At 32.5% G+C, this 71237-nt stretch overlaps 8 protein-coding genes and 1 long non-coding RNA gene across 12 annotated transcripts; 4 read left to right on the top strand and 5 right to left on the bottom strand.

The window, feature by feature from the left end:
- Window positions 1-3028: 3028 nt before the first annotated feature.
- On the bottom strand, window positions 3029-7180 carry LOC112720069 (uncharacterized). Its single transcript, XM_025770873.2, has 2 exons — window positions 6982-7180; window positions 3029-3987 (listed from the first exon to the last, which is right to left on the bottom strand). Exons 1-2 carry the CDS (start codon window positions 6993-6995, stop codon window positions 3216-3218), a joined length of 786 nt encoding a protein of 261 aa, XP_025626658.1. The 5' UTR covers window positions 6996-7180; the 3' UTR covers window positions 3029-3215.
- A 1289-nt stretch (window positions 7181-8469) lies between these two features.
- On the top strand, window positions 8470-10434 carry LOC112720070 (uncharacterized protein ycf20). The gene is made up of 2 exons (XM_025770874.2): window positions 8470-8609; window positions 9524-10434. The coding sequence occupies exon 2, from the start codon at window positions 9573-9575 to the stop codon at window positions 10026-10028; it is 456 nt and encodes a 151-aa protein (XP_025626659.1). The 5' UTR covers window positions 8470-8609; window positions 9524-9572; the 3' UTR covers window positions 10029-10434.
- Window positions 10435-20900: 10466 nt separating this feature from the next.
- On the top strand, window positions 20901-24704 carry LOC112720071 (nuclear transcription factor Y subunit A-1). Of its 4 annotated transcripts, none has more exons than XM_025770876.3 (7): window positions 20904-21226; window positions 22024-22302; window positions 22452-22555; window positions 22754-22825; window positions 23017-23181; window positions 23875-24307; window positions 24531-24704. In XM_025770876.3, the coding sequence occupies exons 2-6, from the start codon at window positions 22026-22028 to the stop codon at window positions 24274-24276; spliced, it is 1020 nt and encodes a 339-aa protein (XP_025626661.1). In that variant the 5' UTR covers window positions 20904-21226; window positions 22024-22025; the 3' UTR covers window positions 24277-24307; window positions 24531-24704. The 4 variants fall into 4 exon arrangements, with proteins under 4 accessions (XP_025626660.1, XP_025626661.1, XP_072062484.1 ...); XM_072206383.1 differs by having other exon boundaries at window positions 20907-21226; window positions 22032-22302; XM_025770875.3 differs by having other exon boundaries at window positions 20901-21226; window positions 23875-24704.
- A 2714-nt stretch (window positions 24705-27418) lies between these two features.
- On the bottom strand, window positions 27419-31236 carry LOC112720072 (uncharacterized). Its single transcript, XM_025770877.2, has 5 exons — window positions 30879-31236; window positions 29787-30101; window positions 28804-29005; window positions 27955-28183; window positions 27419-27818 (listed from the first exon to the last, which is right to left on the bottom strand). Exons 1-5 carry the CDS (start codon window positions 30966-30968, stop codon window positions 27545-27547), a joined length of 1110 nt encoding a protein of 369 aa, XP_025626662.1. The 5' UTR covers window positions 30969-31236; the 3' UTR covers window positions 27419-27544.
- A 6219-nt stretch (window positions 31237-37455) lies between these two features.
- On the bottom strand, window positions 37456-38912 carry LOC112723769 (uncharacterized). The gene is made up of 2 exons (XR_011867226.1): window positions 38030-38912; window positions 37456-37868 (listed from the first exon to the last, which is right to left on the bottom strand). It is a non-coding gene; the product is annotated as an uncharacterized lncRNA (long non-coding RNA).
- A 9001-nt stretch (window positions 38913-47913) lies between these two features.
- On the top strand, window positions 47914-53154 carry LOC112720891 (TMV resistance protein N). The gene is made up of 5 exons (XM_025771982.3): window positions 47914-48669; window positions 49509-50610; window positions 50751-51020; window positions 51116-51919; window positions 52031-53154. The coding sequence occupies exons 1-5, from the start codon at window positions 48179-48181 to the stop codon at window positions 52997-52999; spliced, it is 3636 nt and encodes a 1211-aa protein (XP_025627767.1). The 5' UTR covers window positions 47914-48178; the 3' UTR covers window positions 53000-53154.
- Window positions 53155-53729: 575 nt separating this feature from the next.
- On the top strand, window positions 53730-55970 carry LOC112720073 (uncharacterized). Its single transcript, XM_025770878.2, has 2 exons — window positions 53730-54097; window positions 55687-55970. The coding sequence occupies exons 1-2, from the start codon at window positions 53833-53835 to the stop codon at window positions 55851-55853; spliced, it is 432 nt and encodes a 143-aa protein (XP_025626663.1). The 5' UTR covers window positions 53730-53832; the 3' UTR covers window positions 55854-55970.
- A 3940-nt stretch (window positions 55971-59910) lies between these two features.
- On the bottom strand, window positions 59911-61016 carry LOC140176000 (uncharacterized). Its single transcript, XM_072205841.1, has 2 exons — window positions 61007-61016; window positions 59911-60914 (listed from the first exon to the last, which is right to left on the bottom strand). The coding sequence occupies exons 1-2, from the start codon at window positions 61014-61016 to the stop codon at window positions 60037-60039; spliced, it is 888 nt and encodes a 295-aa protein (XP_072061942.1). The 3' UTR covers window positions 59911-60036.
- Window positions 59911-61448, bottom strand: LOC112720074 (uncharacterized). Its single transcript, XM_072206384.1, has one exon. It carries the CDS (start codon window positions 61446-61448, stop codon window positions 61035-61037), a length of 414 nt encoding a protein of 137 aa, XP_072062485.1. The 3' UTR covers window positions 59911-61034.
- Window positions 61449-71237: the final 9789 nt, after the last annotated feature.

Consider the following 71237-nt stretch of genomic DNA (forward strand, 5'->3'; position numbering starts at 1 on the left):
ATAAGATTGATTTTTTTATTAATATTTTCTATCGATATTAATAGAATAAATTTATATAATACGTTAAACTGTTGATTTATCTATTAAAAATTAATTAAAAATAATAAATTTTTTTATTGAGAGTATTGTTATTTTTTAAGAATAATTATTAAAATTATTTAGTTTTTATTTTTTATTAACTTTTTTAAATATATTAGTTAAGTTTATTATGTAAAATTAAGAAATATTAATAATTTTTAAATTATTTTTATTTATAAAAATTAAATTTAAAATATATTAATGATTAACATATCACATAAATATATTTTAAAGATAGATCATTAACAAAAAAATTAATTAGTCTCACAAAATTAAATATAAAAAAATAGAAAAAAAATTGGTTTAAAAACTTCTTAGTCCTTGAAAAGAATTATCAACATGGAGTTGGATATTCACTCTTTAATTATTTATTTTAATTTGCTCTGTTTTTCACTCAGGTTATCACATCAATATATTATTTATTTATATTATTATTCATTCACTCGTGTAATGCAAAATGAAATAGAGTAATTTATTCATGCATGCACATTTTACCACCAAAGAATATTTTGAAGTTGGAATCGCTAGCTAGTACTATATATATATATATTAGGATAAACATATACAAGTCAAAAGAGTGTGATAGGTTGCTAATGACAATTATTTACGCCAAACTTTGAACTAACCGAGAAATAATTAAAATATATATATATATATATATATATATATATATATATATATATATATATATATATAATAGAATTTTTTTAGGAGAATAATGATGATGATGATGATGAGCATAGTTAAGGTAACAAGCCCCTTAATTAATTGGTTTATAGTAAAATATGTGTAGGAACGAGTAAGAACTGAAGATAGATATATGTGAGAATGTTTGAGAGCCTACATAAGAAAATTATTATTGGAGTTGAAAAAAAAAAAATGATAACTACGATGGAGGGTTAATACGTTGTGTGTCCTACATTGAGTTTAATATTTGAAAAAGAATTTTAAGACTTTGGACACTAGTTTTTTTTTTCTGTATTAAAAAAAAATTGTGTTAAAAGGGATCATGAAAAGTTTAATTTTAATATATTAACAATATAAAGAATTTTATACCGTTATTTAGTTAAATACATGTATTTAGATAATTTTTTAAATAATAAATTTAAAAAATTAATTATTTTTATGTATGTGACAAAATTAATTATTTGTAGAAATTTTTTTTACATTAACAGTAGATAAAAATTAAATTATTTTTATATTATTAGAAGATTGAAACTTCTATTCGGAAAAACACCTAACAAATTCTCATTTTAGTGACGCTAAATACTGTACAAGTTAACCTTTATGTAATGTTCTTGCCTTGTCTTTTTCAATTATGTAATTTTCTTTTACAATTTTCTTCAAACTATTTTCCTATTTATGTGTACTTTTTTGTTTTTTAAAAAATTTTGCAAAATAGAAAATAGATTATCATAGCTGACATATACTTCCAGGAAAAATATATCTTAAAATAAAATACACATAAATATTCTTTTTTTAAATATTTTTTTATTTTATAATTTTTTGAACCAATTAATGGTTAAAAACGCCACGATTCAACGCGGTTTAACCAATTTTGATTGGTTCAACCGATGTTTTATCGAACCAAATAATAAATTATCGGTTCCTGTTAACCCGGTTCGACTATTTAAGGTGCTCATTTAATTTACCATGCAAATAATGTCAGGCTTGCATATGTCTGAGTTTTCGGACTGACAAAATCTTTGAGTTGAAAACAAGGTTGATTTGTTATGGGTGGTAACTGATAACCATGCACAAGAGAGCCCTAAAATTCACGTGCCAAATTACAGTTTCATTCAGCTGCAATAATGATGAAAGAAAAATTCCATGCTGCAAGGAATTCACCATTTGAAGCATAGAGAATGAGAATATAAGTTAAATCATAATATTATAATAGTACTACTTTAATTTGCATTATTAAAAAAATACACCTGGTTTGATATATTTGTGATACATACACATGTCAATATACATTTATTAAATAAAAGCAATTAATTTGGCAAAGAATTTTATTTGCAATTATTGGAGAGATTTTATGTGCAATATGTGGTACACAACAAATTTTAGTAGTTAGATGTGCTTGCTACCTGGAAATTACAACACTTGACAATTTTAGTTTAGAGTTTATACTAAATCATGAGTTATTTCAAACTCAATTGGAAACTCAACAAGTTGAAATTCAATTTACTTGCACGGTTTGAAATGAGCAAACTAAAATATAAAGACCAGTCTATTTGACATTTGATATAATGAGTTTTGTTATTTATAGTCTCAATTTTTTTTATATCGAGTTGATTTATGAAATAAGAAATATGTTCATTTCTGCACCGATCAATAATTAAGAAGAATTAGCAACTTGATGAAAAAAAGAAATATGGGCAAAATCATTTCTCTTTTAGGAAGTGATTAATTAATGTCGAACGACAAATTACTGCATCATATGATTAGATACACGAGTGATAAATTGATGTTTTGTTGTAAAGTAAACTAATTTTCATGTTGATCCACCAAACTCAAACTATAATTTAACCTCATTTCCTTTGGCAATTGGCATCGTTGGATAATCTTTGAAGCAGCAATAATAACAAAAAAATAAGAAACAGAACATTCTACATATTATAAGATGCACATGTAAGCATTGTGTCTCTTGGTTTTTGTTTCCCTTATTGCCTAAAACAAAACTTGCTCAAGCAATACTCAGCCCATGTGCCCGTTGGAAAAAATCCTCCAAAAAAAAAGAGGAAATTTTCAGCTCCAAAAACCAAAAGAAAACTTAGAATAAAAGTTCCTTGAAAAATTATCCCCTTCTTTTGCTCCTTAATTTCCAAACTCGGCCTTTAAAATGACTGAATTTTACCATCTACAATCCAATTTCAAAGCTTCTATGTAGACTAAACCGAACTAGTCACAAGAATCTGGTGGCAGGTGACCAGAAAAATAATCCACATAATTCACAATCCAGGCAAATGCTCGTATTTTAATCAGCATATTGAAAAGCATATCTGTATATAATTATATATCCTAAAACAAATATAGTAAAGCAATGTCTATTGAAGCAAAATCTTAAATCATATAAAAGCTCAAGCTAACAATTACAACTACAAAGGAGAAAGGGAGAGAGTCAACCAAGGGAATCACCGTCCTCTTGAAACTGCATCTTCCATCTCACCGTGTGATGAAGGAAATAACTCTATGTAGCGACTTCCGAGTGTCATCCTATCCTTTGCCATTGCCGCTTTAGAATCTTCGGCATTTGTGAATTCCACGTAAGCCTCTCCGGATGGCCTGCCTTCCGAGTTCATTACAATATGAACAGAATCTTCGGACAGCACAAAATCCTTGAAGAAGTCCATTATGTCATCCTTGCTAGCAGAAAATGGCAATCCCCTCAGCCGCAACACCCCGGTATGCTCAGCTGAGTCTTTTCCATCATCGTATGATTTAGCCCGAGGTGCACTTCGACGGGGTGAACTACTTCGAGTATCTGAAACCTCATTTGCAATTGCCTTGTAGTATTCCTGCCTCTTGCTTCTGAAAACCTCGACATATCTTCTACCTATGTTCTGCCTGTTTCTTTGAAGAGCAAAGTCGACTTGAAGAGGATAACCCAGAACGCAGAAGGCTTCACCAGTGAACTTTCCACCTTTGTGAACAAAAAGAACATCAACTATATCAAGGCCATGGAAGAACTCGGCCACATCAGTTTCAGTGCAATCGAATGGGAGGCCACGCAATCGAACAACGGGAAAAGGTGGAGGAGGTGGTGGTTGGCTGACATATCCATATGGAGTTGGATTGTACATAAAACTGGAACCGGGGGAAGTACCATAGAATGAAGATCCCGGATCTACAGTCCGCTGACGCTTTGCAGCCATTTCACGCCCATCACCACCATCAGCATATTTACTGCAATTTTGATCCATAACCATAACAGAAATTAAGAAGCTCGTTATTAGTTAACAAATATACATGATGATAAAATAGTGTAAACTTCAAACTAGTCCTCAAAAGATACGTGACTGTTTTAATCCTTCAAACATAATCCACTCTAGTATAAACATTAGGTCTTGAATAATTATAAGGAGATATCAAAATCTTACTTCTGGTTTCTATTTTCTTTTCTAATTTCTTTTTCAATGTTTTTACGTTTTTAGCATTTGTGATGGAAAAAGGGAGAACGGAAATGAAAACAGGGATCAAATTTGTTGTTTTCACCGTTTTTCACATCTTTTCTCAATAAAAAAAATCTGAAAATGAATGCAGAAAATTAATACCAAAATTAAACATGCTCATTGCCAAACCAAGAAACTGCATCATGTTGTGAATGTTAATAAGTCTCATATAACTTCACTCTTGCCTTTCTATTCTATAACATTATAAACCATCTTGTTCCTTCTTCTATAAGGCAATCATAATCCTCTCTCTCCCACTGCCCCTCCCCCTCTTCATTTTTACCCTCTCTCTGCCACATTAGGCAGAAATCATTTTCCCTCTTCCTCCCAACTTTTTTGAGGTTTCAAATCCATGCCTCTAGACTTTTACATGGCATCAAGTAGCAACAGAAGGAAGCCATGTCAACATCAATAAATAAATAAGGCAGACAAGTCAGTCGCCTATTAAGATTTAAACCTACTGAAAATCCCCATAAATGGCTCAATCCTCAAATGAAATTATTAATGATGGATGCCTAAGTGAGATGGAATCCATCCTTTAAGTTCTTGGGATGTAGTTAAATCATAAAACAAGAAATCAGAAGGCTATAGAGGAATTTTTCTATAAAGCAAGTTACTGATAAAGAAAGCAGAATAAACTTGCATAAGCAAATTCCTTTTACATTGGCATGCTACTTTTTGGTGCAAAAGGGAAAGAAGAATGACAACCAATAATCCTATAGAAGACATAGATTATAGATATATCATAAGTAAAGGATATCATAAACCACAGTTGCCATGAACAAAAGAGCAAAAGACAGCACAAATAACACAAATTACTTCTCACGTGGTTCAACTTAGACTTTTGATAGTGGTCTTAAGTCTTAATCTAAAGTTTGGGTCTAAAATCTCATTCAAAGGGCACCTAATAAATGCTTGGTTACTACCTACTACACTACCACTTGACACATCTAAATTAGAGGATCAGCTTAATCATGTCGCTAAGCATTTTTTCATAACAAATAACAACACCGAAGCACAAACAATCTCTTAAGTTCAACACAAAAGGTGCAGAAATACCTTAAACAAAAAGCACTTGTTTTCATTATTTATTTAGTTATTAATGAAAAAAGTTCACTTATTTTCATTGAACAGGAAGCTCTGAACATGAAGCATACACAAACAAATGACTGAACACCAATGCAAGACAGCATCTTTAAACAAACTGCTCTTTGACTTAATTACTCAGATAGTGATAAGCAGATGGACTAATAGAAATGCATGATGAGCCATCAGCGATGACCACAAACAAATTGACAAATTAATCAATATTTAGTCACAAGCAGCAGTATGCCAGTTGATACTATCCCTTCAGGTTTCTTAAGTGAACCTGTTATATGTGTGTGAGGGAAGAGATGGAGGATCCCAATTTTATGCATAATATCATCAAGCAAAAAAGACAAAAGACCACAGTAGTCACCATATTCTCATCTAGTACAGCCAATAATCCATAACAAACAATCAGGAAAACAATAGTCCATAAGAACTTAAGAAATGCAATAGTCCATGATCACATTGTTGTATAACTATGACAAATATTAAATATGAAGTCTGTGCATAACACCTTACATTAGGATGCGGCCAAATGTTTTAACTATTGAATCACTTGCATTCTGAATTATGTCTGTTAAGTAATTTGTGATGGTAAAGTTGAGGCATTTCAAGAAACATTTCTATTAGCCCCTCTAGTTCACAATGTTAGTCTTTTAAGGTTATGCACTAGGATTAAGAAAATATAAGAGTGCTCTAGATCTAAATGACTAAAATACCAAGTAGAAAAGAGAAATTTACATATCATATCACTGATCACTGTCACTAAAATAAGTGGCAACGAAATGAATGTAAGGAAAGCAAAGATAATAATGGTATCAGAAATTCTATTTGTGTTGAGTAAAATGACAATCAATTAGAATATCTTGAATTCTTTAAAAATAGTAATATTGCGGAATGAACGCAATAATAAAAAGGTGGACCTCTACTATTTCATGCATTGAAAACTAGAACTTAAGGAAGACCCAAACTTATAGAGAAACCCCATAAGCTGCAAACTATTCTGCATACACCCCTCCATGCCTTCCTAACTCATAAGTGTTAATATGACTTCGAAATTCTCCCCTTGGTTACTTATAACACATTGAACAAAATTTCATTCCAAAACAAATAATTAGTAAGAGTAAAGGGTTTGTTCTTCCCAGCATTCAGTTTTATGCAGCAACAGCTTTATCATAATGCAAGGAATACATTACAGCTATAATTGCAATCATATCATTTATCTGAAATCCTATAACTCGAGCATTCCCTCTCATACGTTTTTCCATTACTTTATTGAGACAACACTTGTAAGTAACTCACCATTCATCACTATTCATTATTCACCTATAATTAAATATAATTTGTTCCGAATTTGAGAGCAAAAGGAAGATAGTTCAAAATTTCGTAAAAGAAATGAACCAATTACCATTACGGGTCGGTGAAAATTTGACAATTTAAAAACATGTCAACACAATCATAATAAAAAGAGGGGAAAGACAGAAAAGAAAATTCAATAGAATTAAGAAATTAAGCCACGATTTGCTTAAGATAGAAAAGGGGGAAAAATCCCCAATCCTAATTAGGTAATAATAAGAACAAAGGAAAGAAAAAAAAGAATTGAAACAAGAAAACAAAGAGGTAGATAAAGTGTTGTTACCCTCTGTAGAACATTGTATGAAGAATTTGAAGCAACGAAGGTGAATCTTGTTAGTTTGGAGCTAAGTTTTGAAGATAGGGCAAAAAAAAAAATTCCTCTTCTCTTCTGTTCAGTTTTCGTGACTTGGTACTTTTTCTTTGTGCTGTTAACTTCGTTATTTCTTTTGGTTTTGCTCGATTGCTAATTTGCTAGGGTCCCTTTTTATTGGTTAAAATCCCTAATACTATATAAAAAAAATTAATAAAAATATAAAAAAATTAAAATTTTAATATATTGAAATAAATAAAATATTTTACTTTATTTATTAGAGGAATGTTAGGGGCAGTAACTTTTGTGATTTGTAACCATCAATGATGGTTTTAATGGTGTGAGATTGGTGTGAAATTTCATCCAATAGCTCACTTTTCTTTGCTGGTTACATGCTGGCCAGAATTTAACAAAGTTGCTGGTCTCCTAGACTTTTCCTATTTATTAACCAATGCTTTTGAAACATTTATTAACCGATTCATTTTCATATCTAGATTTTTTTTTTTGAAATAATATAATAAATATAGAACAATGACTAGATGTCATTGTTTGTGTAAATTTTAGTCTAGTCTTATATGCACAAAATGGAGTGTAACAAGTCTAACAAACACGTTGTTATAATATAACATTTTAAAGAACTTTTATTTGTACATATGGTTCTCTAACAGGTTTATTCAGTTTGTTTAGACTCGTCTATTTAAAGAGGGGAGTAAATTATATATTAAATATATATGAGTCTTCAAATTTTCAAATTAAAAAGTGTAAACTATTTAGAGGAAGTCTATCGAACTAAATGGATAGGTTCATTTATTTATTATTTTTTATATTTTGTTTAAATAAAAAATTAATTTTTGGTCTAAAATATTAATTTTAGACTAAAATTTTTCATATTTTAATAATTTGTTCATTTTAAAATTGAGTTTTTTTGTTAGTTTGAAATATTTGACTTTATTATTAAAAAAAAATCTCTTTTATTAACACAATGCTTTTTTAAACTACTTATAAAACTGTAAACCGAGAAAAAATGAGTAGTCCTTTTTAAATTCACTTTTGTATAGTCACCAAAAAAAAAAATTCACTTTTGTATAAGAGACTGAATATTCTTGAACATAAATTATGTTTTAGAGTATTTCTAATATTATTTTTAATTTTATAAAATAATGTATTAATATTTCTGAGATTATATATCATAAATAATAATTTAAAATTAAAAATATAATTTATTATTTTAAAGCTTATATTATTTTTAATTATTTTATTAAAATAATTTATTGTTTTTCTATCAAAACGATATCATTTTTATAAAATAAAATTGATCTTATTTTATTTATCAATTTTAATACAAATTTTAATTATAAGTCTATTTATTTTTTAAATATTTTTAAAATATTCCATTAGAGTTGCTTACTATTTAGAAACTAATTTAAGGGTCCAAAAGGTATATAGCCCATGGCATGTGCACAGAAACGTAAACAAAAATTCGCTTGAGCCCAAAAATGGAAGGAAAAAAAAAACATGGAGATGCTGAGTTTGGTGTTGGGGGTCTCTAGTTTCCAGAGTCCACAGAATAGCAGAAAGCTTATTCTTTTTCCTCCATTTAGGTCAGTGAAGCGCACTATCAACTCTCAAAGTCATTTCATATTCATTCAATCGTTATTTACACATTCCTTTTCTTTCTTGCCCTCTTAACTAATTCAAATTTATAAACTAATAATAATAATAATAATAAAGTTTGAAATTCTGTTTGTAGTTCCAATTTCTATGAAGTGCTCAAGAAACAGAAATAAAAATTCCATGATATTTGTGTTCATGATTTTATGATACTGGTAGGATTAGCGATGCTGGAGAACTTTTTCATATGATGGCCCAAAGAAACTTTATTGGGTATCTTCATTGCAAACAGTGTGGTAGAAGATGCTCATGAAGTGTTTGATATAATGTCTCAATGATTTTCAAACTTATACACATATTGTTTCTATAAAAATGTTGCATCTGTTGTGTTGTGATTTGTGAGGCTGTGATAATCTGACCTACTAGCAGGTTTTCTAAGTAAAGTTATCTGTAAGATAGAATTGTCATGTGAAAGGAAGCACTCATGTCTTTAAACTTCTGCACTTTTTTTTTCACCTTAGCTCATATTATTCATCTGAATATTGCTATGAACCATTGAGCATATTATAGACCCGTCCTATTTAAATACTTGTGTTGCTTTGAAACATCAACTTTAAGTTTTAGATGCTTGAGGAAATTTTACAGTGGATGATCTGCACCTATGATCTATGTGCTAATCTAATGCAAATATTGTACTTGTAGAAATTAAGATTAAAATTTAAGAACCACTTGTAGCTGAAAATATTACAATCAAATTTTAGTCCACATTAAATTCCTGGTATTACTGATTCTGTTCTACTTATTTGATATCTTTTTGCTTTATTTTTTGTATTGGTGTTATTCTTGCTGGATTGAATATGTGATTATCTGATATATAACATTCTGCATCTACTAACTTTCCTAGGCTGGCTATCTTTCTGGTTCAAACTTACTGATTTCTGATAAAGAGAACAATGGCTCTGTCAATGAACCTGATCCATATTGGTCTCAACTTTCACCCGAGTACTAAACCCAAAGTTGGGGTCTCTGGAAGGTTTACGTCCAGATCTTCAGCAGGGCTTCGTGTTCGAGCCGTCCAAGATAATGGCGGATCACGGAGACTAGTTGACATCATTCGACTCGTGCCTGAACTCTCGAGGAATTACTTCAAGAGCCCTTCTCGCAGGACTCTATTCGGTGGAATCTCCTTGCTGGGTGGATTCTATGTTGCACAGACAATCTCCCTATCATTTGGAGCTCTAGGAGTCAATGATGTCATTGCAGCAGTGCTTTGTGTTCTTCTTACAGAGTATGTGACTAAATTCTATTACAGCAGGCCTAAAGTTACTTTCCCTATTGCTCTTCTGAACAATTTCAAAATGGGTTTCACTTACGGTCTCTTCATTGATGCCTTCAAGCTTGCCAGTTAATCTTTATTAATATCTTAGTGCAACTTCTCCTCTTCAAAATTTGTTCCATTATTTATCAAGAAAAATATAGTTAAGCCCCCTAAATTACAGTCCATGTAAAATTTACACCTTAAACTTTCAAATATGTAATTTGATACCAAGTTGTAAATAATGCACAAATAGTGGATCCAATATTGCTGTCAGCATTAGAATTAGTTAGGTTATGTATTGTCATCAAACCTCTCACAAATTATGGTGAAAGAACAACAGAATGTTTTGGTTTTGTGGAAACGTTTCTTGTCCAGTTAATATCATCTTCATCAATGTTAGGTGAGGTGATGGTATTAAAACCTCACTTTTCGAAGTGGAATGTTGCAACTCAAGTTCATTTGATGGGTAGAAAGTAGAAACCCCTATTGTGCCTGAATTTATCATTTGCTTGTAGTAGTTTTTTTTTCTATTTTTTATTGGTATTGTTTACTGTAGTAGTTAAATGATTTAAGTTAGTAGGAATAAATTATTTTAGAAATAGTGTATTTATTCAAAAGCTCTGGCCAAAATTATAGTATTTTTCTTTATTATCTTATAAAGTATCTTCCCAGTATGAATGGACGTGTAAAAATAAATAAATAAATAAATCAAAACATGCGTGTTTGAGTTTGACAATCTTGGTTGCTTGCAGCATATAAAATGGTAGATTGTATATGCATCCATCATAATTCATACAATTGCTGCATTCATTTTTTAATAATTCTTTCATCTTTTAACTTGTGCAGTAAAGTATAATATATTAGTGAAATCAATTAGCAATAATGTCGAGAAGATCCTCACATAACCACAGAGCACGGTCCCAACTACGATGAATAAAATAAAAGGACTATGCTATTTTGATCCCATCTTTAGTAACACGTGGAGTTCATATCTGAATTCATGTCTTGAACTGTGATATAATATTGTAAACTATGAGCATATCATCAGGAATGAGCAATGGACAATTTTTAAAATAATCGTTTGGTGAATATTTTAAAATAATTTAATCAGTTTCATGATTCCTTAATCAGAATTTCATTTCTGGGCTTAAAAATAAAATTAAGATGACAAATTATCCTATGAGAATCTCGAATATTTTTTTCAGCTCCAAAAAAAAAATCATGGCACCAATCACTCATGACGTGTCTAACATTATAGATCGGTACACAAATCCAAACTGGAATAAAGAAACCTCACCAGCCAGCATGTGACCCGGTGATTCTGGTTTCCTCCCACCTAAGAAGAAATTTGTCATCAAACTATTTATTCAAAGCTTAAATAATAGAGAAATACATAAGGTTGTTTGTTTTTGAGAAAAACTCAAAACAGTTCCTGACAATTATCTCGAAAGACAACGAGGTCTTTGACAAAAAAAAATTCAATTCGACTTCTGAGAATTATTTCGAAAAGACAAAAAGGTTCTTGTGCCAAAAAAAATTAATAGTATTTTTTTTGGTACAGAAACTAATCATATCCCAAAAATAATTAGGGATCAAATTTGATTTTTTTTTTATCTCATTGTCCTTTCAATATAATTATTATTTATTAGGGATCGGATAAGATATTCGTTTTTTTTTTTTTTTTTGGCACTGAAAATGAGAGTGAGAGAATAAGATTGATATTGTATTTATGAAGGTGAGACTAATTCTGACGACGATGAAGAGGGATTAAAATTTATTTTATTTTTATTTTTTATATTTATTTTAAATTAAATAAAATATTGAGATATAATTTAATAATGTGCATTTTATATCAATCATAATACAAAGATTTAATTTAATTTTTATCTCTTTATTTATCTTCTCGTTTCTATCTTTTAATTTTAGTGTTGTTTCTAAACATAACCTAAATAATTATATCATATGAATCTTTTCATATAAAAATCTTTTTTTTATTTATGTAAATTTATAAAATTTATATTTTTTTAAATTAATCAAGATCAAATTCCAAACATTTTAATTATAGTATTATAAAAGATTGTGAGTAACTATTTACGGAAAGATGAATTTTTAAAATGATGATAGGTCGTTGGTTTTTAGCATATGAATACTCGAGAAACAACGCCTAATTACTTGGGGAAGAAATTGCACAATGGTGACTCTATTTGGATTAGATGTAAAATTAAATTTGGGGAAGCATTTTTATTTTTTTGTAACTATAGGATATGTATACTTCTAATTTAAAAATCTAGAGAAGTAATAGAATTTATTATTTTTAATTAATAATTAATTATTAATGTATAAAAATATATTATTAAATTATTAAATTAAAAAATTAAATTAATAATTAAAAATAAAAATAAAAATAATAAATTTTGTTAGTTGTTGAACATTTTAAGGTATTATTGTATGTATTGGAATAAAGGTGGATAAGTATTTTCCTTCTTCATGTTTGTTTGGGTTGGCATTTGTGGTAGCGGGATATTCCTATTCCTACTCCTCAGATGACACCTGTTCACATGATCTCAGAATTCAGACCTCATTCAAGTTGACTTTTATTTCGAGTCGAACTTCGAAGTAGTGTTTTCTTTTGCTGAGTTTGTTTTTTAGAATACAATAAGACATTGTTTTTTAGAATACAATAAGACAAGACTGAAAATAGAATAGAGTAAGATATTGAAAAATAAAAATATAAAATTTTGTGTTTTTATATTTTATTTAATGATAAATTAAAATAAATTATGAATATTTATTTTTTTATTTAAAAAATTTGAAATAAAAAATATAATAATAAAAAATTATAATTATAAAAAATTAACAAAAGTAATAAATAATAAATAAAAAATAATTATGTTTTTTATTAGTATTTTTGTCTCTTTTTTATCAGGATGAATACAAAATACAAAATATATTAATCTAATATTTTTAGACACATTATTTTTATTCGTATTTTTTTTGTTAAATACGGTTTTATATTTCTGTTTCAGTCCTATATCCGTAAACAAACGCAGCTTTTACTCTTTGTAAATGACTTTGCATTACTGATATTGGAATTGTTCTCTCTCTATGAGGCTTTGAGATACAATATTATTGCTTATTTTAATTTCTTTTACATGGTTTCTTAATATATTATGTAAAAATAAAATGTAATTACATAACATAGCAACTATAGATACTTTTGGAGCATGCACGATGCAGTAAATTTCCCCGTGTATGTGGGAATATGTCAATAGTCAACCATAGGATAGAAGGGAAAAAATATAAACTTCTTAAGTGTCTTCCTCTTGACTTATGCTCTTAAAATTAAAGAGACCATTATTAAAAGTGATTCTGCAAGGAAATAAAAGCAAGTACAAGACATAGACGAACCAAAAAAAAAATAGTGTTAGTCAGATGAAAAGAGAAGTTTTATGGAAGGTTTTAGAAAAGAGAAGAGTAAAAATTGTATATATTCATGCAATTAAAGACATGTATGATGGGCCACAACTAATGTGAAGATTTAAGATGATGTGACAGAAAAATTTTCTATTGATATAGAATTACACTAGGGATCATTCTTAAGTCCATACCTTTTCACATTAGTCTTAGAAGTACTCACAGAGCACATCCAAGAGCCTGTGCCATAGTGCATGCTTTTTGTCGATGATATCATCCTTATAGGAGAGTCAATGGAAGACCTAAATAAGAAGTTGGAGTTATGGAGAGAAGCTCTAGAAGTGTATAGTCTGGGCATAAGCCGTAGCAAGATGGAATATATGGAATGTAAGTTCAGTCTGAAAAAGGAAAACCCTAATATAGAGGTGAATAATGGAGAAAACATCCTACGAAAAGTTAAAAGTTTTAAGTATCTTGGGTGCATCATACAGGATAATGGAGAGATTGAACAGGATGAAAATCATAGGATCCAAGCAGGTTGGTCAAAATGGCGGAGTGTATATGGTTTTATATGCGACAAAAAGTGTCTTTAAAACTTAAAGGTAAATTCTATCGCACATATATATTTGAACACATATGGTGAGAGGCTCCTGAATCAAGAATCCACTTATCGAAGATTTCATAAGATTGTTCTGTCACAGAGTAGCAATCTTCCTCATCATTTGAGACGTAGCTTGCTTCTTGCTTTTCTTTTGGGTTGTCGTTGTTCTGTTTCTTGAAAGTTATCTTCTTATTTGGACAATTTGCTTTGAAATGTCCAGCCTCACCACATTTAAAGCATGTTCTCTTCGCGTGAGGTCTAGATTTTGGCCTAGACTTTCCACGCTTATTACCTTTTCCTCTTTCATTAGTCCTTCCTCTAGCCGCGAACAATCCTTGTACTTGATCATTATACTCTCTTCCATTTGAAGATGACATTACACTTGTAGCAACCTTACGTAGATCATCCGCTAAAAGTGATGCCCTCGTCTCATCCATGGTCAGAGTGTCACCCACCAGCATCAATGTCTGCACCAGATTTTCATAGGACTTCGGTAATGAAAGTAACAATATGAGTGCTTGGTCTTCATCATCAACCTTCACATCTATATTCTTTAAGTTTGATATGATCCTGTCAAACTTATTAATATATTCTCGGATTGAGGTGCCTTCCTCCATCTTGCATGTATACAATTTGGATTTTAAGTAGATCCTGTTAGTTAGAGTCTTCGTCATGAAGTTACTCTCTAACTTTAACCAAACGCCTGCTGCAGTTGCTTCTTCATTTACCAAAAAAGCAACATCCCTCTCAAGACATAAGATTATTGCAGCCCGCGCCTCAAGATCTAATTCTTCCCAATCCTCATCTTTCATTTTCTCCGGCTTTTTCTCTTTTCCTGCTAGTGCCTTGTGTAACTTCTGTGATATAAGCAGATTTTTCATCTGCATCCTCCAATAGGAAAAATCATTTTTCCCATTGAACTTTTCGATTTCATATTTGCCTACTTTGACATTACTACTAGTAGAAGTCATTATATTCAAAATTGAATTTTACCACTCAAATAATGAATAATATAACGTTGGCTCTTGATATCAATTATTGAGTCTGCAGCGGAATTTTGACTTCTAATAGCTACAAAGTAATATGAAATTGAACATTACTCACAATAATGCACTCGCTATATAATTATTAAAGAGAAAAGGAAATAAAATAAAATAATAATAATAATAATAATAATATGAAAAGAAGATGTGAATGTAGTTGTTATTGTTGATAATAATTGAATTGAAATTTTACAAATGTTTATATAGTGGTTATATGCTATAATTTCAACGGATAGAAATAAAACTTTCCTATAATAACTCTTAGCCTTCCTTTTCTTAGCCTTCTTTTTCTTTCTCTCTCCCTCACACCTCTTAAACACTTACTGACTTGAGCATTGGAGTGTCTTTTGCAGGTACCCACCCCCTTGTTCTCTCCTTGCCGACGTATAACTCATCCCAACGAGAAGCTTGTAGACATTCATCGACGGACGAATTATACACTAACCAAACTCATCAAGAACAGTAAGTAAAGTAAAAATTTCTTAATTTTCACTTACGTGAGCTATTTATTCTTTTATATATATATATATATATATATATATATAAAAGAATAAAATAGAAACTGACGTTAGAAAGTAAAAATTGTAAGTAAAGTAAAATTTTTTTTATTTTCACTAACGTGAACTATTTTGTCAGAAGCAAATTCATTGGACATTTTGTGAAAAGAAACTGTGGGTAATATTTTTGACAAAAAATGTCTATAATTTTTTTTTAATCTTTAGTTAAGCTATTCAATCACAAATACAGAATAAAATTAAAAAAACTTAACAAAACAAAATAAGTTGAGCTAGTAAAATAACATCTAAACATATAAGAGATTTTCTAAAATCACATTCCGATACACACTAAACTAAACCAAAGTCATGCATTCTCCCTGACCAAACAAAATAAAGCCAAAACTTTAGTTCACAAACAAGAAATACAAATAAGACACCATATAAGATTATTATCAAAATTCGATCTTGTTAAGACTACTCCGCGCATGCCCATGTATATGAAAACAAGATATGAAAAATCATAACATATAAGTTGACACGGAAATAGTACAGAAACAGCAAATATCTTGTTCAACGTAAACCGTTACTACCTCCAGCGGTTTACACACACTTCTCCACACAAATAAACCGCTATTGCTAGTAGCGATTTATGGCCAAACATCAATAAACAGAAACCGCGACAGCCTCTAGCGGTTTCTGTGTTCCCCCATTTGCATGTAATCCGCGGCTGGTTATAGCGGATTATGTGTTTCCGTAAACCGCTATTGCTAGTAGCGGTTTCTATAGATATATGAAACAATGTATTTACGTCTTCATATTTAAAAGAATGTAATTGCGTGAATTTAAAGGACAAACAATTTATTTATGTAAATTGCCTAAAATATAATATAATATTATTATTTATTATTATATTTAAATTTTACATATAATATCTTTAGTTTATTATATTTTTTAATTTTATTTATGTATTATTATTATTTAGTGAGTATTTTGTGAATATATAATGAAATTTATTAATTCATTTATTTTACCAACTTAAACTTACGTCTGTTTTTTGATAATGGAATCTTAAAATTTTATAATTTAAAAAAAGAATAAATAATCGATTCTAAATAAAAAATTTTAGATTGGATTAGATTTAAAAACAAAATAAACCGATAAAAATTAAAATCACAACAAATTATATATATCTTTTAAAATTGATTCAAATAATACTGCGAACACCTCTATAATTATGGTGATGATGGTGGTGATATAGAAAATAGTGATAGTAGCAAAATGCTATAATGAAATACTAGAAATAAAAATTATAATGATAAGTATAAGATAAGAAGTGGTGGTGGTTGATTCTTTTGTTACAAATAAAAATGCTACTAGATTGATTTTTGAGTTATGCTATACATACAAATTTTTTTTGGCTTATAAGTCTTATAAGTTGGGCCAAGTTTAACAAAAACTACATTTATCTACTGGAGTGTGATAACATGCGCGTCACTCAAACCAATTTGGGTTGGTCGAGTGGTCAGCTCACTCGTCCGCTTAAGCAAGTGTCGGAGGTTCGAATCCCGTCTTGTGCATGCAGCAACCCATTGGCCAGCGGCAGACCCTTAAATGGAGCTCCGATCCGTGACGGATTAGTCCTTGGCCTGTCGGGTTGGGGGATACCGTGGGCAACAAAAAAAAAAAAAACATGCGCGTCACTCAACCGTTTTCAAAGCGCGCTTTCACTCACCATTATGAAAGACGCTTCTTCTTCTTCGCGTTTCTCCTTTTCTTCTTTCTCTTCCTTCTTCTTCTCCTTCTTCTTTGCATTTCTTCTCCTTTTTCTTCGCGTGTTTCATCTTCATCATTATTTTTTTATTATTGTTGTTGTTGCTGCATTTTTTTCTCCTCCTCTTTCTATTTTGATTTTGCAACATTATGTTTTTTTTCTTCTTTGTTTGATTTTTTCTCCTAAAAAGAATTATAAAAAAACGAAATAAGAAGATGGAAAAGAAGAAATAGTAGAAGATAAGGAGGAGGAGGAAGAGGAAGAATTTTGAATTATGCAGAACTTATCAGAATAAAAATACACCCAAAAATTCTTAAAATACACTCAAATATCTTCGTGTTACACCCAAATATTTTCGTGTTACAACTAAATTTGCTGTACAGAAAAATATTTTCTCTAATGCTGCATTTTTTCTTCTTCTTTGTTTCCTTATTTCTTTTTTTCTTTTAGTTAAATGAATGTAAGTTCATCCTCTTCTAAGTAATTTTGTAGCATTATGTGTTTCTTCTTCTTCTTTATTTCATTTTTTTGTTTTTATTCTTATTAAGAGAGTAAAACAAAAAGAAACTTGAGAAGGTAAAACAAAAAGAAAAAGATGAATAAGAAAGAAAAAAAAGAAGAAGATGGTGATGATGATGAGAAAAAAAAAAGAAAAAGCAGTAGAAGATGAAAAGGAGGAAGAGGAAGAGTTTTGAATTATGCAGAACTAATCAGAATAAAAATACACAAAAGAAAATCTTAAAATACACCCAAATATCTTCGTGTTACACCCAAATATTTTCATACTACACCCAAATTTGCTGCAAATACAGAAAAATATTTTCTCTAATGCTATATTTTTCTTCTAAATTGAACCACACCTCAGCCACTCGATTGGATTCAAAACAATAATTAATTTCGTTCTGGTTGACAATCTGAACCTGAATTATTTATTATTTTCAACAACGAGATAACTGATGATGGAGGAGAAAGAGAAAAAGAAAAAGAAAAGAGGAGAAGAAATTCCAATGAAGAAAATGAGGAAGAGGAGGAAGAGAAAGAGGTGGTGTTGATGACGACGATAACGAGAGAGAAAATTTAAGAAGAAGAAGAAGAGACACGAAGAAAAACATGAAAGCGCGTGAATATAAATGCTTGTATAACTTGTATGGGAAAAATGCTTGTATGTAGAGAATAATTTTTTATTTTTATTAGTATTTGATGAAATTAAAAAAAAAAACAATTGTATTGTCTAAAATAACAAGGTAAGAAAATGTCATTCTTTAAAAAAAAAACAAATAAAATTGCGTCATTTTTAGTGTGACGGATTAGGATTTTTAATACTAATCCTATCTAAGAATACTCAAACTTGACCCAGCTCATTTGAATACGGTTGGTAACTCAATCCCCGCATCGGGGTCGGATTAAAAGCTGAACAGATTGAATTGCGAATAAGATTAAGTACGAATTTAGGTATAATTTTATCCGACTTATTTATACTCCTAAAATATTATACTATATAATTAAAAATTATTATACATATACAATGAAATTGATGAGAATCAAAATAAGACACGTAATTTATGTGAATTAATTGGGTGCACATGAGACACATGTCGGAGTTGGATTTCAACGTAATGTAAACGAGATACGTGTATTATTAACTCGTTTATACCGTAAACGAGATATAATACGACAAATTTAATTCAGCTATAAAATGATCTGCAAGTAGTGGTGTTGGTTACAAGCAAATCACTTCTTCTTACCCTTTTTTCTTCTTTGTTCTCTCAAAAGGTTTAACAAGAATGTCTGAATATGTTTTTGTAAGTGTATATTCTAATTGTCACATGAGAATGGGTGACGACGGGGTTGTTTTTGAGAGTGAAAATCTTATCCTACTGGACACTCGTTGATTAGATTTTTTTTTCTGAGTTGAAAAGCCTAATATTGACGAGTTTGGGTGCTAATGGAATAAATAAGGTTTGAAGAATTGGGTAGAAGTTGTTAGCACTGATGGAAAATAGATTATTTCGGTTTCATGTTTTTTTATTGGATGACGATGAGCATGTGTGATTGATGTTTGATGTTCATGGAAGAATCATAGCCCAATAAGTGATGAAGCTTGCTGCGGAGGTTGGTGCCGTATGTGGTGGTGGTTCTGGATACTCGACTTTTGTCCAAAACGACTCACCTCTTGCACTACCACCTCTATATTGTGCTAGTCTAGTGGAACACACGGAGGTGGATAGTGAGGAGTCGGATGAAGAATACGTGTCGAGAGCAACAAAAGTGTTTTTTTTTGGATGATGAGGAGTTTGTACTCGAGACCTCGGTCGGTAGAATAGTTCGGTATCTTCTACCTGCCCTGAAGCCAGTTTTGGAGTTGTCTGTTGTACCTAGCCACTCTCACACGTTGAATCTTGGCGCGATACATGAGGATATTTCATTTTTTTAATACGGGAGAAGATGATTACAACATAGATGACGGTGTAGAATTTTGCATTGTGCATAGATTAAAGAACATAAAGGCTGTCATGCTAGGTATACAGTATTTAGAAGAATGCTGAGTCTAGAATTGTTGAGTATGATTGAGCAAAGTACCACGTACATTGCAGACAAACTGCATTAGAATGTATTTGAAGTCTCCGTATTGCATCCGTCAAAAAATCTTAGGTATTTGTAAGTTAGTTTATGATGTTTGAAGTTATACTTTTATAGCTTTTTATGATTGGTTTGGGATGGAGGTATAACAAAATAACAATCCCATTTTATGTTTATTTGATAGGGAGGTGCATAAATTTGGAGGACCGTACACTTATTTAGTTCTATTATATATGTCTCAAGATCATTAACAGTTGGATAATAACTTTATTTATAGTGTTATCATATCTCTCATACAATCCAACTTATTTATTATAAACGAATTACATATATAAGTGTTGTTTGCGCTTATCTCATTTATATAAACGCGGTTACACAATACGTGTGCACCCTGTGACACGTTTATCAATTACGTGTCTTATCTTATTTACGTATATTATGAACTCATTTATAATAAATGAGATAAGTAATAATACTTAAATTAATAGTTTACTTGTAAATACGTGTATTGATCAATAAAAATATAAAATATTTATTTAAAAAATTCAATATAAACGGAGAAAATTCAATCAATAATTGCTTCCAAGAAAATTAATTTAATACTACATTTTATAATTATAAAGAAATAAAGAAATAAAAAACAAAGAAAAGAAGGACATTTTTGTAGCTCAAGAAGAGGACACGTGGCCAAGGTTGCTGTCAAGTTTGGGACGATGTGGTCCCCGCATAGAGGCCACGCGTTTCGCGGATTCCTGCTAGTCAAGTGCGTGTCACGTGGGCCACAATTTCCTTTCATAGAAGGGGCCCTGATACCCTTACCCGCAGTCATCAGTCCCCTCACCCACTCTCCAACCCGCTATCGCCGGTTCCCCCTTGAACTTCACAGCTTCTCGCACACCAAATGCTTCGCTCTTCCACCGGCTCACTCGGTCCCCCTTCTCCCGCTAAGCGCCACGTGCCCCCAGCAGTAGAACCTCATGGACCCCACATTTAGGTGACGTCATCATTACCTTTGTCACTTACTAAGAAAGATTTAAGTAACGCAACGTGCACTTTAGAAGAAGAGGAAGGGGTCTAGAGACTTTTAAAAGACCAAGACTTTTTGAGGGTTACAAATTATTATTTTATTTATTTTCTTATCCTTTTATGTTTGTATTTTACTATTTTCTCTTTTAATTATTTGTATTAATATTTTTCTTCTGCTAAATTGAGAGTAACTGAGAGGAGAAGAGAGAGAGAGAGAGAGAGAGAGAGTGCGAGTGCGGGTGCGTGTGAGAGAGAGAGAGAGAGAGAGAGAGGGGGGAATCAGATTAGCGCTTTTGAATTTTCTGTCAGATTCTGAGGACCCAAAATCTAGGGTTTTCTGGTTGTGGTTCTTCCCGGGTGAGTCGATTGCTTTGATTTTGGCTCAATTTCCGTTGTTTTGTTGTTCCCTTTTGAAAATTATTGATTGATTAGGTGAATTTGGTTTGATTTTGTCTTGTTGATTCGTTTCTTTGGTTGGGGATTAGGGTTTTGTGTTTGTACTTGAGGGGGTGAAATTTGTGCGTTTCTTAGTCTTTTCAATCTGGGTTGAATAATTCTGTAGCTGCATGGCTTGTGCTGTGAGAATTCTTGTGAGGAATCACGAAACGACTATTTTTTGTTTGCTATGGCGGATTAAGGATTTATGTGAGCTAGGGTTGGGTGGGAATTTGGGGGAACAAGGTGAAATTGGGTCTATTAAGGTAGTGTAATTAGGTGGGAAAATTGGGGAAATTCTAGGTGCTTCGTGGGGAGTGTGTTGCGTTGTCTGGCAGACAGTTAGGTTGCATGCGTTGGCATGTCTTGTGGTTCTGTTTGGTTAACTCACTGAATATGACTAACAGGATTTGTAACATAGTCTTAGAATTATGCTCCTTTTGTTTATATCTTTCACTGAAGCTGTTGGTTGATGTTGTTCTAAGGTTAATATGAATAGGTTTATTGAATTTTGTGCTGGCCAAGGATTTATAATTTGCTATTTCATAGTGAATCATAATTTATTTCACTGGGTTGTCAAGTTTCTTGTATAACATTCTGTAGAAAATAAAATCTGTGTTATCCCAATGATTTCTTTCTTGTTGTTTCTAGTATTATTCAGCTTTGATTTAGTATGTGGAATGGAATTTATGTAATTGGTATAAGTTGTGTGTCTAAAGATATGCAGTCCAAGTCTGAAACTGCAAATCGACTGAGGTCGGATCCACATTCCTTTCAACCTAGTGGTGTTTGTTCTGAGCCTTGGTGGCATGGTGGTGGCTACAGTGCTATCCCTCAAGCAATGCCTGGTGCAAATGCATCCAATTCCTCCTCTCTTGAATGCCCTAATGGTGATTCAGAATCCAATGAGGAAGGTCAGTCCTTATCCAATAGTGGGATGAATGAGGAAGATGATGATGCTGCCAAGGATTCACAACCTGCCGATCCTAATCAATCAGGTGCTTTGAGGGTATTTCTAGCTATTTACAAACCTTAAACTAAGAGAAGATAAAAAAGATGAATTGGCACTTAAAATTATAATCATGCACTTTTTTCATGAAATTATGCAAATATATGTGAGATTAAATATCATGTGTCTTTTCCATAGGAAATTATGGACAAGAAAACCAAGGGATGCAGCATTCTGCACCTTCAATGCGCGAAGAAGGCCTCGCTCAGGCTCCACAGCTGGAACTCGTTGGTCATTCAATTGTATGTACTTTCCTTTTTTGTTATAAAGATATAAAACATGGATGTTGTAAATATCAATGACTTGTTTCAATGGCATAAATATGTGCCTATTACATATCTCTTTTATGGAGATTTTGTTATTTTGGAATTTATAGATGTAGGCTTTTCTGTTTTAGGAAGAATGGAACTCCTAACTTTGTTTAAATTCTTTCAATGCAGGCATGTGCTACAAATCCTTATCAAGATCCGTACTATGGGGGCATGATGGCAGCTTATGGACCCCAGCAATTGGTATGTGTTGTTTATCATTGTTGGTACATGTGATTAAATGTTACTTCATGTGCAGGTGATAACTAGCATCATGATTTGTTTTTGTTCATAGTAATCTCGTCTCTCGTTGATTTTTCTGTTTCTTTAAAGCAATGGTAATATGCAGGTAACAGTGAGATAAGTAACCATATTTTATTTATTTTTACCATCAGGGATTTGCTCCTTTTATAGGAATGCCCCATGCCAGAATGCCATTACCTCTTGAGATGGCACAAGAGCCTGTTTATGTGAATGCTAAGCAATACCAAGGAATTCTGAGGCGAAGACAGGCTCGAGCAAAAGCAGAACTTGAAAAGAAGCTAATAAAATCCAGAAAGGTATTGCCTTTGTGCATATTTGCTATTCTTACCTTTGTCGTACTGCCTTTGTATTGTATACGTGCTACCTAATCACAGTTTTCAAGTGTGAGAATTTAGTGCTGCTATGTTGCCTTCTACAACACTAAACCTCATATTGCACTTTGTTGGGCTAAAAACTTTTTGTTAGGACATGAAGGGATTTCAATTTATCTGAGAATGTCTGGCATAGCACAAGATAAGTAGAAAGGAAGCCTAGTAATTGCTGGCCATTAAACAAAGTTAAAATAAGAGAACCTAGTGTAAAGCTCCTTCACCTCAAATCTTCAACATTTGTTTGAATCCTAAAAAATGAGCTTGCCATAATTTTCACTCCACTGACTTAATCTGTGAGTGCAATAGGTTTGTCATTGTGATTTGTTCTTTGCTAATTGGTTTTTCAAAATACTCTTGTAGCTTTTTCCTGAACCATGGTTGTGATTGCAAATAGAATTCTGACATCATTAGAAGTCACCTGTATATGGACTTAAAAGCGATGAAAGCAATTATAGAGTTTAGAGCTTATATTCTATAAAATCTGCTCATGAACCATTCAAGTATGTTTTGAAGAACATTTAGAATTTGGTTTTACTAGTTCTGTGGTCATGCTTTTATGTATTCTAAATTCACATCTGGCATCCTCCTTCACACTGTGTTAACATCTGTTCTGCTCAGCCATATCTTCATGAATCTCGGCATCAGCATGCTATGAGAAGGGCAAGGGGTACCGGAGGGCGTTTTGCAAAGAAATCTGAAGTTGAGGGCTCAAACAAGGGCAAGGAAAAGGATGGTTCAGGTCCAGTCCTGTCATCACAGTCAATCAGTTCATCTGGTTCTGAACCTTTGCCTTGCGATTCCAATCAAACTTGGAACTCTCCCAATGTGCAACTAAATGCAAGGGGAACGAAAGTGCACGACAAATACGAAAATGGCAGTGGCTCCTACCACAGTCATAATGGTTTGCAATCTTATCATTTGCATTCTGGTGACAGAGTGGATGAAGGGGACTGTTCGGGTCAGCAACGGGGAAGCATCACCAACGAGCACGCATCGGCGAGGCGCCTTGCTATTCAGTAGACCCCTGCATGCGGGGGGTATAGATGCCAAGGTTGGTTTGTATCCTAGTGTCATATATTGGGTGAATACCTTGGTTATCTGTAAAACATTCTTGGCAAATATACATGCCAAGCGGCAAATCATTCTTGGCTTTGTTTCTGTTTATGGTGTGAAATGATGTTTGGGGAAAGAATGATGGTGATTGGGGTATGTGATTTCTGTTGAAGTCAAATCAATCCTCCATTCTTTTCTCATTCTTTTTGCATTTTGTACAGAGTGAATAGTGTTAGTGAGAGCTCAAGCCGAGATGGATGGTCAGATCAGAAGACTTTGATGGGAACAAAACTATTGATGTACCAACTCTCAGTTTGACTGGTTTTCTTAGCTTGTGTAACCTCACCGGTTGTTTAATGTTAACGTGATGAGACATCATAGGACAATTTGACTCATGAATCTGGTCACATAACATTATTTGTTGGGCTTGTGTTATGAAGTTTTAGCAGTGCTTTGGTGAAGTTAGTTATGGAGGATAATTACATAGAGTAGAAAATTTATAAGTGCACAAATTGGAAGTATTTAGATTTTAATAGTGCAAATATAGTAGTGTAAATAACAAAATATTGGCATTAGTTATGATTATTATTATTTTATTCATGTAGTTTATATCTTTTCTCTAGTTGAGTAGGAGTTAAAATGAAAGTTTTGGGTGTATTCTTCAGTGGTAGTGGTAGATCAGTAACTTTTTTATCAGCAATACGGCAACAGAAATCAATTAGGTAGGTGTTTAATCCGTCACTAGCAATACAACTCAGGTATGTAACTAATTATTCAAAGGAATTTTTTTCTTTTGTGGTGTCATTTCTAAAATTAATCTTAAACGGATTGGTTTTTTCTATTGATTTGATTCGTTAAAGCCTAAGAGGAATCTACGTACTCGTTAAATAGCTGAGTGCCTGTCACAATGAAATGTGTCAAGTTTTGGAGATCGGGACAAATAGGTTTTTATGATTTCGCAAAGTGTAAATCACCAAAAATGTATTTGAATAATTTTATTGTTGATAAAAATGTACTTAAATTGTTATTGATGAAAATGTCTTCAAATAATTTAAAAACGTGACAAAAATATTTTAATATGTATTCTTAAAAAGTGCTTTAGAGATTGAATTTTAATATGTTTTTTTGTAAGTATGGTTAAAAAAATAAAATATTTTTATCCTTAAAATTTAGCAATTTTTCGTTAAGTATATATTGTGTTTTATCTTTTTTTTCAACAATTAATAATACTTTTAAAAAATAAAATAAAAATATAGAGATCAATTTTTTTTGTGTATTTTTTAAACAATTATCTAAATATTCCTAAAAAATTTTAGTTCAAATGTATAAGCAATTTATCAAATATAAAAGTCGTTTGTCACCTACAAAAAAATATTTTTTTTGGGTCATTTTTATCACATTTTAAAGTTATTTGAGGGTATTTTTGTTTATATAAAGTTTGGGATATTTTTGTCAACCACAAAATTATTTGAGTGTATTTTTGGTAGTTTATCTTTTGGCAAAAATACATTTTGACGAAAAAGACAAGGTCGAGTGAAGTTATTTCGAAGATTGTGTATATTTTTTTTTAGAAAAAAAGTAAATTTTTTGTGTTTTATTATTTTAGATCGATTAATAATTAAAAAATATATCAGTTTGACCAATTTTTTATCAGTTCATTACCACTTGGTTTTTTATTTGAACCAAATTAGTTTAATTATCAGTTTTCCATTAACTCAGTTGGACTTAGTTAGATCTAATTTTCAGACTTATGATTATTACTTATTTTATCAGAACTACAAAATCACTTTTTGAAGGGTTTTCTTATAAGAATTTTTTTGTGATCTATGTTAGGGACTTAATTTGTTTATTATGTATATTAGAAATTTTTGTTGAAATTATTATGTATATTAAAAATTGTGGAGCCACCATAGCAAAAGAACAAACAACATAAATAGTTGATCTAGACATCTCCAATTTGTCTAGTGTATACACTTCACAAAGAAAATTAATATTGGTATTTTGGTATGCAAAATAATTTAATTATTAAATTTTTTTAAAAAATATTTTGATAAAAATTAGAAAAATTAGAAAAAATAATTTAATTATTAAATTTTTAAAAAAATATTTTGATAAAAATACAATTTAATCAATAAAAAAATAATTTATTAAAGAGTATTTTGGTATGCAAAATTTAATAACAAAAAATAAAATTTTTATTAAAGGGTATTTTTGTAAAAAATAATTTATTTTTTCTTAAAAAATAGATAAAATTAATATTAATTAACAAAAAAATTTTTAAATGAATTAAAGATGAGATTTTTTAAAAGTTATAAAGAAAATGTATATTTTACAAATAAAAAAAAAGAGTCATTTTAATATCTCTAAAAAAAGAGAGTGAAATTTTCTTTAAAAATTATGAATGTCAATAGACACATTAGGTTTGCCACTCTCAAATTTAAATATATTACACGTAATACAAAGTACATTTATAACAAAACTACATTAAATTAGAATGTGATTATCAATTTCGGATAATTTATTTATATAATCATTTTAATTATTTCACTGTTATAATTTTTGTTATATAAAATCAATATTAATATATTTAATAAAAAAAATTTAACCAAAGAATATCACCAAATTCATCTAATACTATCGTGTAATCAAAGGTATTTACTATATCGTTCTACTAAACAAGAAGTTTTAATAAAGATTTTAATAGACTATTTGACCAATAAATCCTTCATAAATTTTATTATAAAAAAAAATCATAAAACGACATACAAATTGTAAATCAAACTGGTTACGTCAAGGCAGGTCATAGAATTTCTCCACTTCCATCGCAAACCTGCTGTGGCAGATCTTTGATCCTTCGTTTTAATTACTAACATCAAAGAAGTATATACAAATAAAATTTCGCAAAATGAAAATATAAGGGTGCTGAAACATATTTCTTTGCAGCGATCTAACTAAAATCTTGTTGATACCTCTCTACTAGGGTAGTTCAATTACCATAAATAAATTTGCTATCAACTTGTGTCTCAGCTAATATGTATTTCCATCTTCCACCCTATTAATCGCGTTGAAAAACTCGCATTACGCCATATATAATCCTCTACAAAGCATAGATTCAAGAAGGAACGACTTTACTGTTATATTATTTCATACATGGTACTTTTACACTCTTAAAGCAAAAGGAAAATTGTGTTCTAGTGACTAGAGATATTTAATTTAGTTCTTTTTTTTTTCACTTTTAATCATGCTGATGTTTATCATCTTCACTTGCATCATCTATGTTGTTATCAATTACTTCAGTATTATACTGTTCCGCAGAAGTATTTATATCATCTTCATCACCATCAGGTGGAGCGCTATGCTCACCAGCAGTTCTGTTTGGTTGTGAGGTAGGATCAGAGGATCCTGTGGCATTAGACACATTTTGTTGCTTATCCATCATTCCAGACAGGGCTAAACTTGGAGACCATTCAAGAACATCATCAATGATGTTAGATACCCTCTTCTGATACCTGTAGAAAGTTTAAAAAATATATATAAAAACTTCATTCAAGCATGCCATAAAAGAAACCATGACTTGTACAATGCAACGAGGTAGTAAGCGATAGAAAGAACGGCAAATAGTTTCCATCAAGTCAAGGAACACACCTTGCTCTGGCGGCTTCATCAGGTGCATGATGCCTCAGCAACAATATGAACAGCACAGCCAGTATGGCATAGAAAATCCTAGTTGTCCACTTAGGTCTTTCCTCTTCATCTTTCTTGGGCCAAAATCTAAACAACTCTCGCAGTGTTGCTTCTTCGGCAAGGATATTCGGGAAAAACCATACCCTCTTTCCAAGTATAATATATAGCACACCAAACATTGCAGCTCTTACTACAATATAAAGAATAGACATTAGTCCCCTATAAATCACTAAAGCAGACTAAGGACACTATTCAAGCATAAATCACAGAACCACTTCTAGAGGAATATGATGAGATGGTTACTTGACCATTTAACCTAAGACATTTATAGATTGAGTCCACTCTTGGGAAAAGCCACTGAGACAACTTCACTTTATGAAGTAATGACCAGGAAATTGAAAAACAAAATGGTCATCATACAACTAGGTGTTCTAGGAGAACTGCAAGCAGAATACTAATATCAGGTATAAACATACCCATAAACACTCATTATAATGTTCACAACATTTCCATATGTATTTCATGGGTTTAAACTCTTCAGTGTGTTTGGAATGCATTGATTAAACATAGAATAGAATTGACAAATCATAAAAATCCAGCGTTTAGGTATATAGAAAATAAATAGTCTTTAATTGTTATATTTTCATAAATATTATATATGAACATTAACCACTCCAGGGCTATAATAATATTTACTTCAGAAGTGAAAATCGGTAACAAGAATCTAAAACAGTAAAACCACAATCAAAACTCCAAGAAAAGATAAGAAAGTAGGAAAACAATCAAAATTTAAAGAAAAACAGAACTTACTCAGAAGTAGAGAGAGAATTAGAAAAAGGATCCCAGCACACGAGTAAAGTATTAGTAGCTTGCAGCGATGAGGATACACAGGAAACAAGCAAATAGCCAATGTTAACACAGGCCAGAAGAATGAGAGGAGTGTCTGCCAAAGTGGATGGCGTTTTACAAATGTCCATGCAAAAAAAGCATCATTTTCAGAAAATACTTGCTCCTGCCAAAGAGAATTTAATTCTGTCAGATTCAAAACCAAAGAAATCAAATCACTTCAGTCTAATGCAAAGATAAAACTGGACGGGATGATATGAACGAATATGCATTTAAAATTTATATACAGTTTACAATGCTTGTATATAAATCTTCTAAAAGGAAATAGCAAAATGACCGCCAAAATATAGAAGATAAATGTAAATATATCTCAATATAACCACAGATACATCAATGAAATACAGATAGGACAAAAGCGCACCAGTCTAAAAATGCATCAGCTACTGATTACTGCAGTTCATACAGTAAATTGAAACCATACCTATGAAAGATAAACCCAAGAATAAGATGATGTTCATGGATTAAACCATCAGGTTATTCATTTCCTAGTATAGCACAAGTAACCGTGTAAAGCAGACACATATGTCCATTAATGGTGACCATAGATTCTTTTTAAATTTTAGATACAACTTCAGCCAGGTCTAGCTTTCACTTAAAACTCATCATCAATTTATTATGATTACTCCCTAGAGTCCAAACTTTGTTCTATTATACTTACCCTAGATACATCTGTAAGTTACATAAAAAAGCCATGCAAAAACCAGAGGAAGAAGAAACAAGACAACCGATAAGCAATAAGGACCAAAAACGAATATAATATTTAAACATAGCAGCAATGCAGTGGATGAAGAATTCTAAAAATTATGTCTAGGTTAAACTTTCTATCATAAGCATTGCAATTCAATTACTGCAATAAAGAAGCTCACGCCAAAATAAAATGTACGTACAGGGAAAATTTCTAAATGTGCAGGCCAAGTAGACAGCTTTTTCTTCCCGGGGCGAACAGTTTTTACTACGCGATCACAGCGCACTAGAAGATTTTTGGCAAGTAGAGTGTTAGCAATATCTTCTGTTTCTAAGTTCTTGTCCGATTCGAGAACATCTTTGAGTTCTGGATGATTTTTCATGAAGCTCACAAAATCCTTCCCTCTAAAATATTCAACACGTGTCTCCTGTAGAACGGCCCACCTAGAAACCAAATCCTTATGGTCCCTAACCTTCTCAGCAAACACTTGAAACACATCTTTCTTGGCAGCTTGTTTCTGAAAAACAAAACAGCCTCAACACAAATGCAAAAGATGACAGAAACAACTTTAACTTGCTGTACAAAATGGGGGGCCAAAAAAAATGGAGAACCATTAAATATACCCTGTAAAACTATAGGAATGAAAATAGTTCCAGAAAATCAGAAATTGACATGAAGTCTAGATCAACACATAAGTTCAAATACACACCAGATTAAATGTCAATAAGAATTAAGAACTACGTTAGGGCTTCTAATTTCACCAAAAATTTCATATCCTAAGAAAAATACAGATGAAACTAAAAGAGAGACATTGACAACTAAATCAAAAACTCTATCTTAAACAACTGCTTCATTTGACCAACTGATCTAGAACGACTACAACAACATTAATCAGTACATTACTGAAATCCAAACTCCAAGAAAAAGAGTATAAATAACAAATAAATAAAATTCGATCCATAATGTTTCAACCAAGTGCAAGCACACCCTTCACTGTAAGTAACTAAATGACTGTACATAACAAACACAAATTTCTCAATCAACAATAATATAAAAAAAAACAAAACAAAAAGCCATGAAATTCAGATGCATAAGCACAAAACCCATGAGTTCCAGCCTAAAATCCCGAAAGAAAATAAAAATATTCGTAATTAAAAGAAATTATGAGAATGTCATCTTCTAAGAAGTCATAATCCTACAACCATGATTATTAAAAAAAATAAAAATAAAAATAAAAGTTGGAATTGGAAAAATGGAACCCTAGATTGAGAAGGAAATGGGAGAAGAGATAAACCCTAAGAGGGGCGTCGGAGCTGGGATCTGGTGCGGCGGAGGAACGTCGCACTCTCTTCTTCTCTGCAGCGCTTCCTGACGATTTCTTCATTTTTTTTTTCTTTTTTTTTTTTCAGTTTTCTGTTTACCCTCGCGCACCGCACCGCACTCAGCACCCCCAACGCTTTTTCTCTCTCTTTCTCTTTCTCTTTCTTTTTCTCTCTCTGCTGTTTATTTTTATTTTTATCTTTCTCTTTTCTTGTTGCAAAGATTTTTATTGAGTGAAATGTGAATGAGAAGATTATGGTAAACTTTTGCCTTAGTGCAAAAGAAAATGTTGCAATAATGCATTTTTTCCCAAAGGTAGAAATTTCATTCATGAGAATAAAGGGTACAATTGTCCATGTGTGGGACATATGCAATTTGGCTAAGAAAAAATCTTCGATTTTATTGAATTTTATTTAATTATTTAAATACTAAATCAGTTTAGATTTAGGTAAAATCTAGTTGTCTGATTTTTTGCTGTTAAAATACATTTTATTTTATAATTCATTTAGTCAGCGTGGAAAACAAATTTCTTGTTATTTATTTCATGGTGATAATTCTTAATTGGTAAATGGTTTAAAATGTTTTAAATTATGTCTATTCATTTTCATAATAATTCAAATAGTGCGTGTAAAATTTAAGTTTTATTTTTCTGATATGATAAATTGATAATATATAAATTTCATTATATTGATAATATGTTAATTTATTTTTAAATATGTAAGTTACCCTTTTTTTAAGTTAACAAGTAACTTATGTAATCATAAGAAAAAACTTATTTATGTAATATAAAGAATGAGTATTGCTACACATCTAAGTATTTTTTTTATTTAATTTTATTCAAGTAAGTCCAATATTAATAAAAACTACTCTCATTAAAAGAGCGTTGTTATACAAGCTTTTTCTTCTTCTCCTGTCCCGCGCTTCTTCTTTCAAATACACGTATATGTCATTTTCTTCTTCTTTCAAATTCACGCATACATCTTCCTCCTTCTTCGCGCACGCAGACTCTTCTTCTTCTCTTCCTCTTCTTCTTTTCCTTTTTCATTGTCGTCATCACCAACACCAATATTTTGTTAATGAATTATTTTTACAATCGGAATTGAGAGCTTGTTTGGAATGCTAGGAATTAGAATTCACTAAGAGTTGAATTCTGATTCTTGCTTTGGAACAACTAAACATGAATGATTTGAATTCCTTTGAGAATTTCAATTCCCATTTTTTCTTCATTTGTAAATCAGACAAAAAAGGGGTCTGATTTCCAAATCAACTCTCACACTCTTTAAACTTGAATTCTATTCCAAATCATGAAATTGAATTTCAAATAGAAATGAATTCTTTTCTTAAAGGAAATAGAATTCTTTTCTCATGTTAAATGGTTTCCAAACTTAGTGTGAATGGAATGGAATTGCTAAATTGAATTGAATGGACGCAGCTGTTCTGAATTTGAATTGAATTGATAATCTTTAAATTGTAGACACAGATGTTTTGAATTTGATTTTATATAATGGATAATGTTCCGTTCATTTAGTATTATACAATTGTTTCACCTTAATGACGTGTTCGGTTCATTATGCAGAAAGTTGTTTTGAATTTGATTTTATATAATAGATAATATTCCGTTCATTTAGTACTATACTATTGTTTCACCTTAATAACATGTTTGGTTCATTTGATTTTATATAATGGATAATGTTCCGTTCATTTAGTATTATACAATTGTTTCACCTTAATAACGTGTTCGGTTCATTATGCAGAAAGCTGTTTTGAATTTGATTTTATATAATGGATAATGTTCGTTCATTTAGTACTATACAATTGTTTCATCATAATAACATGTTCGGTTCATTCTGCAGAAAGCCGTTTGAATTTGATTTTATATAATAGATAATGTTCCGTTCATTTAGTACTATACAATTGTTTCACTTTAATAACATGTTCGGTTCATTATGAATTGAATTGAATTGTTTTGAATTGAATGAACGCAGGTGTTCTGAATTAAATTGAATTGATAATTTCTAAGAGGAAGAGAAGAAGAAGGAAAGAAAAAAAACATGCGTGTGCAAATTTAGAAAAAGAAGAAGCTTGCGTGAATTTAGAAGAAGAAGAATAAGAAGAAATTCGAGGAGGAAGAAGAGGAGGAGGAGGAGAAAAAGGAGAATGAGAAAGAAACAGAGAAGGAAAAGGAGAAGAGCGCGTTATTTAAAAAGTTTTTACAACAATTTAAATAGATTTGGATAAGAATTTTGTTTAGACGTAGAGTTTTATTCCTAAAGAATTTATCCATAAACTAAAGTTCATGTAAACTTGATGATTTAGTAATTGGATGGATCATATAAACACCTTAAAATAAAATATTTTATTAAAATGCACTTGTTAAAGTTATTTATAGAAAAAAGAGTTTGATTTTTTTTAATAAACATATTACAAAAATATTGAAAATTTAAACTTTTTGAATTTTCAATATAATCATTCTGTATTAAACATCTCTCAGAAAATCTCTAAAGTAAAATTACTAACTCCTTATATTAAATAAGTTAAATAGTTAACGTTAAGTAGAATTAAAATCTATTTAGTTAGCAGTTAAAACTTAAATGTATACAAGAGGCAATGCAATGCAACTGTAACGTATAGCTGAAACAAAAAGACACTTAATTGTGTGGTTTATTTTTTTTGGTTTCCCACGGTATCCCCCAACCCGGCAGGTCAAGAGATGCTACAGTTTATGTAAAGGATTTGGAGACTCTTAATCTATTTTAATGTTTACAACATGATACTGTTATATTATGAGAAAATAGGTAGAAACACTTTAAAATGAATCCAATGCTAATTAAATCTTGAGATGACAAGGATATTTTTTATTTAATTGATGTGAATTTCATTTTACAAAATTCTACAAAGAAAGAGATATTACATATTTTTAAAAATTTCTTGTATGTTCTAAGAAAAATTTATTTTTGCTCTGCATGATTGATGTTATTAATTTGAGATTAATTTTTATTTTATTAATTTTTAATGTTAATATAAAAAACAATTAACTCAACAAAAAGAAATCTTTCAGTGCCTAAATGTCCAGATCTTATTGTACAAGAGAAAGAGGCATCATACTTGAAACGTGTCTAGGTACTTGATCATTCAAGTTCTCATGATGAAACATCTTTATATCATTATATCAGTGTTATATATATAATTAATCAATTATTAAATTAGATAATCAGTTATCTATATAAAATATATTAGAATATAAATTATATATTAAAAATAAATAAAATAAAATATATATTTATATATAATAATTAATTTAATAAATAATTTTTTTATATATACGTAATATTTTTATTTTATTATAAGGTACTTTAAGACCACTTTTTACATGGTCTAGTTTTATGTGAAATTTTATGCCCATTGAGCATGTGGCAAATATTTAACGCCACCTTTTACTTGTAATTTTCATTTTATTAATTTCGACAATCTACATTCAATAATTGAACAGGAAAAGTGAAAGATTAAAAAAAGAGAAATAAAAAGAATAATGGGTGAATTACTTTAATAAACTAAGTTCAATTAGTCACAAAAAAAACCAAGTTCAATTCAAAATTATTCTGATTTTCCAAAATAAAAAATGGGGGTGCTACACATCCATGTAACCATGTAATCAAGTTGGCCCAACACTAAAAAAATCTAATACCATTAAATGAAACGTGAAATACACGAGTCCAACACACACGAAATTGCTCTTGTCTAACGCTTCTTCTCCCCCACGTTTCTTCTTCTTCTTCTTCTTCTTCTTCTTCTTCTTCTTCTTCTTCTTCTTCTTCTTCTTCTTCTTCTTCTCATGCTTGTTTACGCACGGAGCGTCTTCTTCTTCTTCGCGTTCCTCCTTCTCCTCCTTTTTTCGCGTTCCTTCTTCTTCACGTGTTTTCTCCTTATCGTCATTCTTTTGCTGTTGTTGCTGCTGTATTTTTTTTGTCTTTTCCTCCTTCTCTCTCTGGTGAAGAACCAGTAGAAGGTGAGGAAGAAGAGTTTTGAATAGTGCAGAATGAATCGAACATAGTACTCATGGTGAACCGAACACAGTACTCATGGTGAACCGAACATAGTACTCATGGTGAACCGAATACAATACAATTGTATAGTACTGAGTGAACGAAACATAATCCATTATATAAAATCAAATTCAAACAGCTTTCTGCAGAATGAACCTAACACAGTACTCATGGTGAACCGAACACGATACTCATGGTGAAACAATTGTATAGTACTAAGTGAACGAAACATAATCCATTATATAAAATCAAATTCAAATAACTCTGCCTTCAATTTACATATTATCAATTCAATTCAATTCAGTACACCTCCGTCTATTTAATTCAATTCAAATCAGCAATTGCAGTCCATTCAATTCGATTCAAAATTGAATAATCCAAACTTTGTTAATTTGATTCGTTTCAGAAGAGTAATCCAAATCGCTCTCCTGTTTACCAAAAAATTATGAACTCCTAAACACTGAACCCTAAACCATAAACCCTAAACACTAAAACCAGAACCCTGAACACTGAACCCTGAACCCATAAACCCTAAATCCCTAAAACCTTAAAACATAAACCCTAAACCCTTCACCTTAAAACCTAAACCCTAAACGCTAAACCCTAAACCCGAACCCTGAACCCTGAACTCTGAACTCTGAACTCTGAACTCTGAACGCTAAACCCTAAACCCTAAACCATAAACCCTGAACTCTACCGTAAACCCTAAACCCTTAAAACCATGAACCCTGAACCCTCAACCATGAACACGGTGAGCCGAAATTAATACCCGGGACGAACCGAAAGTTTGAAACACACTGAACCCCTGTACACTGAACCCTGAACCCATAAACCCTAAACTCTGAAACCCTATCGTCATTCTTTTGTTGTTGTTGCTGATGTATTTTTTGTCTTTTCCTCCTTCTCTCTCTAGTGAAGAAGCAGTAGAAGGCGAGGAAGAAGAGTTTTGAATAGTGCAGAATGAAACGAACACAGTACTTATGGTGAACCGAACATAGTACTCATGGTGAACCGAACACAATACAATTGTATAGTAATGAGTGAACGAAACATAATCCATTATATAAAATCAAATTCAAACAGCTTTCTGCAGAATGAACCGAACACAATACTCATGGTGAACCAAACACAGTACTCATGGTGAACCGAACACAGTACTCATGGTGAAACAATTGTATAGTAAAGAGTGAACGAAACATAATCCATTATATAAAATCAAATTCAAATAACTCTGCCTACAATTTACATATTATCAATTCAATTCAATTCAATTCAGTACACCTCCGTCCATTTAATTCAATTCAAATTAGCAATTGCATTACATTCAATTCGATTCAAAATTGAATAATCCAAACTTTGTCAGTTTGATTCGTTTCAGAAGAGTAATCCAAATCGTTATCCTGATTTGAAATTGAGTCATTATTGTTTCGATTCAGAAGTGCAGATCGAAGAAGAAAACAAAGAAGAATAGGAAGAAGATAAATGCAACTAGATTGAAATAAGAAAACAAGAAGATGAACGCGACCAAAGGAGAACGACGAAGGCAATGCAGATCAATAAGGAAGAACGCGAGCGGAGAAGAAGGAGGAGGTTTTCGTTGCAGTAGAAGGTTTACGTTGAGTAAAACTTTAGGTTGCAGCACGTTATATGTAGCGCGTGTATGACAAACGAGTGAGGGGTGGGGGACGCGTGTGTGGAGGAAATTACTTGGTTAACAACCATGTAAAAAAATACATGGATGCAGAGTTTTTCCGAATAAAAAAGGCTATCTGAATGTTCCAAACTGTATTTCTATGTAAATCGAATTCATTAAATTCGATTTATCCAAATACATACTAAATTAAATCTACTAGATTCGAATTGCATGCAAATGACATTTGTGTATAAATCGAAACTAATAACTTCGATTTATATACCCACACTAAATCGAAACAACGAGATTCGAATTTTGATTGCATGTAAATCGAATGAAACTACTTGAGGGAGACGTTGAAAGTAAATCGAATCTATGGGTTTCGATTTATAGAAACTACTAAATCGAAACTATTGACTTCGATTTACTATAGACAGCTATTCACGGGTCTAAATCGAACTGAATGGGCTCGATTTACATTAATCAAAATTCGAATCTCATTGTTCCGATTTAGTGTGGGTATCTAAATTGAAGTCATTAGTTTCAATTTATACATGAATGCCATTTACATGCAATTCGAATCTAATGAATTCGATTTAGTATGTATTTGGATAAATCGAATTTATTAATTTAAAACATTCAGGTAGTTTTTTGTTTTGAAAAATCTGAGTAATTTTGAATTGAATTTGATTTATTAAAGTAATTCACTCAAAAATAATTGAATTTGAAGAACAGACGGTCACTCTCACTATTTCACACTCAAGCCTGAAGATACAGTGATACACAACATTATCTTGATATCTTCAACTCCTTTGCCTGTGTTGTATAATTGGATGAGATTGAAATTGAGTGAAAAAAAAAGAAAAAGAAAAAGATTTGAGCTCCTTCATTAGTTCTCATTATAATTTAAATAAGAATAAAGGACAAATAGGTTCCTAACTTTTTTTTTTTGCGGATATTTTCATCCTCAAGGAAGGAAAACTATATTCAAGTCCCTCACCCCTGAAAAATGTGGACATTTCAACCCTTCTGTTGAATTCAGGCAGTTGGACGGGACGAAAAAGTCTGACCTGGTAGAGGTGGCGCTGACGTGGCCGTTACGGAGCTCACGTGGCAGTGAGCTTTTTCGAAACAGGACATATAAGTCCCTGGAGATGAAAGCGACGCCGTTTCGTTACCTCCCCCAATCTTTCAAATTTTTCTACCCTAATCCCTCGTCTGCACAGAAACGGCAAAGTGGGTGTTGTGGGGAGTGAATGAAGAAAGAAAATTCTTCCTTCTATGGCATCTGAAGGAGTATCACAAAAGAAAGCCAAGAAAAAATTCAAACTTGTCACGATATTCACTTACCCAAAAGAGCCAAGAACCAATAACATTACAAAAAATCAAAACTTGTGTTGAAGGTGTGAGTAAAAAAAAGGAACAAAAATTATGGAAAATGAAAATTACTTGTTGAAAACGACAGCGAAGGAATCGAAGTTGATTGGGTCTTCAAGGTAGGACTTGAGTTGTGCGGCCCTAACGGCGGTGGCGAACCTGACGACGGATGGCCTGGTCATGCCATCACAGAGGACGACGGAGGAGGCGCCGCCGGAGACAGATATGGCCTTGCAACCCCTGTTTGTGCTTGCAACCAAACAGCCCTCGGTGGTGGCCATTGGCACCGTGTGCTCCACCCCCATCGAGCAACAATGGACCCGCAACACCCACCAGAATCTGAACAAATCCTATCGGCATCTCGCAGCACTGTCCCAAGATCGAATCATAATCGAAACCTTCCACCGGAAGACCCTCCAGGGACCTTTCGGTGACTCTCTCCACCGCCGCGCACCGTATTACTACCGCACACCGGCAGTCACCGAGTCTGGACTCTAGAGAGTACGATGGAACCTCGCCAAACACCACCTACTGTACGAGCTCCTCGTCGTCGGAAAAGAGAGGAGGAATCTGAGGCAGAACGTGAAGTGGAAGCTGAGGTTTCAGCGATGGCGGAGCAGGAGAAATAGCGGCGATGGCGGAGCAGTCGATTATTCCGGCAGGGCAGGGGCTGGGGTTTCTTGCGTCGTCTTTAATGATTTCTTCTTCTTCTTCTTCTGCTTCGTCATCAGAGGAAGGTCGAGAGGAAGCTGCAATAATGGGTTGGACAAGGCCAATGCCGAAGAATCCAAGGAGGTAGATGAGGGAGAAGAAGTGGAGGTCAGTAACGAAACGGTATCGTTTTCGTCTCCGAAGACTTATATGTCCTGTTTCTAAAAAATTCATTGCCACGTGGGTTCCGTAACGGCCATGTCAGCGCCACCTCTACCAAGTCACCACTATGTAAAAATTTACTGTACAATAAACATAATAATGACATATTATGAAAGAATAAGAGGCTAATATCAAATCCTTCTAATTATTTTATAATTCATACAGTGAAGAAGAATTTACAGCAATATGAGAGATTCCGATAAGACTAGAGAAGCATTACAAAAGCTTGATCAAGAAATCCGATCTCTTTCCAATAAATCAATTTCTTCTTTTCGAAAAGTCAGGTTCTTGATTATATCTTTTGTTCTGTATGAATAGAACATGACTTGGTAATTTATATAACTAAGTTGATAATGTAAAGGTTCAATAGAAAATCTAATCCATTAATAATTATTTAGAATATATGTAATCAATAATTTTATTTTCAAGAGGAAGAATATATTTTTTCAGTTAATTTGTTTGTTTGTACTTTTTTTTTAAGTATTAGCTACAAAAATATTAAGGTCAATGTTATGGTGTAGAATTCAAATTTTATCTACACATGTAGAAGAATAGATATCGAAAAAAGAGAATTAAGGAATTGGAAATAAATTCTTTCAATTGTTAAAAAAATTAAAAGAGTAAAGTGTAATTTTTAATCTTTTATTGTTTTCTCTCTTATACTTTTTCTTAGTCATACTTATAAAATTAATGATAAAAGATCACACTTTACTTCTTTAATTATTAAAAAAAATTGAAAGGATCTATTCCCTAAAAAATCTACAAAAATAGACGTAACAAGGCTGGAAGAGTTGGGAATCACAAAAACTGAACAAACTTGTAAATTATAATAAACTAATAATGGACCTACATGTTTTTAGATTTATTTCTGATGATTCTCATCATCATTTTCTAATGAGGTTTATTTGCAATCATATTAAAAACAAATTAAGTGGAAACGATTTTTTTTAGAGTAAAGTATCGTTTTTGTCTTAAACGTTAGGGGTAAATTTTTAAAGTTGTCTCTAACATTTGAATCGTCCTATTTAAATCCCTAATATTTTAAAATTGACTCAATGTTGTCCTGCCATTAAGAATTTGTTAACGGAATTGACGACGGGACAAAATTGAGACGATTTTAAAACGTTAGGGATTTAAATAGGACGAACACGTTAGGGACAAAAATGATACATAAAAATAAATTTTAATTTTATCCTTCAATAATATCAAATTTTTACGGTACATAGTTATTCAATTATTTTTTAATCACATCTAAGTAAATTACACTTAATCACATTAATTTTATTCTAAATAAAATTATTTTTTTATAATTTTATTCTTAAAATTTTTTGCTCATCATAAAATGTTTGTAGAATGACTCGTACATAAATTTGTGGAGAAAAAAATGATATAAATACAATAAAGTAATGTGATTCTAGTCATTTTACAAATATTTCAGGATGAGTAAAAATTTTTAAGAGTAAAATTGTAAAAAAAAAATAAATTTATTTAAAATCAAAGTAATGTGATTAAGTGTAATTTACTTAAATGTGATTAAAAAATAATTGAATAACTCTGTACCATAAAAGATTGATATTAGTGAAGGATAAAATTAAAATTTATTTTTATGTGTTAGAAATAAGAGACTGAGAGAGTAATCTGAAAAGTGTATTCAAGGTCTATTCAAGTTGTGTAGAATGATACAATATAGAAGGGTATTTATAGGGGCTAAGAGAATCGTAATAATAAAGACGTAATCACCTATAATAAATATTCAGATATACTAAATAATACTAATTGATCCTAATTGATCCTAATTATATTCTAACATTATGTATCGTTTTTATCCCCAACGTTTTCGTCCTATATAAGTTCCTAACGTTTCAAAATCGTCTCAATTTTGTCCCGACGTCAATTTCGTTAACAGATTCCTAACGACAGGACAACATTGAATTAATTTTAAAACGTTAGAAACTTAATAGGACGATTCAAATGTTAGGGACAACTTTGAGATTTACCCCAAATTTGGAGACAAAAACGATACTTTATTTTTTTTTTATAAAGATCGCTTCACTTCAATTGCATGTAGAAAAATCGATGCACTAAAATATTGAATTTTAGTGATATACTGAAGTCATTTGTCAATTTGTTATATTAATTTTGTGTTTAGAGTTTTATTATTAGCGAGTATTATATTTGTACCTTATACAAAATTAGATGATATTATTAGTTAAAAGTTTAAGTATTAAATATCTATACATGAGTATTTTCCAATATGAATTAATTATTTTGTAGTTTTCTACTGTTATTGTGTTGTTAGCAAAAGAAAAATAATAATATTTTAATAGATTTATAAGTAGATTTTAATTTTAATTAAATAATTTTTTTTATTAGACTGTGATAAATAAATAAAGTAATATGAGCAAGAGACGATAATATTTTAAGTATAATATATTGTAAATTAGCCTAATTTATATTGTTATTGTAATTTAAGTTTTTTAATATGATTGCAAATAAATTTTGTTAAAAAAATGGCGATGAGAATCATTAACAACAAATTCAAAAACATGTAGGTTTATTATTACAAGTTTTTTTCAGTTTTTGTGGGTCCTAACTTTTTAGATCTTGTTGCATCTTTAGTTTTTCTTTTTCTGCTTGACACCTGTTTTTCTACATGTGTAGATAAAATTTAAAATTTACACCATAATAAATATTAATTATTTAACATGGTTCAGGTGTTAGTTTCTCCCTTTCTAAAGCCGCTTAGAATAGCTTGTGTGATGAGAAATTTGAGTAATATATATGTATGAAATTATTGTAGATTCAAATATTATTTAATAAAAAAAAGAAAATATATAGTTATTAGTTATTACTTAATTTTTTTAGAATTATTGACCGATAAAGTGTTAAGAGACTAAGAGTTAATTATATTCTATTAATAAAACTACTTAAATAATGGATTGAAGGTATTCATTAATCCAAAACTTAAAAAAACTACGCTAGCAGTTACTTTGTTAAGGTTTTTTTCAATTACTATCTTTTTACTTTTTTTTTTAATTTTTTATCAATCATTTTTAATATTTAAAATTGTTTTACTCGTTTTTTGGTCGACTTCAACAGGTAATATCAAAACGAACTTGTATTAAAATTCTAAGTATTGGTAAATAGATATGACTCATTTGAAAAAGAGTAAATTAGACTTTGAAATTACTTTATTATGGTATCAAAGTAATTTTATGTTAAAATTACTAGTGGCAGAATTATTAAAAAAAAAAAAACTAAAGAATAAATAATTAAATAAAAAAGACAATAAAAGTGTAAAATATTGATAAAAAAATAATAACAAAACTTTAAAGAAAATAAACGAAAATGAATCAAATAAACAAAAACAAATAAATTAAAAATTGATTTCTAATACTCACATGCACTTGCACTTCATGTTTTTCCATTGCGTCGCAGAGACTGAGAATCTTATGAGTTTATGTGATGATCTAGTGTTATTGATTGAAGTCTTCGAACTCTTTTGAGTTTCTACTCTTTATATATCATGGAAATAGACTTGCCAACTATCTTAGCTCTTTCGTTTTTTCAACTATGACCTTGTCTTGACCATGAAAAATCATGATCTCTATGTTTTGACACTCATGTCTTTTTTAGTTTTTAAGTCCCATGTTTCTCCAGCTTGTTCCTCAAATTTCGCACTCATCTTCTCTACTAAGTCCTGATGGTCGAGTAGCAAGTCTTGATGTTTAAGAAAAGACAATAACTACTTTTCAACTTCGACGCTCTTTGTACCATGTTTCTTCGATTTCAGCTTACACATCTCTACTTTTATAGTCGAAACGTCCTCTTATCCAGCAAAATCTATTTTTTGTACAAAAATAAAAAATAAAAAAGCCAAATGAATATTAAGTTAAAGAATAAATGGCAAATAAATTTTTAAAAATTTACATTTTAAATATATTAATTCTTAAAAATATATCAATAAATTTTTTTAAGATAATAAATAGGGCAAAAAATCCAATTAAGCCAAGGGGAGCACAAATTTTCATAATTAAGTCAATCTGAAAACGACTTCATCAATCAACCAAACCACGTCTATATGTAATTCGAAAGAGGTAGATTCGAATTACATTTGTATATAATTCGAAGGAGCTCATTTCGAATTATTCACAAACACACGATCACACTAATTCGAGTCTTCTTGTTTCGAATTATGAAAAAGTATAATTCGAAGTAGGTTGCTTCGAACTACACTTGTGCATTATTCCCAAAGTAGTTCGAACCTAGTTGATTCAAATTACTAACATTTGGCCTCTAGTTATAATTCAAATGGGATTGATTCGAATTACTAACACTTGTGCTTTTTACTGTATTCCATGTGGATATTCAATAAAGATTATATTTAATAATACCCATAATGAATACAATCAAGAGTACATGCAATAATAAATTATAATATTATTTTTTTAAATTTGTTATAATTTTTTTTATACTTTTTTAGTATATTTTTTAATATTATATAATATTTTTTTTAGTATCCTATTTTAGTAGGTTATAATATTTTTTTAACATATTTTAGTATCTTATTTTTTTATTATTTTTTTAAATTTGTTATGAACATATTGGGCTTATATATAAATGAATAATAATTGTATATTGATTTTTTTTTTCTCACACATTCTCAATAAGATCCCAATATGGCTTTCAAGAAATTCTCCATTCTTATCAATCTTTTTGTATCCCATTTTCTTCCCTTCTTTTTGTTAATGACATCTTTGTCCTTAGCAGATAGACCCTTCTTATTGCAAAAACATGCTTGCAAATCAAAATGGCAACATATTTGACTATGGCCGTTTCTCATTCCAAAAATCAATATCCCAAACCCAAAAATTCCTAAACCAAGTTAACTCATATCTCCAAAATACAAACACTTTGTCACAATCCACAATTGGGACACTCCAAGATTGCACCTTTCTTTCTCAACAAAGCTTAGAGTATTTATCAATCCTATTTTAGTATGTTATAATTTTTTTCTATTATAATTCTAAAAATAATAACATACTAAAATAGGATACTAGAAAAAATAATATATTATAATAATAAAAAATTATAACCTACTAAAATAGGATACTAAAAAAATTATATAATATTAAAAAATATACTAAAAAAAAAGTATAAAAAAATTATAATAAATTTAAAAAAATAATATTATAATTTATTATTGCATGTATTTTTGATTGTATTCATTATGGGTATTATTAAATGTAATCTTTATTGAATATACATATGGAATACAATAAAAAGCACTAGTAATTCGAATCAACCCCATTCAAATTACAACTAGAGGCGAAATGTTAGTAATTCGAATCAACTAGGTTCGAACTACTTTGGGAATAATGCACAAGTGTAGTTCGAGACAACCTACTTTGAATTATACTTTTTCATAATTCGAAATAAGAAGACTTGAATTAGTGTCATCGTGTGTTTGTGAATAATTCGAAATGAGCTCCTTCGAATTATATACAAATGTAATTCGAATCTACTTCTTTCGAATTACATATAGATGTGATTTGGTTGATTGATGAAGTCGTTTTCAGATTGGCTTAATCATGTAATTTGTGCTCCCCTTGGCTTAATTGGATTTTTTGCCCTAATAAATATGAACAAATTAATTCAAATTAATTTTTTTTATAGAAATTAATTTAAAAAAAATGTTTTTTTTTTCAAAAAAGAGTGGTACTCAAACCCGAAATCTATAAGTGAGGATAAAAAAATTATGTTATTTGAATTATAACTCATTGACTTTAAAAATAATATGTTTATGTCTATTATTCTAAAAAATTTTATTAATGTTTTTTTAAAAACTAATTTATCTCAAATATAAATGTTCGACATCTAAGTCGTGAACATTTTGTTTTTGATATTGGGGTGGTAATGATGTTTTTTTAAAATGTGAATAGTTGGAGTGTTATTCTCAAATGTGAAATCGTTTAATTAGAAAAGTAGAAATCAAACCGTTCGATTTATTAAAGGCCCACAAATTGGACCGTCCAATTTGTGAGAGATATAAAAATCAAACTGTCCAATTTGTGTAAAAAAAATTAAAAAATTTGAGGTACAAAAATCAAACCTTTCGAAAACACCAAAAATTACAATTTTAAAGTATATGATTAGCCCTAAGTCGTTCATGGCGCAGCACGAAAGTTTGTCGAGTATTAGAATAGAGTAAACACTCAATCCGTTCCTTGTCCATTTTCACAAAGAACAAAGCGATCTTTGTCCAAACAAAAGAGACACTTTGACCATCAACCTTTTTATTTTAGGACAATATGATCTCTCTGTTAAAAAATCCGTTAAATAATTAAAAAAAAGTTTTGTGGGGGGTTTTAAATCTCCACTAACTATTAATAAGTTTGTTTTTGAAAAATTCCTTCACCAATGGGGTTAAGTAGAGAAAAACCATTGATGAAAATGATGTCGAAAAAAAAAGTAATTGTAATACAAATACTTTTTAAAAGAAAAAATAAAATCGAATAAAAAATGAAAGAAGAGAATTTTAATGTTGATAATATTGATATTGGTGATGATGACGGTAGAAGAGATAATGATGATGATAAATTAATAAAAATAATAGAGGTAGGAGTAATAATAATGAGGATGAAGAAAGTAGTGGTAGTAATGGTGGTAATTAGTTATATTGTTGAAAAGAATTTTGTGAAAATTTAAAACTCCCACAAAATATAAATAAAATTCCCACAAAACTAATTTTTGTTATTATTTAACGGATTTTTTAACAGAAAAATCGTATTGTCCAGAAATAAAAAAGTTAAAGATTGTCCTAAAATAAAAAAATTAGGAAAAAGCTCTACATCCATGTAAAAAATACATGGATGTTATCCAAGTAACTTTCTCCACACACGTGTTCCCCCACCCCACAGTCGTTCGTTATACACGCGCCTTATATAACGTATTGCGTTTTCGTTCTTCTTCTTCTGTTCACCTCTGTTCGCGTTTTTCTTCTCTGCTCGCATTCTTCATTATTGATCTGCATTGAATTCAACGTAATAAGCTCCGTCGTTCTTCTTCTTCTTCGTTTTCTTCTTCGATCTACACTTCTGAATGGAAACAATGAATTATTCAACTTCAAATTAGTTGAATGAGGTTATTACGTTGAGACAGCTAGGGAAAGATTGCTGTATGCTATCACAATAATCTTAAACATTGAACAGAGTAAAAGGAGGCCACCGAACCGAACAACATTCATTTGGTGAACCGAAATCACAAAGGCTACCGAACCGAACAATGTACATGTGGTGAATAAATGGTGATCAACTTTCAATCAACAAGAATAATATTTCTCCATGCAAAGAAGTACTGAAGAGAGTTTATTCTTGCATGCAAAAGAAGTATTTCTCCATGCAAAAGAATAATATTTCAAATAACTCTGTTCAGTACTTCTTTTGCATGGAGAAATACTATTCTTGTTGATTGAAAGTTAATCACCATTTATTCACCACATGAATATTGTTCGGTTTGGTGGCCTTTGTGATTTTGATTTGTAAGCAGAGTTATTTGAATTTGATTTTATATAATGGATTATGTTTCGTTCACTCAGTACTATACAATTGTTTCACCACAAGTACTGTGTTCGGTTCGCCCTGAGTACTGTGTTTGGTTCATTCTACAGAAAGCTGTTTGAATTTGATTTTATATAATGGATTATGTTTCGTTCACTCAGTACTATACAATTGTATTGTGTTTGGTTCATCATGAGTACTATGTTCGGTTCACCATGAGTACTGTGTTCGGTTCACCATGAGTACTATGTTCGGTTCATTCTGCACTATTTAAAACTCTTCTTCCTCACCTTCTACTGCTTCTTCAGCAGAGAGAGAAGGAAGAAAAAACAAAAAAATACAGCAGCAACAATAACAAAAGAATGACGATAGGGTTTTAGGGTTTAGGGTTTATGGGTTTAGGGTTCAGTGTACAGGGGTTCAATGTGTTTCAAACTTTTGGTTCGCCCCGTGTATTAATTTTGATTCACCGTGTTCATGGTTGAGGGTTTAGGGTTTAGGTATCTAGGGTTTAGGGTTCAGGGTTTTAGGGGTTTAGGGTTTACGGTAGGGTTCATGGTTTATGGTTTAGGGTTTAGCTTTCAAGGTTCAGATTTCAGGTTCAGGGTTCGGGTTCAGGGTTTAGGGGTTTATGGTTTAGCGTTCAGGGTTCAGAGTTCAGAGTTCAGAGTTCAGGGTTCGGGTTCAGGGTTTATGGTTTAGGTTTTAGAGATTTAGGGTTTATAGGTTCAGGGTTCAGTGTTCAGAGTTCTGGTTTTAGTGTTTAGGGTTTAGGGTTTATGGGTTCATAATTTTTTGGTAAATAGGAGAGTAATTTGGATTACTCTTTTGAAACGAATCAAACTGACAAAGTTTGGATTATTCAATTTCGAATCGAATTGAATGGAATGCAATTGCTAATTTGAATTGAATTAAATGGATGGAGGTGTACTGAATTGAATTGAATTGAATTGATAATATGTAAATTGTAGGCAGAGTTATTTGAATTTGATTTTATATAATAGATTATGTTTCGTTCACTCAGTACTATACAATTGTTTCACTATGAGTACTGTATTCGGTTCACCATGAGTACTGTGTTCGCTTTACCATGAGTATTGTGTTTGGTTCATTCTGCAGAAAGTTGTTTGAATTTAATTTTATATAATGGATTATGTTTCGTTCACTCAATACTATACAATTGTTTTACCATGAGTACTATGTTCGGTTCACTATGAGTACTGTGTTCGATTCACTATGAATACTGTGTTTGGTTCATACTGCACTATTCAAAACTCTTCTTTCTCACCTTCTACTGCTTCTTCACTAGAAAGAAAAGGAGAAAAAGACAAAAAATACAACAACAACAACAAAAGAATGCCGATAAAGAGAAAACACGTGAAAGAGAAGGAACACGAAAAAAAACAAAGAAAAAAATGCTCTGTGCGTAAACGAGCGACAAAAAAAAGCGCAGAAGAAAAAGTAGAGTAAATGAACGGGCGCGTATTTTCACTATCATTAATGCGTTTGATTCTATTTAGAATTGGGCCAACTTGATTACACTATTAATATGCAGCGCGCCTGTTTACTTTTGGAGTGTTGTTTTTTTGGATAGGGATGACTTTGTCTTTAGTGATAATGGAGAAGGAATATGATTGCAAGTTAACTTTAGTTGGTCAATGAGTCAATCCATGCTCCGTAAAACGCAATTTAGTTCAGAATTTCAGATTCCAAATCATTTCACGAAGCACACCATTACAACTTACAAGTACACTCTTTTGCTTGTAGTGCTCTTCTCCTCATAACAGAGATGGCAAATGCAGATTCAGGTGAATCTTCTGAAACCAACAAGAGTAACTACGACATTTTCTTGAGCTTTAGGGGTGAGGACACGCGTCACACGTTCACAGGTTATCTCTACGAAGCTTTGTCCCGCAAGGGAATCAAAACCTTCATGGACAATGAGAATCTGAGGATAGGGGACTCTATTGGACCTAATCTTCTTAAAGCAATTGAACATTCAAGGATTTCGATTGTTGTTTTCTCTGAAAATTATGCTGCTTCCAAGTGGTGCCTTGATGAACTCGTGAAGATCCTCGAGTGCCGGAACGAGAAGAATATGCTCTTGTTTCCAATCTTCTACAAAGTAGCTCCCTCTGATGTACGGTATCAGAGAAACAGTTATGAAAAAGCCATGGCTGCTCACGAACTTAGGTATGGTTGTGACTCTGAGAAGGTGAAAAAATGGAGGTCAGCATTGTTTGATGTATCCCAAATTTCAGGACATGTTTTGAGAGAGGGGTAAGTAAATACTAGTCGAACCTTGTCTTAAGGATTATTTAATCATGGAGGTATAATATTTTTTTGTTTATTGTATTATATAAAAGGTAATAAATATTATGTATTCTCTCAATTGTTGGTACTCTAACAAATTTAAGATTTTCTAAGTGTGAGACGCAAGGTCATTGAAGAGTTTAGAGTTTAGGGTTTGTGGTTCTACAAGGACACCTGAGATGGCCATTAGGAGTGCAGCATGACTGCCGACAATTTATCTCAGCACGTCATTAACGGTTGTGTGACGAAAATAAGATAAGGGACTAACATGAGTCATAGATGCCAAGTTAGGGACCAAATTGAATAAATGGAAATTTTGGGGACCAAATTGAGTAAATCGAAATTGAGGACTAGATTAAGGCGCGAGTGTAACTTCACTTGTCAAGTTGTCATTGAAACATTACTTTCTCATTTATAAAGGCTTTTGCATTTTGGTGGCTATTAATACATGTGAAACAGCCCTGATTTGAGTGTTAACTAACAACTATCCTCTCCCAAAATCAAATGAGCAATTTTCTTAAAATTGAAAACAGACCAAATAAAGTGAAACAATTCAGATATACAGAAATGTTAATTGCCAAATAAGAAGTCTATTGATGTAACTTATGTTTTCTTAAAATTATTTTTATATTTCCCACTATTTTTTACGTTATTCAGTTGTTTTGAGTTGATTATCTATTTCTACAGGTTGATGCAGCTTATTTTGTCTTTCGTTTGATGAAATAGATCCTCATTAATCAAAATAAAATAAAATTCTTCATGATCAACATAATGATTCCAGAACAATTTGCATATTATATATGCAGGTATGAATACAAGTTCATTCAAGATATTGTTTGCAAGGCCGATGCTAAATTACTATCTTCGAAACAGTTACACATTGATGAGGACATGGTTGGGCTGCAGTTTAAAGTTGAGGAAGTGAAGTCACTTCTAGATCTCAAGTCTAGTGACAGCACTTCCATGTTGGGGATTTATGGAATTGGTGGTATTGGCAAAACAACACTTGCGAAAGCTTTGTATAACACCATCTGCAACCAGTTTGAAGGTGCTTGTTTTCTCTTCGATGTCAGAAAAACTTCAAATCAAGACAAGGGGCAAGTGCATCTGCAACAAACTCTCTTGTTGGAACTGTTGGAAGAGGGAAAAATCAAGTTTAGCAGCGTAGAAAAAGGGATCTCTATATTGAAAGACAGACTTGCTGGAAAAAAAGTCCTTGTAGTCCTTGATGATGTTGACAACATGGAACAATTAAGAGCATTGGCAGGAAAATGTAGTTGGTTTGGTTCCGGGAGCAGGATTATTATAACAACAAGGAATACATATTTGCTAATAGCTCATCAGGTCAAAAGCATTTATGAGATGAAAATGTTAAATGTCTATGAATCTCTTGAGCTCTTTTGTCTGAATGCATTCAAAATGAGTAGTCCTGTAACAAACTATCATGACCTTTCCATTAGAGCAATAGGGTATGCCAAAGGGCTTCCATTGGCTTTAAAAGTTATAGGCTCTAATTTGATCGGCAAAGATTTAAATGAGTGGAAGTCTGCATTGAAGAAATATAAGCGGAATCCTCATAGAGATATTCAAAGCATTTTAAGAATAAGCTATGATAGTTTAGAAAGCAATGAAAAGGACATTTTTCTTGACATCGCATGCTTCTTCAATGGGCAGAGGTTGGAGTATGTGAAAAGAATACTTGATGGGTGTGAGTTCTACACGGAAGATGGTCTTAGAATACTTATTGATAGATCTCTCATAACAGTTGAAGATGGTCACTTGAGGATGCATGATCTAATACAGGACATGGGTAGAGATGTTGTAAAGCAGGAGGCGCCAAAAGATGCCGCTGAACGTAGTAGATTATGGCTTAGAGAAGATGTCCTTCAAGTACTAACTGAAAATAGAGTAAGATTTTCTATTTATAACATGCAAACTATCCAATTCATTTATCATTAGACATCAGCAGAATCTTATTTTGAATCCCCCACCCCAAACCACACCCTTCAAGCAATAAATGATTAATCTTACATATACTTGTGTTAAAGGGAAGTAGCAAAATTGAAGGGATAAAGCTTGATTGCCTGGAAGAAAATTTGATTTCTAGAGCCTTTGAGGAGATGAAGAAGCTTAGAATTCTCATCGTGCGGAACACAAGCTTCTCATTCTCATTCGGACGTATTCATCTACCAAACCAGTTAAGGCTGCTTGATTGGAAGGGTTTCCCTTCGAAATCTTTCCCACCAGATTTTTATCCCAAGAAAATTGCTGCCTTCAACTTACGTTGCAGTCCTCTTGTATTGAAAAAACCATTTCAGGTAAAGTTGGTGATGCCAGTTACTTGCAGTGCTTAAAATTTATTCAATTTAGCTATGATGCTGCCGTTATTGATCAATTGGTTTTTTCTTTGCAGAAATTTGAGCATTTGAGCTACATGAATTTCTCCTATTGTCAATCCATCACTAGAATTCCTGATGTGTCTGGAGCCAAAAATTTAAAAGAATTGATACTTAATAAATGCAAGAAACTGGTAAAGGTTGATGAATCGGTCGGCTTTCTCCCTAACCTTGTTTACTTAAGTGCTTCTGGATGCATTCAACTAAGAAGTTTTCTGCCAAGAATCTTTTTGCCGTCTCTTGAATTCCTTTCCTTTGACATGTGTAGAAGACTTGCATTCTTTCCAGACATAGTGGGAACAATGGATAAGCCATTAAAAATTTGTATGAAAGATACTGCTATTAGAGAGCTTCCACCTTCCTTTGCCAATCTTAGTGGACTTGGTTACTTAAATATGTCAAATTGTAAGCAACTCCAAAATCTACCAAGTAAACTATTTGTCTTGCCAAATTTTGTCACATTAAAAATTGGAGGGTGCCCTCAACTTCGGGAATCATTTACACAGTTCAAAGGATGCGATTCTAGAGCAGAGTGCTGGCCAAATCTAGAGACTTTGCATTTCTGCAATGCCAGTCTATCAGATGAAGATCTTTATGTGATTGTACATAGTTTCCCAAAGCTGAGAGAATTAAATGTGTCATCAAACTGTTTTGTATCAATCCCAACGTACATTAAGGAATCTATTAACTTGACAACTCTTGATGTGAGTTATTGCCTGAAGCTACAGCAAATTCCAGCACTGCCCTCTAGTATTCAAAAAGTAGATGCAAGACACTGCAATTCCTTAACAGCTGACTCATCAAGTACGCTTTGGTCACAGGTTCACTACTTCCTCACATTCATATTTCATTTCATTTAGCAAAATTAAATTCGAAAGAAAAAAATGACAAATAAAAGATTGCGCTAAAATATTTCTCCATGGATGTTACAGATGCCCAGAGAGATTGATAGATTAGAAGTTGTGATGCCCGAAACAGAGATTCCAGAATGGTTGGACTATCATGGCCATGGTGTGATTCCCATTTTCTGGGCTCGTGGCAAGTTCCCTGTTGTGGCTTTGGCCTTTGTGTTCGCCGAAATAAACTATCATGCTGTTAACTTGCACTTGTTCATTGACAATGAGCATGTAAGTGTTCAAAGCCAACATCTTATTTTCAATATAGCAGAAGATCATGTGCTGTTGTGCGACCTGCGAGTTTTATTCAGAGATGAGGAGTGGAAGAGGCTTGATGCTCGTTTCCGACATGATAATTGTTGGAAGTCCATCCAGGTGAAGTGTGAACCAGACATCATCCTGAAAGACTGGGGGGTTCATGTATATAAGAAAGAAACAAACATGGCTAATATCCAATTCTCATGTCCATATACAGCTACCTTAGGATCTCGATCGTTTATGGATTTAACCTTGAACATGATATGGGTATCAAGAGATTGGGTGGAGGAAGGAAGTGCAACAGGAACAGATTCCTCAAGTGATGTGGAAGAATTGGATACTATTGTACAAGAGAAAGAAGCATCATGCTCAAAAAGTGTCAAGGTACTTGACAATTCAAGTCCTTGTGCTGACTCTTGCAGCTGCTGCTACTCACCCGGATCGTCATCTTTCAAGAAACTTCGTCGTTTTAAGTTCAGAAGACGATTGTCGATAAATATGATCAGTCGATGGTCGGAAGATGATGATGTTGATGATATTGATTTTAGGAACCAAGAGCCTCTTTCCTTCTCAGAGAACCTCCAAACTGTGATGGAAAACTTGAGGAGGTTTACGGCTCCAAGACAAAAGAAAGGCATGAGCAACGGAGACCATGACAATGATAGCTTCAAATGGCTGGCTGAGACAGAGATATTAAGTGATGGCGAGTACGAGGACGAGGATGAAGAGTCAGATTCAGAAGCATAGGATATGGTGATTTTGCTCATGTTTCATAGACAAACTCTTGTACTAATATAATGTACCTAACCCCTAAACCTTCCAGCTTTCCAAATTGTCTGATATGAGGATATTTTTATTTATTTATTTTATAGTATGATAATATAAATCTTTCATAATCTTAACTGCTGAAACTTGAAAATTTTGAAAAACATAACTAGAAACTTGTTTATTATCTTCACCAACTCTTAAGTTTTAAGAATTTTACAATAGATATCTAGATTAGGAGCTAGCACAGTTAACCAATGTCACCAGCAACTCACATAACATGTATGATTTAGCATTTATTTCCAATAGTCTAATTTGAACTTTAAGCTAACACTGGAACTCATTGATTTTATTTTTTTTTTAAGTTTGCAATTAACTAAACTTGGATACTGCGACTATTGCAAAGACTTGATTATACTCGCAATCATGTAGTGACCTGTGGTTTTATTATTAGATATTCTTTAGACCACTTTTTGCATGGTCTAATTTTATGTGAAATTTTATGCCCTTTGAGCATGTGGTATATTTAAAAAATAAAAAATAAAAAATAAAAAAAGTATATCTATGCGATACTATGTAAATTTCGCTGAAATGACTAGAATGCCCTAAACAGTCTTACACGCATTACCAAACAAACAGAATGCAAAATATCAAAGAAGGTCACTTTCATTATTTCACACTCTAGCCTGAAGATGCACAACATTATCTTCAACTCCTTTGCTTGTGTTGTATAATTGGATGAGGTTCAAATTGTGTGACAAAAAAAAAAAAAAAAAAATTGAGCTCCTTCATTAGTTCCCATTATACTTGAAATAATGCTCTCTTCTCTTCAGCTTCTCTGCTTCTATAAGCAGCCACCACTATGTGAAAACTTAGTGCACAGTGACCATAACAACAGCATGTTATTGAAGGATAAGAGGCTAATATCAAATCCTTCTAATTATTTCATAGTTCATGCAGTGAAGGAGGATTCACAACAATATGAAGTAGACCCAGATAAGGCTAGAGAAGCATTACAAAAGCTTGATCAAGAAATCCAATCTCTCTCCAATAAACCAATCTCTTCTCCAAAAGTCAGGGGTATGTTATTCTCTCTTTTCTTGGTTATATCTTTTGTTTTTTATGTATAGAAATAATTTATATAACTAAGTTGATAATGTAAAGGTTTAATAGCAAATCTAATAATTATTTAGAAGATATGTAATCAATAATGCTATTTTCAAGAGGGAGAACATATTTGTTCAGTTAATTTGTTTTTTTTTTTTTTTAGTATTAGCTATAAAAATATTAATTATTTAACGTGATTCAGGTGTTAGTTTCCCCCTCCCTAAAGCCGTTTTGAATAGCTTGTGTGACGAGGAATTTGAGTAATATGTATGAAATTATTGTAGATTCAAATATTATTTAATAAAGAAAAGAAGAAAATATATAGTTAGTTAATTTTTTTAGATTTATTGACCGATAGAGTTTTTGACAAGAGTTAATTATATTCTATTTAAAAAAAACTACTTAAATAATAGCTCAAAGTTATTCATTAATCCAAAACTTAAAAATCTTAATAGCGGTTATTTTGTTAAGGTTTTCTCAATCATTATTTTTTTATGAATCACTTTTAATATTTAAAATAAAAAATATACAGGAGAATTATACACAAAAATTATACGCATAACTAGTAACAGAGCTTGAAATAAAATTTTGGGGACAAAAATTTAACATAAAAATTTAATAATAATATTTATATTAAAATAAAATTTATAAATATAAGTATTCTTTAATTTTGTTATTAATAAGATAATAAATAAATAATTCTACAGATAAAAAATATAAAATAGTTTATAATAGTATTTTTAGAGTCTTTAGTGACTTGAAATCTTCAATAATTGAATTAGAACTAAATTTTTCAGTAATTTATAATATATATTGAATTTTTTTTATCAATTTATACAAATACAATAATATCAATATTTATTGAATATTCTAATATTTTTTATCATATAAAAATTAAATTAAATACACAGTAAAATATAAAATAATATTAAATTAAATAAATAAAAAATACCTAATTTTTACATTTAAATTCAAAAGTAGAGAGAGTGTTGCTTGTTAGATGATTTTTTTTATTCTTATCTTTTTTTGTTAGATAAATTTTTTATTTGATTTGAATTTATTTTTTAATTTTGATGTGTTGTGAAAGTCAACAAAAATTCACCCAATTTAGTCTAAATCCAACATATTTTTAATGTTTAAAATTAAAAATTATTGTGCAATAAAAACAAAAAATGAGAATTAAATTGGGTACTTTAAGTTATAGTAAAATATATGAATCAATTGAACTATTTTTATTTTTTGAAAAAGTACTACTAATTTTTTATAAAAAATTTGGAGATTATGACTCTTCATTGTCTCAACTAAGCTCTACCCATACGTATAACATCACTATATTTTTTTAATATGTTTGATATGATATATTTTACTACTTAGTATTTTTCATGTTCAAAATGGAAGTATAATAAGTGATTATGTGTGGTGTATAATATATTCATTCTCATTTCTCATCATGACAATTTTGAAGAGGTAAAATGTTAAAGTTATCTAAACATATTATTTCTCTTTCTCAATGTGTTTTGATTTTCATATTATATTTTGATTATTTTCAACGTTTTTTGCAGTTTCAGATATGAAGATCAGCAAAGAAGAAGTGAATGAGATGGATCAGAAGCTTGAAATCACAGATTCGTTACTTGCAAGCGTGGCTGGTGGTCTAGTTCTCTTAACTATATTTTACAATACACTATTTTTTACTGTAATTAAACCATCAATCGATGGTTCACCATGACCTATATAGGATTTATTAATTTAAACATCATCCTTGAACGTTCCTATATAAAGGATAAATGTAAGAAAAAATGTTGATAACTAATATTTTTCAATTTGTCTTGTATAAGTTTGTAAATTTAGAGGTTTTGTTGCTCTCCTATTGTTACCAAACAAGCAAATAGTAGGGCAAAATTAATCATTAAATCTGAGTTTAAGGTTTTTTTTTTTTTTTTCTCCTAAATAGAAGAAGTGGGGAGACAATACCATTCGAATTTATAAGTACTTATACTGTTCCTATCTATTTGAACCAGGTAATTATCTATTTTGATACGGGATGAGAGTTAAATTTAGGTAATACCAATTGTTTTTTTTTTTTTAAAGATAATAGGTTATATTTCATTAATTATTAAAAAATGAAATACAAAGATGTCCAAAAGCAGAACAGCATAATAAAAGGTGGGAATTTTTCAAAAACACTACACTGAAGGTATTCATTCAACGGTGCGTGGTCGAAAAACAAAGAAAAATCTTAAAGAAGAAATAATGATAAATCAAATTGAATGCAACTAAGAGCTTGTCTCATGGAGATGACGACCTAAACTGGGAGTTCTTTGGATTTCACGAAACAAATTGACAGAGCTTGCTAGAATGGCAGACGACATAGAAGTAGAACCTTCAAAAATCAACTGGTTGCGAACTTTCCAACAGTTCCAGCAAATGATGGCAAGCAATTGAGGATTACGCCCAGCATTCTTCAACGGGTTAAGTATCTCTGTTGATGCAGTTCACCATGTCCAAAAGTCGTTAGAACTCTGAGGGGGAAGACAGTCACGAAGATAACTCTGAGACCATACGTCTTTAATTCTAGAGCAATCGATCAAACAATGAGTGACTGTTTCCGTTGCTTCATGACAGCAAGGGCATATTGGTGATATAGATGGGATGCGGTGATGAATCTGAGCAAGCACCGGAAGTCAGGCATGGAGAGCTTTTCAGATAAATAGTTTAATTTTGTGAGGCAAGTTCAACTTTCATAGATCAATCCACGGCTTTTTCTGCTGCATATAATTAGGGCAAAGCTCCAGAGACGGATGGTAAAATAAATAGCCAATTCTGTAACCTGAAGCTGTATCATATTGCTTGGATTTGTTCAAATCCCATTTCAATTTGTCCCTACTCTGCTGAATTTTAACTGACAAAATCCTGTTTGCAACGTCTTGGGGAAATAATTCTTGAATGAAATTCTGATTCCAATTTCTATCTTCAGTAATTAGATCTTTAACTCTTGAAACCAACTCAGAAATAGCCTGTCTATTTGGTATGTCAGAAATCATTAAAGGATACGGAGGAGGCAGCCAAGGATCCTCAAAGGTTCGGATATTCTCACCAGTACCCACAGCCCAATTAAGACCTTTTTCAACAATCTTTCGGCCTTCCAGTATGCTCCTCCATCCCCAAGAAGGTAAGGCTCCAATTTCTGCCGTTATAGCATTACCATTGCTAAAGTATTTACCTCTTAAGATTTTGGATAATAAGGAAGTAGGCTGTGTTACAAGTCGCCAAAACTGTTTGCCTAAAAGCGCCAGATTTTGGATTCTGAGATCTTTAAATCCAAGGCCTCCTTCTTTTTGTGGGCGAGTCATAGTGTCCCAGCTAATCCAAGCCATCCTCCTTTCAGAACCTTTTTGTCCCCACCAGAATTGAGAAAGTAGAGAGTGAATTTCTGAAATTAAACCATCAGGCAACTTAAAGCAAGACAATGTATAAATAGGAATAGCTTCTCCCACTGCCTTAAGCAATACGTGTCTACCACCTGACGAAAGAAGATTGCGCTTCCACCCTTGGATTCTTTTTCGAACCTTTTCTTTGATCATACTAAAAGAAGCCTTTTTCGATTTAGAGACTGTAGAAGGCAAACCAAGGTATTTATCCTGAGCCCCAATATGATTAGTATTCATAGAGTTAGCCAGTAGTGTACGAGTAGTGGACGGAGTGTTGTGGCTAAAGAATACAGCAGATTTATTAAGATTTACCCTCTTGCCACTGATGCTTTCATAAGAATTCAATAAATGCAGGATATTTGAACATGCTTCAGGATTAGCCTTACAGAATAAAATAGAATCATCAGCAAACAGGAGGTGGTTGACCTTGGGACATCGCCTATGTATCTGAAGACCCTGAATTAGTCTGTTTTGTTCTGCCTTGTGTAGCAAGAAGGAGAAACCTTCTGCACAAAAAAGAAAAAGATAGGGGATAGAGGATCTCCTTGTCGAATACCTCTATTTGATTTGAAGAAACCATAAGGTTGTCCTTCCACAATAACAGAATAAGAAACAGTTGTCACTAATTCTCGAATCCACATGATCCATCGGGAGTCAAAACCAAACTTCTCCAATATAAACCAAAGAAAGTGCCATTCCACCCTATTATATGCCTTACTCATATCTAATTTTAGCGCCATTTCATTTTCGAGACCCCTTTTTTGTTCTTCAAGTAATGCATACACTCGTGAGCAATTAGGATATTATCAGAGATTAATTTGCCTTTAATAAAAGCACTCTGCGTAGGGCTGATTAGTCTATTTATCATACCCTGAAACCTATGTACAAATACTTTGGAGATAATCTTGTAAAAGACTGAAGATAGGCTTATTGGTCTTACCTGAGTCATATCTTTAGCATCAGAAATCTTGGGAATAAGACAGATCTGAGTGTGGTTAAAACCCTTCAAGATTCTGCCCCCAGAAAAGAAACTCTTAACTGCTCGAAACACATCACCACTAAGTATGTTCCAGAAGCTTTGAAAAAATTTTGCTGTCATACTATTATCTCCTGGAGCACTTTGAGGATGAATGCTAAATGTTGCGTGTTTCACTTCCTCCATAGTCACTGGTCTTTGAAGCCTACGGTTCATGTGAGCTATAACCTTAGATTCAAAATCAATAAACAGAAGTTCAGGGTTCTCATGACAAGTGGAGAAAAAGATGTCCTTGAAATAAGATTCAGCCACAAATAATATTTATAATATATTTATAATATATAATATATTGTTAACCGTCCCAATATATTTATAATATATAATATATAATATATATAAATAATTAATAATATTGTATTATTTTTAAATTTTTATTTTAATTTATATTATATATGTAATAATAGTTATATAAATTTTAAAAATTTTATTTTATTTGTTAAATTTAATAATTATAAAACTAAATAAAAAAAGAAAGAATAATACAAAAATAAATTAAAATTTAATTTTTTACTATCTATAAATAGGAGTGAAACAAATTTTATATGCACTATTATAGGATAGGATAGAGTCGAATATGACAAAAATTCGTCCACTACCTATGCATTGCCACCTGTGAGCAGAAGAGGCTTCTTGTACAATAATGTTACTTATTGTGCGTGTAACATCAATCTTTGTTTATTTATTTATTTTTTGACTTCCGATAAGATTGTATCATGAGTTTATTTGTGCTCCTATATTTAGTTTTCAATTCAATTAGATTTTCATTTGTGTTTGTTTCAATCAATTTGAAATTCATGTGTAAACATGGCCCGAAAAGATATTAAAGAGCGTGTTTGTTTATATGGATAGGATACTAAAATAAAAATAAAAAGATATAAAATTATGTTTAATAGATAAAATATAAAAAAATATATATATTTAAAGATATTAAATTTATATTTTATGTTTATTTTGATAAAAAAATATAAAAATATTAACAAAAAATATCATTTATTTTTTAATTTTTTTATTATTTTTTTATAATTATATATATTTTTTAATTTTTTGAATGAAAAAATAAAAATAAATTATATTTTCATAATTATTTTTTTGTAGATTAACATTTGTTGGCCTTAGATAAAACAGTAGATATAAACTCAGGTGCAGTCGAATTTAAGTGAAGTTAATAACGGAGAGTTGTTAGATAGTTTGATTGATTTGACTAAATTTTCATTAACAGTTCTCTCTCACCTGTCAAGCTCTTTCTCACCTGTCAACTTCACGTGAACCACCTAAGTTTCTACTAAAACAGTGAATGTTATAAACTATAAAGACGTAACTGGGCTAAGTTGTAGTCACAATAATTGTATTCAACAGTTTCGATTTTAACAATAACGAATAACCCATTCGTAATCACTTGAACACATATATACATGTGACAAACAAGACAAAAGATGAAAATATTGTTAGTTGTCGCCAGAAGACAATTTTTGCTTCTTCTTCCACTGGTATGCAGCTGCTAAGATCTTAAGATTACTGGTCTGAATTTTTTCAGGGAACAAATAGTCGATGAATTCTTCAATTCTGGCAGAACCATCTTCAGTAGTAACTTGTCTTCTCTTCTTGAGCTTCTTCGGCAGCTTAGACTGGACTAAGCTAACATCACCAAGTTTCCCAGAAGCAGCCTCCATGTTGAGCCATTTCTCCAATAGCATTGCCCTTTCCTCCTTCAGTTCTGGAGCAGACGATCTGAAGTAGTTAAGAGCTTTCTCAAACACCCTTCTAGCACGCTGAAGGCATTCCCTCTTTTGCTCTTCTTCTGTCAGGTCTAAACTGTTCTGTGCCTCAAATTCTGCAGTCTCAAAGTCAATATATGCCTTCCACAATAGCTCAGGCATATCCAATGCTGGTTGAGCGATTGCAAGCTCGAATATTGCTCTAGCTCTTTCAGTCTCAGATAAAGATCTCTCCAATTCTGCATACTTGGTCCAAGCATAGCAATTTTCAGGCGACCACTCCAGATACTTTTCATATAGTTTTCTGCATCTATCTATGTTACCAAGCTGCAGTTCTATCTCTATATACTTGTTGAAAATCTTGTCTTTTGGAGCATTTCCAATGGCATTTCCTAATATCTGTCGAGCACCCTTGAGATTCAGCTGACGTATTTCAAACTGGGCTGCTAGAAGCCATATCTTTGCAAATGAAAACTTGCTGTGGGGAATCAAGTTGAGACACTTCCTGTATACATCTCTTGTTGGATCCACATCTTCAGCATCAAGCTCTTCGTAGAGTGCATAATTAATCCACAAATAGATGTATAGCTGCCAGAATCGCTTCTCCTCTGCAGGAGGAACATTAGCTATAGCTCTCTCATAAACCTCCCTGATCCTTTCCTTATTGCCCACACTCTCCTCCAATCGTATATAGTCAAACCATGAATCATAGTTCAAGGGATTTTTCCTTACTTCATCTTCATACTGAAACCTTCTTTTGCCAACAACAGCATCCTCAATCCCTTCCCTATCACCATACTGCTTCTCAAATGCCACAAACTTCGCTTCAAGTCCTTCTGAGACTCTTCCCACTGTGCATACTTAATCCACACGCCAATGTTCCATCTCACACGCCGAATTTGATCCTCAAACTCTTTGCGCTTGCAGAGGCGGTACTCGCCAAGCTCAGTGGGGTCAGTGATCTTCTGCTTTGGCGGGCGGATCTCAGCCTGCTCCCGAGCCTCCCGTAGAATCTGCTCCGCTGTGATTTGAATCGGAGCAGGTGTCTTGTTCTTGACCCTCGTTGGCCGTGGAAGCTTCACCTCAGTGTCCTTGAGCGTGAGGTGACCCAACGTTGGCTCTGCTTCTTTTGACAAAGACATCGCCCCAGTTGAAGGGTGCAGTAAAACGAAGGATTTTGTTGTAAGAAAATGGCGGTTGCGGAATTTGAAGCGTTAGTTTAGTCGGCTACACTTTCTTTGTCCAGCTGCTTTGGACTTCACATGTCCTATGTTCCAGCTAAGTTTCTGAAGGAGGCGGTGTTCGTTGCGGTGCCGGCAGCAGAGTTTGCAGGCGGCGGCAGAGGCTGGCGGCGAGGGAGGAAGGAAAGTGAACTCGGACAGAGAGAGAGAGAGAGAGAGAGGGGGCTCGAGGATAGAGGCTTGACGCGAGCGAGAGAGAGAGAGAGAGGGGGCTCGACGTAGAGGACAGAGACACGAGTTCACGGCGGCCGACGACAAGGAGGACAGAGGCGGCAACGCCAATAGCAGCTCCGAGCAAACCTGACGACGCGAGGAGAAGGGATCTAGGAGAAGAGGATCAGCGACGGCGGGACTAGACGCTGGCTGAGGAGAAGAGTCGGCGACAGCGGCGCTGGGCGCTGGCTGGGTTAGAGCTCGGAGAGAGAGGGAGAGAGTGGCTGTTAGGGTTTGTGAGTACTCAAGTGTTTAGAATGATGGAATATAAGAGAGTATTTATAAATATTAATTAATCCTAATATATTTTAATCTCTTTTTAATAATTTTTTTTATTATCAAATAAAATATAAAAATACTATATGTTTTTAGTTTTTTATGTCTTATTTTTTATGTTTTAATTTAGGGTAAAGTATATTTTTTGTCCTTGATGTTTGCTAAAAGTTTTAAAAATATCCCTAAATTTTAATTTGTTTCAATTTTATCCCTTAAGTTTTCGATTTGCATCAATTTTATCCTTATAGTTAATTTTTTTATAATTAATATTTTTCTTTCCAATTATACCCCTCTCCTATCCCATCATCTTCATCATCATCATCTCTTTCTCTTCCGTCTTCACCATGAGCTCCACCACCATCATCATCAAACAACTATTATCAACTTCCTTCTCCATCCATACCTCTCTTTTTACTCCTGACTCTCTATTACAACCATTATGTAAGAGTACTCATTCAATCCATACCTCTCTTTTTCTTCGGACTCTCCATTACAACCATTATGTAAGAGTACTCATTCAATTGTATTTAACATTAAGGAGCATTTCTTTTCAAGTTCCCATAGAATATGAAGAGTACTCATTCAATTGGAATAAGCATTATTTTCTCTTTTCTAATTCATGCTCTGTCCTCATGGCTACTGCTGGTGTCAATTACAAAACTGCAAAAATAAATGTAATATTTCACCACCACAAGCCACAATAATATTTATCTTTGTCAGTGTTCAAGCTCAAATTTGTACCCATCAATGACCATTTCAAAAGAAAAATTTTCATTGATTTGAACTAAAAATTGACATGAAATTTTGAAAAACCATACCAACTCCACGACTTTCCCTAATCCTATTGCTCCTCACAGAACCAAAATTCTCCTCGAAGCTCCGTTTGGCTTCAGTGCTCCTAACCCTATTTCATCTCCGTCCATCTCCTCAGACCTCCTATGGACGAACGTGACCACTTCAGATCGATGGGTCCCGATTTGGCGAGCCACACGAGTTGTTCGATGAAGTAATAGACTCCCTCGCTGTCGAAGTCGACGACGGAGAGAAAGAAGTTGAGATCGGAGGAGACGTGCGGTTTGTGTAAGACTTGGAGTGCGTTGAGGTCTTGGACGAATTTTCCAAGGCGGAAGGATTTGCGGCTGATGTTGACGCTGGTGGAGATGGAGGGTTGGAGGAGAAAGGAGAAAGAAGGAAAAAGAGGGGTATGGCCGACGATGATGGAGAAGGATGTTGATAATGGTTATTCACGATGGGGGAGATGATGGTGAGAATGGGGAAAAGAGAGAGAGAAAAAGAGAGGGAAGTGTGATGATGATGATGGTGGGGGGATAGACGAGGGGTATAGAGAGAGAAAAACAGAGGGGAGTGTGATGATGATGATGGTGGGGGGATAGACAAGGGGTATAATTGGAAAGAAAAATATTAATTATCTAAAAATTAATTATAAGGATAAAATTGATGCAAATCGAAAACTTAAAGGATAAAATTGAAACAAATTAAAACTTAGGGATATTTTTGAAATTTTTAACAAACATTAGGGACAAAAAATATACTTTACCCTTTAATTTATCATATCCTCAAAACAATCGCAATCTTTGTGCTGATGATAAAAACGGTAATAGTATTATTACTTATTACCGTTGAACAAATAAAATTTTCTAGACAAAAATAAAAACAAAATTCGGAAAAAAATGATAATAATTTACCTTTAAAATAATAATAATAATAATAATAATAATAATTACGAATAGTATGTAATTAGGTTATGTTCAAATCTAAATTTCATTAGGTACACTTAGGAAATTCAAATTCAATTTTTGAATTAAATGGATAAATAATATATTCCAATACGTTTAAATACAAAATTCTAAATTTCATAAAATAAATTCAAAATTAAATGGATAAAATAAATTTATATTCTAAATTTCATTATGCGTAATATACATTCGAATACAAAATTTAATTAACTAAAATTTGAAAATACATTTCAATAGTTATGATGTTAAATTATGATCATCATCTAACTAATTAAAGTGTTTGGATTGATGTAAAACTCAAATATGGATACAAAATAGCGTTCTGCTAGGATTTCCACTCAAGAGGATAACCTAATGCAACGAAGTATGAAGAAAGTGAAGACGCGAGGAGAGGTGGATCTCAATCAACCGTTTGATTGTATGGAGATTGTCCCAGTAAAGGAAAAGTCCATACCAGTTTTGAAAGACTCATATAAGGATACTCTACTGACCAGTCCTGGTTTTGAAGGCGACCATGAAGAGCCTTTCAACATGGATGATCATGAGCCTAACCCTGAAGGCAAATGTTATCAAGATGATGAAGATGGGGGAATGTAGAGAAACTTTTCAACCCTTACTCTACGATTCCAATGTCAAAAGAGGAGTTTGAAGAATGGTGCAAACCATGGAAAAATGCTCTCATGGTCAAGGTGTTGGGCAAATGTGTTACTTTCGCGTTCATGGAGCAACGTCTCCGCAAAGATTGGGAAAGTAAAGGTAAGATTCATGTTATTGATATGAATCGTGACTATTTTTTGGTTCACTTTTCAGACGAGGAGGACTACACACATGCGCTTATGGAAAGGCCCTGGATGATCGCCGGCCACCATCTCATTGTATAGAGATGGAGACCTTTCTTCCTATCAGGTTCCACAGAAGTGAGGAAAATCGCTACCTGGATCCGGATCCCAAATCTTCCAATTGAACTTTATAACCACCGGTTTCTTTGGAGGGTAGGATCCGCTATTGGTCATATGCTAAAAGTCGATCGTACCACCTCAATTCACTCGAGGGGGAAGTTTGCCCGTATATGTGTTGAAATTGACCTGGCTAAACAACTGGTACCTCGGATCTCGGTTCTTGGATGTGAACTCCACCTTGAGTATGAAAGTTTGCATCAAATCTGCTTTTCATGTGGCAAATATGGCCATAGATCAGAGCAATGTATAGAGAACCTCGCATCTGGCGACAATCCGATGGAAGACACTAGCGCCGGAGATACTACTCCAGTGGAGGTACCGGTCGGGAGGGAGGGTGACCAGAATGGAAAGTCTGAGACCCCACGAAATCAGCAAAATCACATTAATGGTCAATCCATCGCTGATTTTGGGCCATGGATGATGGTTAAAAGATATGTTGACAAAAAGAAAGCTCAATCAGGACATAAGAAATCTCAGGCCAATCAGGTGCCGATTTCTAGCTATAATTCTAAAAAGGACGGGTCTCCAAAAGGGAAAGATTCTGGGCAGGGATCCCGCTTTGCTAATTTGCATGGGAAAGTTCGGGGAACGTGCAGGATATAATATGGAAGGTTTGGATAAGGACCAAGAGGATGTAGGGCAGATTGGGCCGCAGCTACCCCAGGCCCAAGAGGCAACGGTTAGGACCCAAACTCTAAAATGGGTCCCCAAATCGGGTGCAGGAAAAAACCCACAAACTCTGAAGAAACCTGTGTCTACTCCTAAGGCCTTACTGGAGCAGGGTGGGAATCCAAGCCAAAATAGAAACAAGGCTAAGAACTCAGAGAATGTTCTAGCCACCCCCAAGGGTGTGGAAACACCGTCAAGAGTCATGAAAGGGAAAGACAAGGATCCCGAGCTGGAAGGTATGGAGATGGTTGTCAAGGATTACATGAGGAGAATGGAGAAAGACCAATGGGAAGCTTTCAAGTCATTGAAGGATGCCCGTATGAACCTGGACCGACATGCGGTCCGCGACAACATCTTGTTCAGTTCGGAGAAGAACCCAAAGCCACCAGGTGCACGATTGGGGGTCCCGACCCAGATAAAGCACCAGATGAAATGATTGATGTGGTTGAAAACACGAACGAGTGGACACACTGGCGTGACAACATAGCAACTGAGATGTATGAAGAGTGGCGAACTAATCGTATAGAGTAGTAATAGATTAACTTGTGTTGTAGTAGATTTTAATGTATGTTGTCATTGATTAATTTATGTTGTAATAGATGCATTTTAATTTGTAAGACTTGTTGTGAAGGGAAACATTGTAATAGCAACTTGGTGCAGAATTAGAATACCACAACTGAACCGGCAAGTGCATCGAGTCGTACCAAGTAATACCTCAGGTGAGTGAGGGTCAATCCCACGAGAATTGATGGACTAAGCAACAACAATTGAATGATTCACTTAGTTAGACAAATAGAAAAGAGTATTTCGGGGTTCAAATTGCATTCTGGAATTTAGAAAGCAAACAATAAATTTGGTGTGAAAAGTATGTGAGAGAACAGTTAAGGTTTCAGAGTTGTTTATTTTCTGGATTTCTATTTCTTAACAACTATTTTAATCATGCAAGATTCAATTCATGACAAAATGTGATTGACTAAACCCTAATTCCTTAGTAATTTAGTCTCCTTTAACCTAATCAACCGCCAATTCCTTGATCACTTGACTTCGATTAGAGGGTTAAGTCCAATTCTAGTTTATTAGCCACAGAATTTCTAATTACCCAAATATAAGAGGATTATATGTCACGCATCCCGTTAAGTCCAAGTAATTAGTGATTTAGGAGAAATTACTTTCAAGCTTTTGTCCACGTAAATTACTTTTTCAAGATTTAACAAGAACTCAAGTAGAAAAAGGGTTATCTTCCAATATACTCCAATCCCTAAGATGAAGAACGAAAGCAAATCCTTGAAATTGGAATCAATACATTAATCAAAATAAAATGGTAATAGTATTAATCCATAGAACAAATAGAGCTCCTAACCTTAACCGGGGAGGTTTAGTTGCTCATGACTCAGAGAGAAAACTAGGGCTCCAAGAGTGTGTAAAAACTGTAATGAGGTGCGTAAGGGAGAAGTCATCCCGAAGGGCTTAATCTTTTTTTTTATATCTAACCTAATTTGATTTGAAACTAAAATAAAATAATAAATTCTAGCTCTAAAAGATTTTATTTGTAAATAAAAATAACCAAAATAAAACAAAATATAATAATTAAAAGCCAAATCTAACTAAAGATGCTCCTTTGAGTGAGGTTGATCCGTGTGTTTGGCACTAAATGCTAAAATCGGTGTTTAACGCCTCAGATGGCAGTAAGCTCCAATTTGTTTCTGACTGCCTGGCACTAAATATTAGGTTCAGCGTTTAGCGCCCTATGAGGCAGAGAGCTCGCACACGTTACGAGGCACCTGGCACTAAATGCCTAGGTTTGCGTTTAGCGCCAACTTGACAGAATGACTGCACGCAATCCAAAGTACTTGGGCGCTAAATGCCAGATGCGGTGTTTAGCGCCAGTTTAACAGAGTTGACATTCTTCTTTTTTCTTCTGCACAGACTCTGTCAAACCGATCCAAACTTTGCCTAAAATAATCAAAATAATAGACCAACTCAAAGTAGCATCTAAACATGTTTTGAAACACAAAAATTTAATTAAAACTAAATAAATTCATATCTAAAATGAATAGAAAATAAAGAAAAGATGCTCACGCATCACAACTATTTGTTTGTAATAGCAACTATTTGTTTGTGGTTATTAAAAATGTTTATGGTTATTAAAACTGTTTATGGTTGTTTTTTACAATTGTATTTGTTTGTGGTTTAGGGTTTACACTTGTTGTATTTGCTTATGGTTATTTATGTTAATTTTGTTAGGTGATAATGGACAACAAATGCATATGGAGTAATGAAGAGATTGATGCTTTTGTTGGCTTCATGGAGGAGTTCATTGTAGATGGTCAGAGGGCTGATTGTGGTCAATTCAAACCCGAAAGTTTTGAGAAACTAGCTCTGAAGATACTGAAGGCTTTCCCTGGGTGTCTAACCATGAAATACTACAAGAATAAGCATAAGCAGTTGAAGGAGAAGTATCAGTACGCCGCTGACATGCTTGCATGCAGTGGATTTGGCTGGAATCATGAAAAACAATGTGTCGAGACTAATAGCAAATATGCCCTTGATACGTGGTTCAAGGTCGTGTGTGATCTTATCCCTACTTGAATGACTTGTATCTTTTTTCTTTGTATATATTGACTACAATCTTGTTTTTGTTTTCGTAGGCACATCCAACCAAATTTTATAGTCCTGGCAAGCCCTTTCCTCTGTTTCACCGGATGGAGGGTATATTCGATAAGGATAGAGCCACGGGAGCAGGTGCCATCAGTGGCTTTGATGTAGAGGAACAGGTTAATAAAGAGACTGAAGACCAGACAATTGGATTTGACGACTCTGAAATGTCTCCAAATCCAAACATAGACAGAGGGCAATCAATGCAAGGACAAGCCTCACACTCTGAAGTTGGTACAAGTGGAGGAAGCACAAGGCATTATGGAAAGAAGAGAAAGCAGGTTGATGTTTTAGAGAGGATGGCTGACCATATCCAGCAATCTTCCACTGACCAAAGGAAGAATGCCCAACTACTTGCTGATGCCATCCTTGGTGTGAACGAGAAGTTTAAGGTCGGTGAGAAGCTTACACAACTTGGGTTCGGTGATAACGAGGTGGTGAAGGTAGTATTGAAGTTTTCTGAGAGTCTGAATGTGTGTGCTCACTTCTGGGGCTTGTCAGATTTACGGAAGATTGCCCTTGTGCGTTCCATTATCTGAAGTTCTCATATGTGATTGAAACTTGTTATGTGGATTTAGCTTAGTATATTATGTTGGAACTATAGGGTTTTAGTATGATTAGATGGTTAAAATGGTATTTCTTTTTCTTGTCATTTGGGTAGCATTTGTTTGCAGAGACTAGAACTAAGACTGGGGGACAAGAACTTAGTATTATGTTTGTTGAGGTAGAGACTGGTACTTAAATTTGTGTCTCTGTCTCAAAAATTTCAGTAATTCAGTACCTCACCAAAAAGTAGGGACACTGGAGACTGAGATTTTTAAAGACAGAGACTGAAACTTTAATAATATTTTTGTACTTAAAATACCCCTATTGTAATTAACTAATGTCAACTTTACCCTTTCTTCAAATCAGATTAGGGCTTCAGTGTGAGCAGCCCCTCATTCCATCTTCTCATTTGTGCTTCAAAGTGCTTCCAGCCTCTATGTCGCTAGTGTCAGCACGTCCCCCTCGTAACCACCGCAAGGTAAGTGAGTCGCCGTCGAGGTTCGTCTTCCTAGGCTGCGAGTTCTCATGTCTTCATTTGCTCCTTCACAGGATAACATCTGAGGAACCCAGTTGAGAGAGTCTCCCCTGTTGCTGTCGAGTTCATCAAACTTCGTTGTTGTCGTCACAGCTTGTGTAACCTAGGTTAGTTGTGGTCAAATTTCATTACTGATTTTGGTCGATTTTTTATGTCGCGAGTTATGTTCTATGGATTTGGTTCTTTGTTCAACTAGATGCATAGAAAGAATCTTTCTTTTTCTCTCTTCAATTCGATTTGGTTCTTTGTTCTGATGTATAGATGCGTAGATAGCTTCTGTGGATTTGGTTCTATGTCCTCATATCTTGTTTCATTAATTTTGTTTGTGCTGTGCTTCTTATAAATTGGTTTTGGTCATGCTTGGTTTTTTTGGAATTCATTTTTATGCATTTGTTGATTCTGAAATTTGGGATACTTTTTTTGCCTAATTTACATCTGTTTGATGTGAAAATGTGTAAATTATTTTGTAAAATGTATGATTGTTGTGGCTATAACCAACGCACTCACAGTAATTTCTGAAATTGTGTTGATGAGAAATTTGTTAGCTTAGTTGTAGTTTAAAGAGTTGTGGCACTCCATTAACATACTTTGATATTCAACTATAGCTAATAAAATTTTATATAACTGCACCAAACTTTTAAGTTTTTCTATATTACCAAACTTCATATATGCAGTTTTGTTAAGTACATGATCAATTCATTTTTTATATCATACTCTCTTTATATATATATATATATATATATATATATATATATATAGTATTATGACATAAATTTATGGTCACATGTGACAAAAATTTGAATCCCTGTATGGATAATGCTTCTATTAGACACTCCAATCTTAATAATTTATAGGTGAGTGGTGCCCTTACTTTAATTTGCCTCTTTTAATATTCAGCCAACCTTGTAGTAGGAACTCGCATCTGATATGGTAATTATAGATGCTTAATTAATTAATTAATTTTAAGTTTCCAATTATATCAACTAGGTTTCTTAATTAAGGTTCCAAAGAAGAGCATCAGATTCTTAAATTTGAGAAACTTCCATTATACTGTCTTTTGGTTCCAGTTTCTTGATCTTGTTTTTAGTTCTAAGAAGATTTAGCAGATTTTGCATCAAGTAGTGTTAGATTTCTTTGAATGTTTATGCATTTTTTAATGTGATGACTTTGCTAGGAAGAAATGGAGTGGTCGAAAATTATTAAGCGATGCGTGTGTTTTTATGAAGAGATGAGATTCAAGCATGAAGATTTGATGTTGTTCTTTGTGGTTACGCTATTTGTTTACTTTAGGGATAGAACTAGTGGCCAACTGTCCTTAGGCGAAAGAATGAATAGTAGAATTAGACGTGAGGCTTTAGAATGTATTGTTGGTGAGGGTGATAGGAATTGTATTTGGGAGTTGAGAATGAACACAAATGCCTTTGCTAATTTGTGTGAGTTGCTCCAAGTTCAAGGAGGACTTAAAGAGGATGGTCATGTAAGCCTGCCGGAGCAGGTTGTGACTTTCTTAATTATCTTAACGCATCACAAAAAAAAATCGTAGTCTGCAGGTTAGATTTTGTAGGTCCGGCGAGATAGTTAGTAAGTATTTTAATAAAGTTTTGAAGGCTGTAATACGGATTCAAAGCATTTTGTTTGCCAAGGCTACACCAGTTGAAGTGGATTGTCCTGACCCCACATGGAGAAGGTTTAAGGTAGAGCTTATTCGATGTTGTATATGATTCATAATTGCCTGAAGGATTCTATATCTGTATCATAACTTTTTATGGATGATAGGGTTGCTTGGGAGCATTAAGATGGCACTTATATAGAGGTGACAGTCTCCGAGTTTGAGAAGGCAAGATACCAAACAAGAAAAGGTAAAATCTGCACCAATGTCTTAGGAGTGTGTAACCGGAGATGGATTTTGTCTATGTACTCAGTGGATGGGACGGATCGGCATCTGATTCACAGGTACTTCGAGATGCAGTAACTTGTCGTAATAGTCTTAAGATACCCCACGGTAATTATGCCATCTTTGGAGTTAATCCTATACGAATAGCTTGAGTTCACGATAGTCAACGTCTTATGTTGTTTGCAT

The sequence above is a fragment of the Arachis hypogaea genome, chromosome 11 (assembly GCF_003086295.3).
Source record: "Arachis hypogaea cultivar Tifrunner chromosome 11, arahy.Tifrunner.gnm2.J5K5, whole genome shotgun sequence".
Lineage (NCBI taxonomy): Eukaryota > Viridiplantae > Streptophyta > Magnoliopsida > Fabales > Fabaceae > Arachis > Arachis hypogaea.

What these genes read in the sequence shown, in the direction of transcription:
- LOC112720070 (XM_025770874.2), top strand. Translation starts at nt 9,573, where the DNA reads ATGGCTCTGTCAATGAACCTGATCCATATTGGTCTCAACTTTCACCCG.
- LOC112720071 (XM_025770875.3), top strand. Translation starts at nt 22,026, where the DNA reads ATGCAGTCCAAGTCTGAAACTGCAAATCGACTGAGGTCGGATCCACAT. An exon ending in AACTCGTTGGTCATTCAATT is followed by an intron (nt 22,556 to 22,753) that starts GTATGTACTTTC and finishes CTTTCAATGCAG; the next exon opens with GCATGTGCTACAAATCCTTA. An exon ending in AGCTAATAAAATCCAGAAAG is followed by an intron (nt 23,182 to 23,874) that starts GTATTGCCTTTG and finishes TGTTCTGCTCAG; the next exon opens with CCATATCTTCATGAATCTCG.
- LOC112720072 (XM_025770877.2), bottom strand. Translation starts at nt 30,968, where the DNA reads ATGAAGAAATCGTCAGGAAGCGCTGCAGAGAAGAAGAGAGTGCGACGT. An exon ending in GCTCCGACGCCCCTCTTAGG is followed by an intron (nt 30,102 to 30,878) that starts GTTTATCTCTTC and finishes TTTGTTTTTCAG; the next exon opens with AAACAAGCTGCCAAGAAAGA. An exon ending in AATTCTCTCTCTACTTCTGA is followed by an intron (nt 28,184 to 28,803) that starts GTAAGTTCTGTT and finishes TTTATATTGTAG; the next exon opens with TAAGAGCTGCAATGTTTGGT.
- LOC112720891 (XM_025771982.3), top strand. Translation starts at nt 48,179, where the DNA reads ATGGCAAATGCAGATTCAGGTGAATCTTCTGAAACCAACAAGAGTAAC. An exon ending in GGACATGTTTTGAGAGAGGG is followed by an intron (nt 48,670 to 49,508) that starts GTAAGTAAATAC and finishes TTATATATGCAG; the next exon opens with GTATGAATACAAGTTCATTC. An exon ending in TATTGAAAAAACCATTTCAG is followed by an intron (nt 51,021 to 51,115) that starts GTAAAGTTGGTG and finishes TTTTCTTTGCAG; the next exon opens with AAATTTGAGCATTTGAGCTA.
- LOC112720073 (XM_025770878.2), top strand. Translation starts at nt 53,833, where the DNA reads ATGCTCTCTTCTCTTCAGCTTCTCTGCTTCTATAAGCAGCCACCACTA. An exon ending in CTCTTCTCCAAAAGTCAGGG is followed by an intron (nt 54,098 to 55,686) that starts GTATGTTATTCT and finishes CGTTTTTTGCAG; the next exon opens with TTTCAGATATGAAGATCAGC.
- LOC112720074 (XM_072206384.1), bottom strand. Translation starts at nt 61,448, where the DNA reads ATGTCTTTGTCAAAAGAAGCAGAGCCAACGTTGGGTCACCTCACGCTC.